Source organism: Physella acuta, unplaced genomic scaffold, assembly GCF_028476545.2.
Source record: "Physella acuta isolate Inbredline_101_S28 unplaced genomic scaffold, ASM2847654v3 ptg000988l, whole genome shotgun sequence".
Taxonomy (NCBI): Eukaryota; Metazoa; Mollusca; class Gastropoda; family Physidae; genus Physella; species Physella acuta.
In genome coordinates, this window is record NW_026732505.1 from 425,148 (window position 1) to 497,236 (window position 72,089).

At 36.4% G+C, this 72,089-nt stretch overlaps 5 protein-coding genes and 1 long non-coding RNA gene across 6 annotated transcripts in view; 4 read left to right on the forward strand and 2 right to left on the reverse strand.

The window, feature by feature from the left end:
* Nucleotides 1–13,894: 13,894 nt before the first annotated feature.
* LOC131954303 (uncharacterized) lies at nt 13,895–23,073 on the reverse strand. Its single transcript, XR_009388754.1, has 3 exons — nt 22,919–23,073; nt 14,643–14,718; nt 13,895–14,023 (listed from the first exon to the last, which is right to left on the reverse strand). It is a non-coding gene; the product is annotated as an uncharacterized LOC131954303 (long non-coding RNA).
* Nucleotides 23,074–38,470: 15,397 nt separating this feature from the next.
* Nucleotides 38,471–42,908, forward strand: LOC131954313 (uncharacterized). The gene is made up of 6 exons (XM_059317898.1): nt 38,471–38,573; nt 39,190–39,350; nt 40,459–40,589; nt 40,768–40,912; nt 41,700–41,815; nt 42,675–42,908. The coding sequence occupies exons 1-6, from the start codon at nt 38,495–38,497 to the stop codon at nt 42,727–42,729; spliced, it is 687 nt and encodes a 228-aa protein (XP_059173881.1). The 5' UTR covers nt 38,471–38,494; the 3' UTR covers nt 42,730–42,908.
* A 1,719-nt stretch (nt 42,909–44,627) lies between these two features.
* Nucleotides 44,628–47,867, reverse strand: LOC131954278 (prothymosin alpha-like). Its single transcript, XM_059317857.1, has 2 exons — nt 47,643–47,867; nt 44,628–45,203 (listed from the first exon to the last, which is right to left on the reverse strand). The coding sequence occupies exons 1-2, from the start codon at nt 47,710–47,712 to the stop codon at nt 44,758–44,760; spliced, it is 516 nt and encodes a 171-aa protein (XP_059173840.1). The 5' UTR covers nt 47,713–47,867; the 3' UTR covers nt 44,628–44,757.
* Nucleotides 47,868–51,288: 3,421 nt separating this feature from the next.
* On the forward strand, nt 51,289–58,617 carry LOC131954302 (uncharacterized). Its single transcript, XM_059317885.1, has 6 exons — nt 51,289–51,508; nt 52,254–52,414; nt 53,070–53,200; nt 53,454–53,598; nt 55,133–55,248; nt 58,512–58,617. The coding sequence occupies exons 1-6, from the start codon at nt 51,424–51,426 to the stop codon at nt 58,564–58,566; spliced, it is 693 nt and encodes a 230-aa protein (XP_059173868.1). The 5' UTR covers nt 51,289–51,423; the 3' UTR covers nt 58,567–58,617.
* Nucleotides 58,618–60,528: 1,911 nt separating this feature from the next.
* Nucleotides 60,529–65,844, forward strand: LOC131954271 (uncharacterized). The gene is made up of 6 exons (XM_059317851.1): nt 60,529–60,683; nt 61,218–61,378; nt 61,928–62,058; nt 62,850–62,994; nt 63,516–63,631; nt 65,771–65,844. Exons 1-6 carry the CDS (start codon nt 60,599–60,601, stop codon nt 65,823–65,825), a joined length of 693 nt encoding a protein of 230 aa, XP_059173834.1. The 5' UTR covers nt 60,529–60,598; the 3' UTR covers nt 65,826–65,844.
* Nucleotides 65,845–67,381: 1,537 nt separating this feature from the next.
* Nucleotides 67,382–72,089, forward strand: part of LOC131954272 (uncharacterized) — a 5,215-nt gene continuing 507 nt past the window's right edge. Inside the window, exons 1-5 of the mRNA XM_059317852.1 lie at nt 67,382–67,508; nt 68,823–68,983; nt 70,197–70,327; nt 70,635–70,779; nt 71,319–71,434. Coding sequence (XP_059173835.1) covers nt 67,424–67,508; nt 68,823–68,983; nt 70,197–70,327; nt 70,635–70,779; nt 71,319–71,434 — 638 coding nt within the window. The 5' untranslated portion in view covers nt 67,382–67,423. The remainder of the gene's footprint in view (nt 67,509–68,822; nt 68,984–70,196; nt 70,328–70,634; nt 70,780–71,318; nt 71,435–72,089) is intronic.

Below are 72,089 nucleotides of genomic sequence, written 5' to 3' on the forward strand. Positions count from 1 at the left end.
TCTAGATTTCTAGGCCCTACTAAATAATTTAAATATTATAAACTTAATTCCGCATTAACTTAATACTTAATACTGTTAATTACTAATTACAAATTAATAATTCGTAATTAACAGTATTAAGTTAATTAGCCGAGGTCGCCCTAAGTCTAAGTACTAAGTAATGATGTAATAATAATACTAACTATTAAACTAACTAGAGTCACTAGAGTCCATCACTAGACTTAACTAGTGACTAGATTCTAGATCTAGAATCTAGATTTGACTGATTTAGATCTATTCTAGATCTTTAGATTTTAATTTTATAAATATAGAGAATAAAGTGCATAAAGTATCAAAGGTAGATCTATATTCTAGTTCTAGAATCTAGTTAGTTAGCTAAGGAACTTAAATATATTAAATAATACTAAATACTACTTAATACTATATTATAGGGGAGGCCCTAGGCCTAAGTATTAAATTTATTAAGTTGATCTAGATCCAGACTAGATTGACTAGAAAGATTATCTGTTAAAAAAATATATCTAGATAGATCTAGGCCTATATAGTATATAGAATCTAGAGTATATAGGCTATTCAATAAAATCAATAAGTATTTAGTATAAATATTCTATAGGCCTAATTATTGTACTAATAAATAGTAGAATCTAGAACTGTAATAGATAGTTTCGTATCTAGAATCTAGTATCTGAATCTAAGTATAGTAGTGATACTAATTTAATTTACTAATAGTAGGCCCAATAGAAATAAAGTAGACCGTCTGACTAGTGTGGTGGATTTAGACTAGATCTAGATATATATAATAGATTGACGACAGAAGCCTGTGGTTGTATATAATACATTTAATGGGTCTAACTACATCACGATGGAAACACACAGAGAGGACGGAAGGAAGTACACAAGGGACATCACTCAAGATAACAATATTATAAATATAACTAATACAGAAGAGTGAGTTCCCTTGACCTCACAATTATTTCAATCTATTACATCCCTTTACCCTTAGAACACAATAACACATCTCTCAATAGAACAATTGATAGTATCCTAAAATCACCAATTATATTGTAACATGAACACTATGGTAGATTACATCCTTACAAACAATGCACAATATGCTACAACATAATCAAAATACAAAACAATAATGTCAAAGTCCTTTTGACCTTTAGAATCATAGGTCTAACTTATTTGGGACTTTGATTGTCCTGTTTGACCTTCTCAGTGGCCTTTGATTTGGTGACTCAATATTCTGACCATCTGGATTCTCTATCTCAGGAGGTCTAGGATTTAAATTATTAACTCCAGAATTTACATTTTCTGACTCCAGACAACTTGGTTCACTCATATCAACAGAACTTGGTTGTGGAACAACTGAGTTGGTGTGAACTGTTCAGATTTGGTGGGATTGACAGATTCACACTTATTATCTGCACAAGTTATTTTTAACTTTATAAGGCACAGGTCCTGTACATTGAACAATTTGACCTGGTATCCATTTTTCCTTTTTCCCATAATTTCTTAGATACACATTCTCATTAACACCAAATTCTCTTTCAATGGGTGTTCTGTCATGATTGACTTTTTGAATTGGCATCTGAAAGTATTAAATGGCAAAAATCTTTTTTCTTTTCTTTTGATGTTACCCTTTTAGTTTCTGTAAGTGCTAATGATGTTAGCAAAGTTGTTTGATGATCACATTCCTTCTTACTAATGTATTCTCTTTAAAACATTTGAGATTGCCATATCACCATAATCATTTATTAAGTTACAAGTACTTTGTTTAGGCAACTCTGACTGATAATGGACTGCATCTTCTCCATCTTTTATATTATCTTCACAAAGGGTTTTAATTTCTTATTTTATATGGCCTTAAGTCATCATTCACAGACTCTTCAGGCCAACCATTCTTACAGTACTCATATACTTTTATTAAGCACTCATCTTTTTGTGTTTCTCTCTTAATATCATTCACATTTATATTGGAGTTATCCATGATAGTGAAGAGAACAAATACATCTTCTGGTACATAGCTCAGGCTTTGGTTTTTTAAAGGTAATCTACTAAGACTATCTGCACTATTCTCAGATCCAGGTTTGTATTTCAATTCATAATTGTATGCAGTTAGTGTGATAGCCCATCTTTGAATTCTTGGTGAGGCATGCTCAGGTAGGGTTTTGTTTTCTCCAAATAAACCTAGCAATGGTTTATGATCTGTAAAGATGGTGAACTTCCTACCAAACAGAAACTTATGAAATTTCTTAACACCAAAAATGATGCCTAAGCCTTCCCTATCTAACTGAGAATAATTTTTCTCAGCCTGGTTCAAAGATCTACTGGCAAAAGCAATGGGTCTGTCACCCTTCTCATCCATGTGGGACAAGACTGCTCCTACACCATCTGGTGAAGCATCACATGTTAATATAAGTCTTTTCCCTGGGTCATAGTGAGTTAGTAAGGTGTCAGCAGACAAAGCCTCTTTTGCTGTGTTAAAAGCAGCTTCTTGTTGTTTACCCCAGTGCCAAGTTGCATTTTTCTGTAGCAGCTTGTACAGTGGTGATAGTTTACCAGACAGATTTCCTATGAACTTTGCATAGTAATTTATTAAGCCCAAAAAAGCTCTTAGTTGTTGGGTATTTTCAGGTTTGGGTGCTTCTTTAATGGCTTTTGTTTTCTCAGGTTGAGGTCTGATGCCTTGTTTGCTCAATATATAACCAAGAAAACTAATTTCTGTCAGCATGAATTGACATTTATCTTTGTTTATCTTTAAACCTTTTTCACCAACAATTTTCAAGACTTTATCAAGTGTTTTAAGATGTTCAGTGTCATTCTTACCAGTTATGTACACATTGTCAAAGTACACACAAACATTTGGAATATCCTTAAAAATACTGTCCATGACCGCTTGGAAAATTCCAGGGCTAGATGATATGCCAAAACATAGTCTTTCATATTGGTAGAGTCCTTTATGTGTGTTTATTGTCGTATAGACTTTTGAATCTGGATGCAGTTCTAGTTGAGTGTAAGCATGACTAAAGTCTAATTCAGTGAATTTGTCTCCTCCTGCCAAATTCAAAGAAATTTCCTCAATGTTAGGTATAGGGTACCTATTTAGCTCTATTTGCTTATTCAGTGTAGTTTTGTAGTCTCCACAAATTCTTATAGAACCATCCTTCTTTAACACTGGCACAATGGGTGTCGCCCAATCGGAATAGTCTACCTTCTTTATAATGCCATTAGATTCCAATCTACTTAGCTCATTTTCAATTTTATTCCTCATTGCATAAGGTGGAACTCTAGCTTTGCAGTATCTTGGATTTGTATCTTTAATGCTTAACTTCACTGTTCTATCATTTAGTAAACCTGAATTACCAAAAACACATTTATTTTCAGATATAACTTTATCTAGTGAAGTAAGACTAGATTCTTTTACATTCTTCAATGAACAAATACTCTCCCAATTTAACTTAAGATCACTTAACCAGTTCCTACCTAGTAATGGCGGTCCATTTCCTTCAACCACAAGAAGAGGAAGTTTAACACTTTGACCATTATAACTTACATGAACCATACACTCTCCTATTACCGGAACATTGTCACCAGTGTATGTTGTTAGACACTTGTGACACGGCTGTAGAGGCACTGATCCTCCTGTGACAGCGTCAAACTCTTTCTTTGTTATGACTGTTAGAGATGCTCCAGTGTCAAGTTGGAAGCTGATGCTCTTACCGTTGATATTAACTTGTACATTGATGGGAGCATGACTCATTGATTTAACAGAGAACAGGTTGAAATCCGGCTGCAAATCAATTTGAGCATTTTCACAGGTAGAGTGGTTCATTGGTTGGGTTAGGTAGTCTTGGTGAGAGTTAACATAGTGCTGCTTTTGGTTGCGGTACTGTCTTGACTGGCTAGATTTAGCAACAGACGAAGACTTTGCAAAGCAGGCCTTGGCAATGTGACCTTGCTTACCGCACTTATAACAAGTTGCAGACTTGAACTTGCACCGATGAGATGCATGGGGACCCTTGCATCGATGACATTTTTGATAATTATTACTAGATTTAGATCTAGGATTTGAACGAGCAGGGTGTTTAGCATAAGTTGGAATGCTCTGTTGGGGTTGATGTTTATTGACTAACCTGCTGTTTACTGCATGGATCTCTGAAGGTGCTAAAGATCTCGCCGCATCTGATGACTGCTGGAATGACATTGCAAGTTGTATTGCTTTTTCCAATTTTAGATCTGACTCGAGCAGCAACTTTCTTTGAATATCAGGGCTGTTTACACCTGTCACAAACTTTTCACATAATCTGTCAGACAGCGTGTCTCCGAATTCACAAAATCTACTTAAATGACGTAAAGCAGCAACATATTCTGATATTGACTCGTTTGGTTGACGAGTCCTACTGTCAAATCTAGCTCTACATAAAAACTTTGATGGGGTAGGCGCATGGTGGTCTGTTAGCAATTTGCTCAGCTCGTTAAAGCTCTTGGTAGTTAGACTGGCTGGTGCGCATAAGTCTTTTAGTAGCCTAAATTGTTGAGGCCCTATGACTGTTAACAAAACAGCTCTCTTTTTGGCTTCTATCGTCACGTTGTTTGCTTCTAGGTAAAAGCTTAACCTCTCTAGGTAATCTTGAATGATTTCATCATTCGCATCAAATTCTTTTATTTGGCCATACAGCGCCATAATTCTAGAAATAATTAGCTAATAAGCTCTAGCAAACCTCTTTTTTGCGTAAGTAGGTGCTCTTTCTAGTAGATGTTTATCCTTCGTCGCCAGTTATAATAGATTGACGACAGAAGCCTGTGGTTGTATATAATACATTTAATGGGTCTAACTACATCACGATGGAAACACACAGAGAGGACGGAAGGAAGTACACAAGGGACATCACTCAAGATAACAATATTATAAATATAACTAATACAGAAGAGTGAGTTCCCTTGACCTCACAATTATTTCAATCTATTACAATATAGTTTTAAGTTTTAGTATTGCCATACTAGCGTCTATCTTGTACTCTATATTTCAGTTAATTATAATAATAGATAAATTAAATTAGGCCCATATTTTATATTATTACAAAGTGTCGCTGGTATAGATAGTTTTAGACTTGTCGTATAGTAAATAGTAATTAGTAGGGCAGTATATATACATGTAGTCTAATTAATGATTAGTCTAATTAGTTAGAGCCTACTTGTTTAAATATATTTACTATTTAGTAGTATTAATAAAGTATAGTTACTCTATTCAAAGTATAGTTATTAGGTATAATACACAACCTCATAATCGCAAAATCATGACATTTGTTAGTGACTCAGTTATTTAGTAGGCCAATAAGTTCTATATTAATTTAATTTTAATAGTTAATACTTCTTAAATTACTAGATTTGTACAAATGACATTTGAATACATTTTATTTTAGATAATTTAGGCTATGATACTGCTGAATACTTCAGTTACATTAGTATTATGAATTAGGGCCTATTTAGAGGTAATTATTAAATTACTAATTAGACGTATGATAACTTATGTTGGTCTAATAACTAATAGATTCATATTTAATAGCAGTAGGTCTGTAGGTATAGAATAGTATTGTAAAAAAATAAAGTATGCTTAATTTTTTACAGTTGTCATATTAATTTTAGTTTTAGTAGGTAGTAGTAGGCCTGTGATAGCGCAGGTAGTTAGTATTAGTATGTAAGTTAAACAAAGTTAACTACTATAACTAAGCTTAATAAGGCTACAATTTTAAACTAAAAATTACATGCAGCCTAAATAAAAGGTTACAGACTAGTGCATTAAATAATATCCAAAATTTAAGTTTAATCTACATTAGTTTAATAATTGTAAAAATTACTGAATAGAAGAGTAGGCTTACTTGTGAAGAGCTGTCTTATTTTAGTTCTACTTAATTAATATATGACTTAGTCTACTCTTAGTCTCCTGTAGTTATCTTTTGAACTTATTAAAAAATGCAGAATAGTTAATTAAGCCAAAAGGTGTCAATTGTCATAGATGGATTAACTTACTAATCAAATCAATATAATTATACTTATTTATTCTAGTAGGTGTATGAATTGATGATAGTTTTAGTAGCCTAGTTTGAATATAAATTTTCAACTAATTCTTGAGGTGGCTAAACATAAGTAGTAGACCTTTATTGATACATTTTTAATTTTGTTTTTTTTTATAATATATACATGACTTTTGACACTTTTGAAGACCTATTGTATTTAATGACAAACTCCTTACATTAAAATATTAAAAGAAAATCTTAGATCTATATATTTAATGAATGGTAATAATTAGATAGCCCATACAATCCCATGCATAAATAGTCCCATCATTGCTTTATGATTTGTATAAGACAGACAAATATTTTTAATTATACCATAAAATGTTAAAGTATATAAATGTAATGAGTTTAATATAACAGTTTGTGAAATTTATTTATTTTTTATTTTTTTAGATACTACATACAGAGAAGATAAGTCAGATGAAGTTCCTTTTAAAAACTCATATCACTGAATCCTCCAGTTCTGAAGACTTAATATACAGTATTCTTCAACAGTGGTCAGGCTTGACTGAAAGTGGCCTACACATACCTATTAGATCCAACTAGTCCAAGGATACATGTTGGACCCAAGAAAACTTGTTCATATTGAACAACTTTTTTTTTAATATATTAGTTCTGAATGTAATTAAAAAAGAAATTTATAAAGTTTGTTATGTTTATTTTTTTCAGCACTGGTTGTGTGTGATGGTGTATCCTGAAACTAATTATTGTTACCTTAATTTAATAATTGACTTAAACTGGCGAACTATAAATAGTTTTTAAGAATATGGTGCTGAAGTAGATTTCACCTAGTTTTGTTGCCCTTCCATATTAATAAATTGTATGGTCAGGAAAATATCAAACAGCTTTTACTGTCCATAACCAGTCAGGTACCAGTTAACTGCTTTGAATTTGAATCAGAGACAACCTAAAGGATTAAAATTTAAACTCAAGAACTTTTGCTTTAGCAAATGTGTTCACAAATATGTAGTCCCACTATAAGTCTTTCATTTGAATATTATTTACATATAAGTTTATATCAATATATAATCTATTATTTGTTAATATTATTCCTAGTCCAAACAACATGCTGATATGAAACCCATTGTATTACAAGAAGAAAATAAGGAATGAAAATTTCCCATAAGACAGCTTGCTTATAATAATACAAATAATAATAAAAGGGCAATGTCTGCAAACAATTATACTTTAATTTTTTATTTAGAATTTTCAACTTTGTATTATATCTTGTTCAAAACGAACAATTATTAAAATATCTTATGTTATGGTTTAAGCTTCAACTTTAGTATTTTGTAACTATTACTTAAATTTTCTACAATGTTAAAAATAAAACTACTATATCTATCATAGCTGTAAAACATGATAAGGGAAGAATCAAGAATATGGGTTTTTGTCAATTCTAGCCATACCAGCATATAAATGTAGACCAAGCTTATAGAAATATGGCTGATAACTAACCATAAACCACAAATACAGCAAACTATAATAACTGCTTGTTTCCTGGTAATGTGTTGTTATTGGCTGTGCAAGTTTATAAACATTTTGTAATTGTTTATATATTACAAAAGAAAAAGACTAGCTGATCAGATGCATTCCAGATATTTGAGGAAAAGATGTTTTCTATAAGGATAGGCAGCTATAGCAAATGAGGTATGGGGAAATGTTGAGTTAAGATAAACTACTTAATAATTGTAATGACAGAGATACCATCACAGCAACAAATGTAATTGGGTTTGTATCAGGGGCGTAGCGAGGGGGGGGCGGGGGGTGCGGACCGCACCGGGTGACACCATTTAGGGGGGTGACACCAAGGCAAAAAATAGCAAAATATATAGAGAAAAACTCGAGGGGGGGTGCAAATCGAAAGTTTGAGGGGGGGTGCAAATCGAAAGTTTGAGGGGGGGGTGCAAATCGAAAATTTGTCCCTGGGAAGGGTCTCTATGCCTCTGGGGGGGGGGGTGACACCATTAAGTGCCGCACCGGGTGACACCCGACCTCGCTACGCCACTGGTTTGTATGACTAATTAATGAATATCCTATAAATAAATATAAAATGCTGAGGTGGTCGTCTATAAACGACTTTGAGGTGGTGGTGGAGATTTGGACCTTTGTGTCAAAGGGGGAGGGGGTTCAGAAAGTAAGATGACACTTTTCCATGTTCAACAAACACTCATGTTAAGAAACTGAATTTAAGCCTTTATTTGCATTATTAAAAGTTGTTTTATAAATTGCTGTAAATAATTCATCAATAGGCCTACATTGAATGCTGGAAAAGCCCATAGGTCTAAATATTTTATGAAAATCGCTGCTTTAAAAACAAACTAGGGGGGGGGGGGGGAATGTTGGCTTAGGTTTACTTCTTTGGGGAAGGGGGAGGTCTGGCATCGTTGTGACATCGTTAATAGATGACCCCATAGTCAGAGGTCGATCTAGATTGCTTAGGCCTATATTAAACTGTTGATATTAATTACGCTTTACTTATTATTACAATGGAATATAGCCTAGTAGTTTATTTATGTTAAATAATATAACATCCCCTTTCACCACAACACCCTGACTATACTAATCCAAATTAAAATAAAAATGTTTGGTAAATTACTATTATATTATTAGTAATTTTGTGTTTAAAATTCTAGCCTTAGTAAAATCCGGAAGTGATTTTTACTTATTTCACAAATGTTATAAAATATTCAATTTTGGTTCAAAAATATGCTTTCTGGCAACACAAAGTGGAACCACTTTTGGAACCACTTTTCCTACCTATTGTATTGATTTTATTCATGATGCACACAAGTTGTTTTCAATTTGGCTTTATTAACGCCAAGAATTTTTTAAAAAAATTAGTGATCAATATTTATTTTAACGAGCGTCGATTTTTATTTTCAAGCTAAAAAAACAAAAACTGTTTCCTAAAATGAGTTTAATAGTTAGTAATATTAATGTGGTGAGGACGACCTAGAAGAAGAGTTTACTTTTTATAAACATTAAATTAGTAACAAAATACAAATGTGAATGAAATATTACATTTACCAGACGTTTAGTATTAAAATACGTTTGAATGAATACCACATTTACCAGATATATAAAGGTTTAATTTCATAGCTGGGTAGTTGTTTTGTAAAAGCAAGGAATGGCGTTACTATGGAGGGTAGCAAGGGGCAGAATGCCCCCGGGAAGTATATTTTAAAGTTTGAATCTTGGCGTAACTATGACGGGTGGCCAGGGACAGAATATCCCCGAGAAGTATATTTTAAAGATTGAATTGTATACATAAAAATATATAAGGAACATCCGCGCTAGGCTCGAAAATGGGTAAAATAGGTACAAGTACTACTAAAAGAACGTAAATAATGACAAGTGGCTGAAGAGGAAATCAATGTGAGAACCGCTGATTACCAGTAAAAGCCGTTTCCTGGCTGAGGGTACAGTTGTGACACACGGTGTGGACAGTACGTAACAACACGCCGGACATCATGGGGATTCTGGCACAGTTACGGCTCACGTACTGGAACCAGGTCTAACCGGGGTCAAACAAAATTTGTAGAGGTAAAAAAATATTTGACGCAAACTTTATTTTCTTACGGAAGGTTATGCTTTTTTAAGGGTTACGTAGTTTTTGACAAAATTGAACGTATTTTTTTGTATGAATACTAATTATTTTCAACAAGTCTGTTTGTCAACTTGAAGAGAAGATCTACCATCAAAAATCATATTTCAATTTATTTTTTGCACTAATTAGTAAACTTGAGATTAACCTCCTAACTTTAATGATCTAGATCAGTAGTTCTTATCCTGGGTTCGATCGAACCTCACATGTTCAACATGTCAGTCTCAGGGGTTCGGTGGAGGTCAACACCCCTCTCATCCTTGCCCCCCCCCCCCCCCCCCCCCCTCTCCTACGATTCATTAGATTCGCTATAAGACTTTGTCATTGCGGACGATAGAACTACTAAGAGGGGTTCGGTGAATACGCTTATGACGCTGGTGAGATTCGTTCCTCCAAGAAATGTCAAAGAACCACTTTCTAGATCTACCTATTAAATAGCGTCTACTTTGAGCTCCACACTGTATGTATAAAGTATTATGATCAGGCATAAGGATAGTTATTTCAGATGTGAGTCTTAGGGTTAGGTTTAAAATTAGGGTTCAAGTGTTCATATAATGTAATCGTTGTTGATGGCAAAGTAAGTTTAAAGACTTACTTGATAAATAAATTCTTCAGACGGCCTTGTTGAGTTTGGCTTAAAGTTAACGTTACTGTATACGAAGTATAATCCTGAAATATAAGACGATTACGTTTGATTATTGTTCTTTTAGTTAAACAAATCCATAACATCGATATAGGATTTTGTAATATCTATTTTATAAACAAAATAGCCTAACTAGAAAAATATCAATAACAATATTTTCTAATGTATTTACGTGCTTGCTTTAAGTATTTGATTGTAAACAGATCGACTACCAACGAAAAACATGAAGCAAGCACAAACGATTACTGCTTAGTATTGTCTATTGTCTATTTAAACAAGTTAATGTGGAAAGGGGAATAAAACAAGATATACCGAACACAAAACAAGCCAAGAAGAGTGATGTGGGTGAAAGAAAACAACGTAATTTTTAGCGCAATTTCCATACTGGCAATTGCGATTATTAATTCGTTATTTCTGGATGGATGGATGGATGGATGGATGGATGGATGGATGGATGGATGGATGGATGGATGGATGGATGGATGGATGGATGGATGGATGGATGGATGGATGGATGGATGGATGGATGGATGGATGGATGGATGTGTGTGTGTCCGCAGCTTTAAGTCTTGTCTCCTCCTCAAAGAAGCAATATCGAGGACTAGTTCCAAAAGCAAATATGTTAAGCAAGTTCCGAGGATGATTGTGGGCTAAAAAATTCCCGGAATTCCTTCCTGGATTTCCAGGAAAAGCCAAAAAACCTCGAAAAAATGCAGTTTTTTGCCCATATCTCGGCAACCAGACCACTTAGCGACTTGAAACATTTACCTATCGATTTTTGCCATAATTTAGAACAATATTGCCGAAGAAAGTTTTCAAAAATATCCTTTCGATCGGCCACAAAAAACTGTTATGGATAACATAAAGAAATTGCGCTTACATTGTCACTAGACTTTTTTTCAGTTACTCCTAAGAAGATCTTCTATATAACTTAGTCTATATAAGAAGCAAATTTTTTTTTCATTGGCTTGTTTAGATTTATGCACTAAGTTTTTTTTTTTTTTTTTTTGGAATAGTAATACTTGGGTTGGGGGTGGTAGGGAAATAGATTTTTAAAAATCATACAGAGTTAAACATGTGTGAGTTGTTTGATTTTTTTTTTTTCCTCTCACCCGTTGGACTTTGCTGCTCAAGTTTTAACAGCAAAAATGTACAACAGTGCTACAGACAAATAATTTCACCATGAATGAAGACACCGTCTGACTCACGGAGACAAGCGAATCCTCAGAGATTATCTGAGACATTGAGACTCACGCAGATACAAGACAACGCGAGGCAAAAAGAGACACATACAGAAGTAAGACAAGAAGAAGAATGGTGAGACACGTGGAGACACAACAAGACACACACACACAAAATGAGACACAAGTAGACACAAACCATGTCACACAAAAAAGAGAGACAAACGGCGACACAACAAGACACAAGAAGAAAAGTGAGACACACAAATACAATGGAGGGCGCAGACAATAGGTGCATTTACAATTGGTGGTTTGACCACAGTGGGGATGTGACTACAGAGGCTTGGAAATTTCTCCAACAGCTCGTTTTGCCAAACAATAGCTAATGTTTCCTTCGTGTGAATGTTGAGAAATCTTCTCGCCTATAATGACAAGATCTTGTGCAACTAATGTAGCTTTGCACTTACAAGTGCGCTTATTCGTACACCATCCTGGCGTTCTCTGTGAAACCAAAATTCATGGCCACGATTCAACACAGTTATTTTACCTTTTTTGATTCACCGTGGTTTTGACATAGAGTGGTTTAGATGACTTGTATTAATGTATGATGAACTAACATACTATAACATCCTGCCGCAATTTAAAATATAACTTATTAAATTAATCCTTACCATATTTGGACAAAACACCTGTGTTCAAAGCCGGACACTGCGCTTGTGATCAAACACCCGTTGACAAACTACATGTGATCAAAGACTCTCTGTGGAGAAACACATGTGGTCAAACCCCCTATGATGAAAGCCCCTTTATGATCAAAGCCATAATGGTCAAAGCCCCGCTATGGTCAAAGCCCCTATGGTCAAAGCACCAAAGACCGACAATGGCAACACATGGAGAGACCAAGACACAACTTACCGTCGTACAAAATCTCCAAGGCTTCCTCCGACACCCCGACACCCCTGACGTGTTCTATGGAGAGGTCAGTGTGTGTGACGTCAAACTTCATCACCACTCTGTGAGTACTGCTGAAGATGGGATCTAAAAAACAAAAAAAGTGTTGATAGTTATAAACGAGCTATTCATTATCATAGCAGGTCAAATTTAATTGGAAAAGTATAATATTTTGTACTTAAAGGTTTGCTTAAAGTGAACTGTGGCAATTATTCCTTTCAGAATATAAAAATCATTGATCATTAAATTTTACAAAAGTTTGTTTCTTAATTATAATTCCCGTTACAATACAATTCTACCTTAGTAAAGGGGAGGTATAATTCCCGTTACAATACAATTCTACCTTAGTAAAGGGGAGGTATTATTCCCGTTACACTACAATTTTACCTTAGTAAAGGGGAGGTATAATTCCCGTTACAATACAATTCTACCTTAGTAAAGTGGAGGTATAATTCCCGTTACAATACAATTTTACCTTAGTAAAGGGGAGGTATAATTCCCGTTACAATACAATTTTACCTTAGTAAAGGGGAGGTATAATTCCCGTTACAATACAATTCTACCTTAGTAAAGGGGAGGTATAATTCCCGTTACAATACAATTCTACCTTAGAAAAGTGCTCGCCTGCAAGACCAAAGGTCCCAGGGAACCTGTCAGGCAGTAGCAGGTGTTTGTGGGCTGACACGGGGGTTGATGTGTTAGTTGTCACGTGACCAGATGCAACACCTGGAAAGGAATCTTGGGCTGGATATATTCTGGCATATATATATATATATATATATATATATATATATATATATATATATATATATATATATATATATATATATATATATATATATATATATATCCATATATATATATATATATATATATATATATATATATCCATATATATATATATATATATGTATTTTTTTAAATTTATTTTTTTATAATAATATATAATATATTTTCGAAAAATCTCTTTGAGAAACTCATGGTATTATAAGGAAATGGTGATTTCAGTAGTTTTTAAATTATACAGATACATATAGTATTTATTGATGTACAAAACTGAAGCTTACCTTTTGTCGACTTACTTGATTGCAGCATCTTTAATATCGAAAGAAATACATTTTATTTCAAAGGTAAAAAGTTAAGAGAAACTGCTACCCTAAACTAACATTTTATTTTTCCAAAGTTTTGCGTCCACTTATTTTTATTCGAGATAAAATATTGAATAATTTACCACAAGCATAGTATTTATTAACACTTCAAATATTTTAAATCAACGAATGAAAATTCCATTTCTTAATCGCCTTAAGGCTCTTTTGACCTTCAGTTGGCGGTGAAACTGTTATTTAAATTTTCTAGTCCATATGTATCTAAATTGTTTGAAACTTTTACATAAGTCTACCGTGGAGTAAGAAGCGATATGTACCTGTCTGTAACAACACGCTTCTAATTGGCTCTTGTCCAACTTATTGAGGCTGTTTAACTTATTTCTACCATTTGCATTGCCTGGATTTGTTTTCAATTGGTTGCAAGTGACATGGGAATCTCGTGATTTTCCCGCCTAAAAAAACAGAAGAAAATGCATGTTGCTAAATTTTCTTTTCAATTAAAACAATACAAAAACATAACTTTTTAATCTATAAATAGCGTTAAAAATAGTCAGATACAGTTAAATAAATAATGAAACAACCGACACATAAACTCCTCGTCTTCATTGTTGCAATGTCTTTAAGCTCCTAGAGAAGATGGATCAACAAGTATCACGTTTACTTCTATGACTGTATCAGCCTGGATGTTATATCCGATGCTATGTTTACCATCTGTCGTCATGTGTAGTCACAGCCGACCACCACATCTCCCCTCAATCTGCCAACCTTCTCAAAACTCTTCTCTCCCATCTAAAATCGAAACCATACAAGAAAGCTCGCTAAACAACATGGATTTAAGCAGTTCCTTGACAGAACTTTTGTGTCAAACGACCACATTTTTAAACACAAAAATTCTGTTTTCTTGATTTTTACGTTTGTTCTGAAAAAAATAATTAATTTCGCTAAAAAAAGAGTTCGAAATATCATTAAATTTTCAAAGCACGTTTTTACGAAAATTCACTTTGGCGTTTGAAACAAAACTACTATCAAGGAACTGTTTTTAAACTTGTTTACTTAAGATTTACAACTAACCTGTAACACTTTAACCAGTAGGACAACTGCCGTTATTGAAATGAGAACGGCAATTAGCGAGAGAACATGTGGAAACCTGTAAGATGGAAAAGTTTGAATTAACATTTAGCGAGCGAAGCCTTACACCAAGTGGAAGTTCACTAAACATAATTAATGTTCTCTATTTTCCTGTCCGAGTTATGTGACACAAATTACACTTAATCGCCTTTATATGTGTGGCGTTAATAAGAAGGAGAGGAAACTTTCTCAACAGAAATAGTTGACCTCACGGTAAGGGTTTCGTAGGCGTCGCGAGGCGGGTACGGGAGGCGGGGCGCGAATCGCACCGGGTGACACCATTTATTTGGGGTGACACGAAGACACAAAAAAATTCAAAATTTATTGAATACATTTTCTTTGCCAGTTCAATGAATGTTTAGTTAAAAAGTATTTTAATTACATAGTAACGATCCCGACAAGGGAGTGGGGTGACACTTTGCCGTAAACATGCAAACTATAGAGAAAACAATACTACACCCAGCTGTATTTCAACCAACTATAGATACACATTCAACATCATTAGTATTAAATGTAAACACTTTAAAGCTTTTTCGGGGGAGGGGGGGGACACCAACTGAAATTTACAGAGACAAATAAGGGGGGTTGACAACATGAGGTGCCGCACAGGGTGTCACCCTACCTAGCGACGCCACTGTGGTTTCGTATAGTTTCTTTTCATATCAAGCTGAGTCACGAAAGTAAACTTCGGGTGCCTAGGGAGATTTAACAAAAATATTTTTCTAATCATGTTCTTATAGATCGAGTTATGTGTCAGGTATATTTCTTGGTCATCAAAACTTATTACCAATAGTAATCTACAATTGGAATTTTTATTATTTTATTTTTTCTAACATTTTGTGTTTTATATCCAGACTTATCCAGTAGATGTAGGCCTGCTGAAATTTCACTAATAGTATCGTGTAGTGGTTAAAATATAAATACAACATAACTCTGTTAAAAAAAATCTACAAAAAAAGTACGTCTAGAATACAACTTTCTAACACAGAACTATAAATATAAATAAAACGAAATAACAACGTCGTGTCATAGAGAAATATTTATTTATTCCAGCAACTAAAAATTTAAATTACTTGAATATTCAATATTCAAATTTAGCTTTTAGAAAGAGTTTTACAAAATAGTAATGCAGGAGCATAAATAAATAATTATTTTATTTTTTTCTTTGTGCCAGGTTATTGTTCAAAACGCTAGATTCCATCAGATCAAGTAAATACAATTTTAATATCAAATTAGGAATATAATTTTAGTAAACTATTTTTTTTACTTACAAAAGTACTATTTTAATAGAAAATAAAAATTTACGATTTTTTTTTTAAATTAACGCGCGAAAATAAAAGTACACGGGAACGTAAATTGTTGTTCGTTTCAGACTCGCTTAAAATTTAAACATGTTGCGAGAAAAAAAAAAGTAAAGTTCACATTTTCAGACGCATAGTGCAGATGAAGTAGAGTGTACATGTTTCTTGGTCCCAGCAAACGAAAGGATAGTGTGGTCAGCTTAAGTGTTCACCTTCCGTATGTCTAAGATTATTAGGGAACCTATTTTAGTATTGGGTTTCCAATATGCTCCTTGTTTAGTTACTAACATAACAGAGTTTCTATCATGTAGGACAAAAGTATAGGTGAAGAGTAAATTCGTTTATATCGTAGGCTTTTTCAATGTAAAATTCAACATTTATCTTTCTCAACTATGTAACGAACGTGAAGAAAAATATAATTCCATCCCACAAACAATTATCATTCGAGTATATTTATTTAGCGCTACTTCAGCGAATCAGTATTGATGTAGAGCTAGTAAAACACTTATACATTTCTGTATTGTTGCACCGAAAATAAAAACGAATCTGTCTGTAACCACAGCAACGACTTAAAAAAAACCGCTGTGATTCGCCCTAATTCTCTATTTGCTGTCTGTAGGTCTATGTTAACACATGCAACAAAAGAAATATTTAAAATACCAGACTGTTAGGGGTATCGCGTTGAGCTAGTTATCTCCCCTTCTGTTATTGAATATAGTAATATATCGAGTGATTTAATTTTGATATCTCCCCTTTGTTTCGAAATCGTTTGATTTATTTTAATAACTAAATTGAAATCTAATTAGATTAAAAAATAGATCGACTTGTAGTGTCATTAAATTGGAACGTATCAGTAAAGTTTGAACAAAATCAATGCATTAGAAGTGAGTCAAAACTTAGTTACAAGATGTGCCACAAACCTACAAACAAACAGACGTTTGGGAACTGAGTAAAATTTAGTAATCAAACTTTACGTCAGAATAAAACTTAAAAACAAAATACGTGCCATTGCCAGACAGCATGGTTTCTATGGCAACCTGTATTCACAGGTTTATGGGCTCCTTGAAGGTGGAGGGTGACTTCCCCTTTCTCCATGGTGGCCATGGGAGTTAAGATTTAGAAAATTGGGGTGTAGTTTATCTGTAGAGAGGTGGAAATAATATCTGAATAAAAAGCTATTTTTAGTTAGGCCGAAACACAGTGCTGACAGCCGTAGTGGGGCGTTCATAAACGACGACGCACTCTTAGGTTGATGAGGGGTTTTGTTACATGGGTGACGAGTGTGAAGGGGGTTTAGGAAAGTTTGACGAGAAACTTTTGTATTTAAAAAGAATGTGATGCTAGAAACTAGACTGTATATGGGGTGTAGGACAAAAGGCCGACATCCAAAAGGCCGACAAGACAAAAGGCCGACACGGACAAAAGGCCTTGTAGTTTGTTCTTGGTTGGACAAAGGCTATAGAAGCAAATCCAAAACTAAATTCAGGCCTTAATCAACGGCCTAAATGGCGCTTAATCAGTTGAGACCTATACATAATTGTGTGTTAAATCATACAATCTTGTGTTTACAAATGTATTTGAAGAAGTTGTCTATGTGTTAAATCATACAATCTTGTGTTTACAAATGTGTTTGAAGAAGTTGCCCATTGTATTAAATTATACATCCTTGACCCGTGTCTCTTCAACCCCTGTATCTGCCACATCACATGTATAACATCATGCACTCTTGTACCAACCCTCCCCAACAAGAAACACACACGCAACCCAAACGCCAACTGCTTCATTTCGTGCATGACACAATCAACACTCTCTTACTCCGGAAGTAAAGAATAAAACAGTCTAACGTAATAGTTTTTTGTTGTTGTTTTTTACAGTTTCTCCATCTTTATAAAATATTTCGTTAATTTTTAGTGTTAATTAGTAGGTTTAAAAAGTTCGTTAATAGAAAGTCGATAATGAAACTGTTGTTACCTAACTTTAAATAAAGCACCCATTACAATTCATGAATTTAAAATTTTTATGGCTTTTTAAAATGTTATTTATGTTTATATAAATAAACTTGTGCTGTTAAAAAATGCACATCATATTCAATATTTGCTTGATATAGTTATATAACTAAATATAGGAACGTTTCAATTTTTGTTTGTTTGATAACTAAACGCATGAAAATAACAGGTACACTTACATGAAGCTAATTTTAGAGTTCCGATTCTGGAAATACCATTGGGTGATTTTCATACTATCGTAGTATGTATGATACTATTGCACAATATTATGAAAAAGCTTTAGTATAATCACACTAGTTCTGGTTGACTTAAGCTTTTCTGATTTTGGGATGACGAGTTGTATTCGACTTTCTTCACATTCCTAACTCACTCCAGTCGGAGTCAGCCAGATTTCTAAGGTTGATCCCATTCTTTTGTATCGGCTGTTGTGTGTGTACGATTTGGCGTGGCTGAGTACTCGCTAAACCAGCAGGTCCCGAACTTTGATCCTATATACTGGTCGGCGTGGTCGAGTCTGTAAAGCTAATGGTTCGAATCCTCGGGTAGATGAGGCTCATCAACCACTCTTCAAGGAGACCAAACTCCAAAATCAAATAACTGCTGCCTTGTAGTTTGTTCTAGGTTGGACAAAGGTTATGGAAGCAAATCCATCAAGAAAAGAAGGTTGAAATCGGAGTCAATGGCCTAACGTATAGTAACCAGTTGACATGTAATACTTAACTGTGTTGAGGCATGGTCGAGTCGGTAAAAGCTCATGGTTGTTAAACTCGAAAAAGTCTCGAGTTCGAACCCTCTGGCCGATAAGGTTCGATCCCTTCCAATATTAAAATTCAGAATGAAGAAGAAGAAGAAGTAGATGACTTTAGCTTTTCTGATTTTGGGATGACGAGTTGTATTCGACTTTCTTCACATTCCTAACTCACTTCAGTCGGAGTCAGCCAGATTTCAAAGGTTGATCCCATTCTTTTGTATCGGCTGTTGTGTGTGTACGATTTGGCGTGGCTGAGTACTCGCTAAACCAGCAGGTCCCGAACTTTGATCCAATCCAACTAACAGGATGGATACATAAAACTTGTAAAGTTCCCTTTCAAATCTTGCGGTCTATAGGGAAGGTTAAGTAGAGTTCGCTTTTTCTGTGTGGTTAGCCGCCTTTACTTTCTCTAACGTGAGCTAGGTACCCATCGTAATTGGGTGGACTCAGGGACGGTCTACTGACTTGAACCCGGACTCAAACTCGAGACTTACGGGTTAGCAGTTTAGCTCTCTAGCGCGAGACCACTCCGTCATAAGACTTGTACTGGAAATTACAGGCGGCTTGTCACAATGATGATCTCAAATTCACTTCATACGTTGAAGTTTAGGAAAACAGATGAACTCTACTTTATCTTCCTATAGGCCGCTAGTACTATACGAGAACTTGTATCAGGCGGACAGATTAACAGATTATCTCAAAGATGATTTCACTTCAATATCTATAAAACTGCAAGCTCTAAAGGATATTCACTCCACTGTGACGATCAAAAACCCTGAACTTCTTCAATGTTTAACTCTCAAATGATTGTTCATGAGTATTGTCTTTGGTCAGGCTTCGAAGAAAATGGAAGCATCTGTCTTAATGTCTAGATCAGGGTTCTCCAAACTTTTCAGTCCGAGGGCCGCATTAACTATCAAATTTCAGTTCGGGGTCAAGTTTCTTCCATGCATGTCTTTGATTTTTCTGGGCAAGGTTCCTCAGCTATAACCAACAAACGTTTTTTCCTTGGACAAAAAGATCACCGCGGGCCGGATTGGGGAACATCGCGGGCCGCATCCGGCCCGAGGAACGTAGTTTGGAGACCCCTGGTCTAGATGATTATACTGCATGAACTGTTTTGCTTATGCTGTATGTAAGGACCTTGTTTAATATTAGTTTCTTTGGCACTAAAATACGATACCCTCAATGTATTGTGGAACTTTTGGTCAATTGGGTGAGTTTGACAATGATATATTTGATATATTACTTATATACGTGTAAGTAGGTAGGTCTGTTAGTGCAATGTGCTTTAAAAACCGGGAAAAAAAACGTAAAAGGCGTGAGCCCAGGCTGCAATGTTTCTTTCAGACTTTTTTCTCAGTGGGGGGGGGGGGGGGCAAAGGTTGTGAGAAATGATAAAAGTTGGGTGATCAGACAAATAAATGTTAGTGAATTGTGAAAGTGTTTCTTCCAGACTTTTATCTCCGGGGGGGGGGGAGGGAGGGGCACTTTAAATGTATGAAGGGGGTGGGGGTTGCGCGGACTAAATCTTCCGGTGGTAGGCGGACACTGGTAAATGTATATATTTTCTATATTAATTCTTTTTCGTTCTGGAAGGGGGGGGCGGTAGTGCTTCAGGGTGTGTGTGGGGGGTGGGGGGGCGACACAAGATGCCTTAAAGAAATACTGCCCGGCTTCAGCCTGATTAGCCTCCCCATTAATCCCCCCCCCCCCACTGACAACAAGACGACAACATTTACGATTAATGAGACCATTACTCTTCAGTGTGTTTATTGTTTACAAAATAACAGTCAAACAGGTAGTTGAACTCGTTCGATGGCCTAGTTTCGCTTCCGCGGAGTGGGTCTATTTTTAGACTGCATGTTTGACAACATACCGATCGTTGAACTCTCATTGTTTACTGTATTTATTTATAGTATATGGTGTCAGACGTCTGGGTAGAGTGTACCATGTGAAATCAACACGAGGGACTAAAAATACACCAAGTAAACACTACTATGTGAAGGTAAATATTTTTTAGTTTGTTGGATTTAAACACAGCATTTTATATAGTGTGACACGATAGGGTACAACGAACTTAACAGAGAAAAGATGAGGTTTTTTTTTGTATTAATACTTGATTATCACAAGATTCGTCATAATGCACATTTCAATGTCTTTTAACTGAAAGATGTGGACGAACAAAATAAAAAGATGCTAAACCTGTTATATTGATTTGGTCTAAAATAATTATGATCAAACTGATTTGTAACTATTCTAAGGATGGCGTGATATCATTTACCACAGGAAAAAGGTGCTAAGTGGAAATTGTAAAGCACCAAATTTTTAAAAAAAAAGCAAAATATGCCCTGTCATTAAATTTTCTGTCGTATTATTGTTGTAGACATTTCTATGTTTACCACGACGAAAAGTGACAGATAGAAAAGTATACCAAAGAAAACAAACCATATGAAAAAATGAACAAATATGAAAAACGCCAGACAAATCAAAGTATTTTGTTTGTTTATTCAATCAAACAATAATCAACAGGTAAAAATATGCTATAATTTAAAATTTATTGAAAAGTGACAAATCTAAAGGTAGGCCTATATAAACGCAGACAAACCCTATGTCAAAATGAACAAATAAAAAAAAACATTAGACCAACGTCTTTTGTTTGTTTATTTTACCAAACAATAATCAAAAGGTAAAAATTCATGAGAAAATTTTAAAATTACTGAAAACATATCAGTTTATGGTCAATGTTATAACATTCACAGCACAAATATGATTTACGTCTAGTCATATAAGATGAACAATACTTAGATGAATGAAATTAGTGGGATGTATTACCACCCAACACACTGCACACCTAGTTGATCTGATAACTGTACAGCAACCCCAAGTATGGTTCTCGTGGTAACATATAATCTTTATCTTAATCCATAACCCTTTTATTTAGATGTATGTAAGGATGGATGCAGTTTAATGTTAAAAGCAAAGAGAGCATAAAGTATTTATGCCCTGTTTTACAATGTATATCTTTTGAGTAATATATTCACTAAAAAATTATCGTATTTTATATGATTACAATTACCTAAACGTATTTTGTACAGACGAACGAGTTTTTAAAAGCTTAAACTTAAACACTGATCTTGAGTTATAATTAAATTAAACACAAAAAGAAAAATATAAAATACTTTAACTACATTAAAAAAACATTAAAAATTAAACCTAGAATGATTGCGTTTTCTCCCATTCCGTATGACCGTTTCTCAAGATCAGGAAAACTAGAGTAATGCCATGTCGGAGCCCAACTTTATTATGTGATCACTGAAAATATAATTTGTTTACAAACATATTAGATTAAAAAAACAATAGCAATCTTCAAAATGAGTACTAAAAACCTATTTGGTATTGAATTAGTCATAAGTAAAGAATAAAATAATTATTGTCTGTATGTGCACGGGCGTTGAAAAAGCATTGGGATGCTTTGTGTAAAGTATGTGGGGGATAGAGGGGATAGGTTATCATAGCTTACATAAGGGGAAACGGGAAAGCTGCGCTTCATTACAAGTTTTCGCCCATTTAATCCACTATCAATATGTGTCGGAGGTGTGGTGGGGGGGGGGGGGGGTAAACTATAAATCATCGGTCTATTGAACGAACGGGGATGCCAAAAAGTCTTGAAGCCTATGCTATGAATAGAAGGACACATGAAATTGGTCTATGTAAACTCTGCATCCATGTTAAACATTACATTAGTTGTTTTTCTTTTTCAAAACTAGCACACACTACCGGTCAACCCTCACACGTGCTAGACAGCTAGAGACATCGTTTCTTTTAGATAATATCAGTTTCTTACCTGTGTGTGGGGGGGGGGGGGGGCATTTATAAGAATTATTTAAATAAATGCTATTTAAAATATTTAAATACCATAATCCTTTTTTGTTACGACCGGGAAGGGTCTTAAATACCCCGGTGGGGAATAAACAACCCCTTCTGTTTCCTCCCCGACCCAGAAGAGTTGCCTGAAAGAAACACTTGCTAAGAATGATCCAAAACTAGATCTCTAAGTGAAGATAAAATGATATTGAGTTTAAAGAAAATGTTGAAAAGATAACCACTTGATAGACAAAATAAAAGAAAGGATAATTAGAAAATATTCAAAGCGCCTACCGAAACTTCGGAATACGAAAGATCGCGGTACTACTTTGTTAGCTTTTATTTGCCTGCTATCTTCCGTTTAGAATGTTAGAATGAGAATTCACGTGCGCACATTATTTAAAGTAGCACAATAGACGCGGGCTGATTTGCGTAGCTGATATTTAACAGGTCATACACACACTTTGCTAACCCCCACCTTCCCCCGCCCCCTTTTTCCACCACCACTAACACCACCACCATCTCTTCCCCTAACGCAATCGTAGCCATTATTCTAAAAATAACTCAATGTTTACAAACTGAACCTTGGCCTAGTTACGTTAACTGGTTTTGCAGCCATTTTATTCTCTCAATGTCTGTTATATGTTTACATAAATTGCATGCAGTTTTTTATTCAGCTTTTGTAGCATTTATATTTTATATTTTATATAAAGTAGACATAAAGATTATACATTCTCTATAATCTATTTATTTCGAGAGGCCAAGTAGCAGTGATTGAAAACAAGATAATCATAACCATGAATTCTTCTACAAAGGTAACCAACAAGTTCATAAACTAGTATTAGATTTTGGGTCAGTAGAGTAAAAAGGAAACTGAATTACCTTAGGGCTACTACGAAACAACGCCAAATTTAACAACAACAAGCTATAAATAGAAGTAACGATTACACAGCAGTGAGCGAGTCAGACAGACGTGGTGGCCTTGACACGTTGAACTAGCAGACGGCTCTTCATTATGGATTAACCCTAGGAGGGGTGAGGGTAACAGGGGGGAGGGAGGGCGGGAATGTTGACGAACTATCATTTTTCAAGAAATGTTATTGCTACCTGGGGTAAATAACACTGTATGTATATTAAAGTTAGAGGTTTTCTAGTACAAGGCGAATGAGAACGTGATTCAACTTGAATGCACAATTCTGAACTGACCGTCAAGAAATAATATAAAAATCACAATAAAATGCTGTTTTAAAAAACGAACTCCGAGCCTTACCCTAAGGTTGTAATGTAAATAAACATGAAAGTGTTTGTCGATCTGTTCAAGTTGTATGCATTATAACACAGTTCATACAATCAGTGGCGTAGCGAGGTCGGGTGTCACCCGGTGCGGCACTTAATGGTGTCACCCCCCCCCAGAGGCGTAGCGACCCTTCCCGGGGACAAACATTCAAATTTTCGATTTGCACCCCCCCCCCCCTCAAACTTTCGATTTACACCCCCCTCAACTTTTCGATTTCCACCCCCCACCCCCCTTCAAACTTTCGATTTGCACCCCCCCCTCAAGTTTTTCTCTATATATTTTGCTATTTTTTGCCTTGGTGTCACCCCCCTAAATGGTATCACCCGGTGCGGTCCGCACCCCCCGCCCGTCCTCGCTACGCCCCTGCATACAATCATCATCAAACTTTGGCTAGTTGTTGAGTACACTATTGCAAAGGTTCCTATAATAATAAAAAAATGATTAGGGCTCCTGCACAGTCGTAGATGTGGGGACGGCGTGGCCTAGAAGTAGACTGCTTACTCGTAAGTCTCGAGTTCGAATCCGGATTTGGTAGAACGTCCCTGAGTCCACTCAGCTCTGATGGGTACCCAACTCACGTTAGGGAAAGTAATGGCGGGCGGGCATAGTGCTGACCACACTATTTCTTCATATGCCGAGGTCACAGAAACAGGTGCTCTACTTCACTTGCCCCATGAAACGTCACATTAAAAAAATGGGAACAGTACTTATTACTTTTTACAGGGGTCAGTGGGATAATTAGAATAAAAAATCAAACTACATGATCCTAAGACGCCATGGTCGTCTCGTGATACGTAACGTTTATATCTCCTCCATAAGCTCTATGGCGTCTACATTCATTTTAAAGAACGCCCTACACTGGGGATACTGACGATGGCAATTAACAAAACACGGGGTGGACCCGTTCGAGACTGAATAACTGTAACCGCTGGCTCCCATGTGCGCTTTTCAGCACCCCTGAAAGTTAAGTTGAAGTCCCGGGTTCAAATCCCGGACGAGCCCTCAATTATATGTTGTGAACACACGGACATGCCTTTCGGGTGATATGATGCGTAGCGCAACATATAAGACAAACCACCACAAACGGGTTACAAAACAAGACTAAATAAAACAAAGGCTCGTTGAAACTAAAAAAAAAGAGAATTTAATATCTACACTATCTACACATCACACAGTCTATTCTAAACATAAAACACACAAGCTAGTAAAACTATGATATAGTGGCTAATATCTAGTATAGACCAAACCTATACTAACCTTAGAGATCTGGACGAAACTTTGGCAATCTAACACGTTTTCATACACTTTATATACCCTTTAATAAACTGGTACAAACCGGACAATAACAACTCACGGCACGAGAACTGAACAGGGACGAACGGGATAGGGTACCAAGAAACAACAACATTCACCCCCAATCATCCCCCTTCACTCGTTCACTGCAGGTGTTCTACTTCTAGCCTACGCATGTGGGGTGTGATCAATATAAACTCAATGCATTCATACAACAAACTATGAGGCGTCTGAAGTGTAGTTAAGACAAACACGCGCCACAACAACAAATGTCAAAGAATTGTTATACCAAAAGGTGTTTATATCAAAATAGCTCTACTTCCTATTAATAGAAAATCTATAATTCCATATCTAGAAACAACTGATGGCGAAGATTGATAAATCCTGCGGTTAATTTAACGACACAACATACTAAACAAGAGTTGAACGCTGACAATATTTAATTGTTTAACAATGTTCAACGGATGCATAGTTTTGTAATTAAATAGACCTATTAGATTTGAATCATTAATTCTTAGATATCAGAAGACGGTTCCATAACCGTTTGTCCTGAGATAATTTGTCCTATCACCCAGAAGATTGGCAAGTCAGTGGAGTCTACCTGATTAATCGATTGTTTGTAGGCAATAGGCAGTGAATCAATTATACGTGGTGACCGTGACCTAGTTAGAACGGATCAAGGTTTTCGAGAAATTTATGAGGCATAACATGTTGACAAGAAAAACTTAATTTTGTTTGAGGAAATCCCCTCCAATGAAACAGTTAAAAACGAAATAGAAATAATTAGGCAAACGTTGTTTCAGAAGGTATACGTATTTGAGCAGGTAGACAAAAGTTGTGTGAGTATGTAGACAAAAGTTGTGTGAGTAAGTAGACAAAAGTTGTGTGAGTAAGTAGACAAAAGTTGTGTGAGTAAGTAGACAAAAGTTGTGTGAGTAAGTAGACAAAAGTTGTGTGAGTAAGTAGACAAAAGTTGTGTGAGCAGATAGACAAACGTTGTGTGTAATTAATCTTTAAAAATGTGGAATACTGTAGTTACAGGCTGCGTGTGTATGCATGTTCTTTGAACTACGACCATTCCCTTCAAACCTAATTAATTGAATTAACAGTACAAAGAGCATGAAAAATCACAAAAAATATAAACAAAGCCTTTAATTATAGAATAATCATATTCAAGCATTTATCCTTTTATCTTGAGACCAAAAGTATGGATTAACTCATGTAACGGCCATCAATCATTGTGTTTTATGTTTTAAGCCCTAGATCAATGGACTTTCGAGTTAACATTAGCATAATCTTTGAGGATTTTAATAAACCTGGTATTACTAGATAAATACACAGATGTATATGTTACGGTCAAAGCCCGAAGTCGGCCAATGCGCGGATTGGCCGGCCAATCCGCGCATTGGCCAATATCGCCTCCCATAGGTCGGTCAAAGTCCGAAACTTTGCTTGATTTCGGCCTTTGGCCGGCCAATCCGCAGACTGGCCATGGTGGACCTGCCAAAGTCTAATTAGAAGATCATCTGGCTAAGGACGACCGAATTAGAAAATCATGAGCAGATTTTGGGTTTTTTAATGCCGTAAGGATCATGAAATTAAGTCTTTATTGATTATTAATTAAAGTAAATGACAGAAACATTCAAATTTTTTATTGTACTATAGTTTCAATCAATCAGTATTATCATTTGTTACAACAAGTTGAACTTTTATGGCATTTAGAATTACATAGCAGCTTGTTATTTTTATAATTGCAGCGATTTGTTGTGCACTTGGTTGTGCAATTGCAGCGGGGATGTAGCCTTGGCCCCCAGTCAATGATTGTGAAGATGCGATGGTTCGTAGTGATTTTTCCTCAGTGCCAACTGACGACAATAAGAGCAGTTTTTCTTGAAGAATTGAAAAATCACTTCTAGCATACAGTTGTTTTAGAACACCATGTTCCGTTCCTAATTTGTAGAAACCGCCCTCGACGCTCATGACAACTGCAATCACGCTTCGGAGATCACCGCGACCTCTGTCAACATCTGGAACACGGATGCGTACATTGTCACCCACTTCACCATCTTTAAATTTTGTATTTGATGTTTTAAGCATCTTAGCACCTTGAGTTTGCAAGCCAGTATGAGCTGCTGACCTGTGTTCCATGATGTCTTGTTTGTTGTGACACAATCTGCAGGTAATGTTCCCTCCGTACCCTTCGTCTGCTTCATTGGGTACTCCACAAATAGCATGGACATCTTTGCCACAGGATCCACAAGAATGAGCTGCACTACAATGTTTTTCACAAACTATACAGAATCTGTTGGCCACATTATTGTCACGCAACTGGTCTGAACGTTCCGCCACGCCAGCAGATGTGTTCTCAAGATCTTCCTCAGTAACTACTTTATTGAGAGCCTCTCTTGGTAGATTTGAAGTGCTAAGTCCCACTTTTGCTTTGCATCCAAACAAGGTTTCGTATGGTGATTGTTGAATTCTTTGATGAAAAGAACGATTTTTCAAAAATTTAATGAATTTGAGACTCTCAGCCCAATGAGCTGATTCATTTGTTTGCATCCATGTCATCATATTTTGAACATCTTTGTTGGCACGTTCGACTGAACCTTGGCTTTGGCTATGCCTTGGTTTTCCGTGAACTAGTTTAAGTTCAGGCCACATGTTCTTTAGTTCAGAAATAACTTGATTCACAAATTCTCTTCCATTATCTGATTGAAGCACACTTGGTGCACCAATAGTCGTGAAGATATCCAGCAGCTGGTAAGCAACTTCTTCTGCTCTTTTGGTTTCGAAAGCTCGCAACGATATGGACTTGGTTAAATGATCCTGGTAACTGATGTGACCTACTTAGGTCGAGTCATTTTTATTTTGACATTGTATAATTCCTTATATGGAATGATGGTGTAACACCTGGGGTTTTTCCATTGACTATTAAGGTGTTTGAGACATAGAAAATTTCCATTAAAATCTGATTGAATGATTCTGATCAGATGATTATCCCAACCAATGGTGACATGAGTTGAGGATAACCTCCCCTGTCACAGAAGTCTTTAATTGCCCCGCACACTCGCAACACGAGGCAGTTTATCTTGACCTGGCAGTCTACGAGGCTGTTTTACCTTTATCAGGCAGCCGTCCATATTGTCCGGCTATAGACTCTGACCATTTGAACGTGAGAGTACTTAAGACCTGTGTGTGCCTTGCTTTCTTCAGTTGATTTAGTCTTCTAGTTTAATATTACTTGTCGCTAAGTAAGTCTTGAAGCTACAGTAGTGTTGTGTGGCCTGTAGCTGTTCTTTAGACAGTGTAGAAATCTGTGATAGTGTTTTTTTCCTGCATTTTGTAAGTTGGGTTTTTGATATTTTATAGATTAAATATTTTATCTAGTTCATCTTTGTGTTCTACCACATCTGTGTTCGCTGATTAAAAGGTCGTATGTAGATTGGATGAGTGTTAATTACAATTGTATCACTAGCTTCCCTAGACATTAATTTCGAGCCCTAGTGTGTCGTTGTGTTAAGTGTTCATCCACTTAGGCCGTAAGGCATTTGCATATGACCCCGAAAAAAGAATCCGGGGACGTTCTCCTTCTATTTGGCTGATAGATAGGTTAACGTTACAAAGTGGGAGCTCGCCGAGATTTAATCTGTCGTTCCAGTGTTGGTTATATCAGTTGAATACTAAGGTTAGTTGGATTTAGTTGTTTTTATATCCAGTAGCGCAGTGGTCTTACAACGCGCGCTCAGGCTAGAGTTATCTAGGTCAAATAAGCAGACGTGTCGTCCTACATTTAGAGGTCAAGTACACGGCCCAACACGGTGTGTTAATTTAAAGGATCTAGGCTTGTTGTGATTTTCAAGTTAGGGTTATGGAGTCTTTTTTGGCTAATCCTACTTTTGAAGAGGTCGAGAAGTTGAGTAGAAAAGTTTTGGTTAGTGTTGTTAAGGAATTGAAATTGGATTATTCTGTTACACAGAAGTCAGAGGTGTTGAGAGATAAAATTGTTGTTCATTTCATTAATGAAGGAGTATTTGATGAAAGTTTGTTGGCTGGTGTGTTGCTCCGCGAGGAGAAAACTCTAGAGAAGGTAGAATTAGAAGCTAGAATTGCTTTAGAGAAGGAGAAAGTTGCTTTAGAGAAGGCTTTAAAAGAAAAGGAGTTTGAAACTAAAAGTGCTCTAGAGAAACAGGAGTTAGAGGCCAAAATTGCTTTAGATAAGAGGAGGTTGGAATTAGAGTTTGGTCAAGTTAGTGATGTCACTTCTCCGGTAGATCCAAAAAAGTTGTCGGTAGGGCAAGTGATTGCCAAATTTGGGAAATTAGTTCCTAAATTTGATGAAACAGATTTGGTCGTTTTCTTTAACTCGTTTGAGAGTTTAGCGAAGACATGTGAATGGCCCGAAACTTCCATTACTGCTTTATTGAGCTCTGTCCTTACTGGGAAAGCTGCAAAAACATACCAGGCACTCTCTCACGACGTTCAAAATAACTATAGTTTGGTCAAGACTGCCATTTTAAAGGCCTACGCACTGACGCCCGAGGCCTATCGGACAAAATTCCGAACACTCCGCAAGTTACCCACACAATCATATGTGGAATTTCTCTTTGAAAAGGAGAAAATATTCTCAAGGTGGCTACACTCTGAGGAAGTTTCTGAGTTTGAGAAACTCAGGTCACTTATCCTAAGGGAAGAATTCCTATCGTCCCTGCCTGAAGAGATACGACTACACATACTGGATAACAAGATAACTGACATCCAGAAGGCTGCTGAGTCGGCTGACACATATATGTTGGTGCATAAGAAACCACCAGTGTCAGGAAACCGCCTCAACCCCGTGCTTCCCCTTTTTGGCAGCAATCATCCTGTTGGCCAACATTTGAAGGCATCACAGTCCAGAGAGAAACCAAGATCAACTCTCAATCATCGAGCAGTATGCCAGTTCTGCAAAAGGGCTGGGCATCTTGTCAAGGACTGTTACAAACGTCTTCAGAATAACAGAGAGGTGGTGCGTACTTCCGCGCACTATGCTCTATCCCCTCGAGCAGCCAGTTCAACTATGAACTCTAGAATTCTAAAGGACTCTAACCCTAAGTGTCCGCAAGAAGGTAGTCAAGTCTCCACACATTATGTGCAGTCACATTTTGACTGTTCTCGCCACCATCCAGTTTCTTCCGAGTCTACCGATCTCGAGGGATCGAGAAAAGTTGACTTTTCATCTTTTATTGCCGAAGCCATCATTAGCAAACCAGGTGACCCGTTGTCTCAGAAGAATATCACCGTCCTAAGAGACACAGGAGCGTCACAATCACTCCTTTTGAAAAGTTCAATGGACATTACACCTGAGACGAACACCGGAAGGATTTCCATTATCCAGGGAGTGGGGACAAAATCTACTGTCGTCCCTCTACACAAGTTTGCCCTGAAACATCATCTCGTCGAAGGTGAGGTCATTTTAGGTGTGATAGATAGTATTCCAGTCCCAGGAGTACACCTACTTCTAGGGAATGACCTTGCGGGAAGCAAAGTATACCCCTGTACGGTTTCAGACCCTTTGTCAACAGTTCCAGATAATGATTATGAACTGTATCCTGCATGTGCGGTGACAAGAAGCCAGACCAAGCAATTGGCTGACACAACGTCTGAACCACACCCGCCATCATCGTCAAGAAATTCGACTCCCAAACTGGAGTCTATGCTTCCAGAAAACACAAGCTTGGGCTTACCCCTGAGAATATCTCAGGAAGACATCATTAAAGCTCAACAAGTCGACGCGGAACTCAAAGCAGCGGTCGAAAAATCTCTATCATCTGACGATGGAGAATATTTCGCCGAGAACGGCCTCTTCTTTCGTCGCGCTATACCAGTGATTGCCTCACCGGCCGAACCATGGTTGGGTAAAAACCAGCTGTGGATCCCTCCACCTTATCGGCAAGAAATACTTAAGCTGGCACATGACCATCCAATGTCAGCGCACCCAGGTGTCACTAAAACGACGGCGAAGATCAAAGAACTGTTCTTTTGGCCCAAAATGAGAAAAGATGTGTCGCGTTACTGTAGAAGTTGCACGAACTGTCAGTTGGCCGGAAAGCCAAACCAGACAATTCCTAAGGCCCCTTTGAGTCCGATTCCTGTATTAGAAGAACCTTTTTCTAAAATCGTCATGGACTGTGTAGGTCCCTTGCCTAAAACCAAGGCGGGCAACGAGTACCTACTTACCTTTATGTGTTCAAGTACCCGTTTTCCCGAGGCGATTCCCTTACGGAACATTAAGGCAAAGACTGTAGTCAGAGCCATGACCCGGTTCTTCACTACCTTTGGATTACCTAGAATCGTGCAAACAGATCAAGGCAGCAACTTCACCAGTCACCATTTTCAGGGAGCACTAGCCAAGCTAGGCGTTACCCACATCACCAGCTCAGCCTACCACCCTCAGTCTCAAGGCGTACTTGAGCGGTTCCACCAAACCCTCAAAACCATGCTAAGGACATTCGCTAATAGTAACACCCAATGGGATGAGTCTGTTCCTTGGATTATTTTCGCCGCGAGGGACTGTGTCCAGGACTCTTTAGGCTACTCGCCTTTTCAACTTGTGTTTGGACATTCTGTCCGTGGCCCCCTGAAGCTGATACACGAACGTTGGACAGGTACCAGTGATCATCCAGTGGAAAACTTCGACGATTTTCACGTTCGACTGAAAGCCGTGTGCGAAATGGCTCACAAGAACTTAAGTAAGGCCCAAGTGAGAATGAAAGGACTGTATGATAAGAGTTCTTGTAAACGAACATTCAATCCAGGCGACAAAGTTCTTGTGTTAGTGCCTAATCTGAACAATGCGTTATCCTTGAGATATTGTGGACCCTTTACTGTGCATTCAAAATTAAGTGATTTGAACTATGTTGTCAATACGCCCGACAGAAGAAAGAAACAGACAGTGTATCATGTTAACTCACTGAAAAAGTATTATGATAATTGTAACAATTTTCAATCCACAGCTAAAATTACTTTACCTGTATGTTCAAATGTTTCTGATGATGTGATACATGATAAATTGAAACCCCCAAAATTGGTAAATTCTTCCTTTTTAGATAATTTGAATGTCCACCTTATGCATTTGTCCACAGAGGAAAGCCATAGATTGTCTCAGTTATTTGAGACATTTCCCTCTATTTTTGGGGATGTCCCCAAAGAAGCGAAGGTTCCACCTCATGATGTAGACGTTGGTGACGCAAAACCCATTAAACAACACCCCTATAGAGTTAACCCGGAAAAAGCTGCTTTGATAAAAGATGAAATTGATTATATGCTCAAGAATGATATCATTGAGCCCAGTTTCAGCAACTGGAGTTCCCCATGTCTCCTAGTCCCGAAAGACGGTGGATCTTTCAGGTTTGTGACCGACTTTAGGAAGGTGAATGCGATCACCAAAGCTGATTCCTATCCTTTACCTCGGATAGAGGACGTTATTGATAAAGTTGGTCAGGCTAAGATAATTTCCAAAATTGATTTACTTTCAGGATACTGGCAAATCCCCTTATCTGACCGTGCAAAAGAAATATCTGCTTTTGTAACCCCTAATGGTTTTTATAGATACAAACGTATGCCCTTTGGTATGCGAAATGCTGGTCAAACTTTCCAGAGGGTCATTAACTCTGTCATTGCTGACATAGACCAATGTGAGGCCTACATAGATGATATAGTTGTATTTTCTAATACTTTTGAAGAACATATTGTTCAGTTGACTAACCTTTTTAGAAAATTGTCTGAAGTGAATTTTACTGTAAACTTACATAAAAGTGATTTCTGTAAAGCTTCAATTACCTATTTGGGTTACCAAGTGGGAACGAACCAAGTTCGGCCCATTGAAGCTAAAGTAGATGCTATTGTAAGGTTACCACCTCCCAAAAATTGTAAAGAAATCAAAAAGTTCCTTGGGATGGCTGGTTACTATAGGCGGTTCTGTCAAAACTTTTCAGCTATTGCTGAACCTCTTACTGCATTATTGAAAAAGGGTGTTGAGTTTGAATGGTCAGATAAATGTCAAGAAGCTTTTTTAACCATTAAGTCATTTTTATCAAATGCTCCTGTTATGGCTGCACCAAATTTTAGCAAGCCCTTTAAACTTGCCATTGATGCTAGCAACTTAGCCATTGGCTCAGTCCTATTTCAAGAAGACAACATGGGAATTGACCATCCCATTGCCTTTTTTTCCAGGAAGTTAAATGAGAACCAAAAGAATTATTCTACTATTGAAAAAGAAGCTTTAGCTTTGGTTTTATCATTACAACATTTTGAAGTCTATGTCTCTTCTTCAACCAATCCAGTCAGAGTGTTTTCTGACCATGATCCCCTGAAATTTACCTCTAAGTTAGGACAGACAAATCAAAGAATATTGAGATGGTGCTTATATTTCCAAAATTTTAATCTGGAAATTTCACACATTAAGGGTAGTGATAATGTTGTGGCTGATTGTTTGTCAAGGATGTAAAATCTTGTTGTACACATTGATCATGTGACAGGCTTTGTGGTTCATTAGGACCATAAACAGGTTTTGTTTGAGTGTCACTCATATGAAAATGAGTGGTGTGAGTTTTGAATTTTTTTTAAAATTCCAATCCTGTTGAATATTTGGTTTATTTTCAGGTGAACCTTAATTAAAGGTGGTTTTTGATTCTATGTAATCTTTTATAATAATATGTCTCATATGACTCAATTGATATTGTAGCTAGTCATTGAAATAAAGGTCTTACCCTGGCGGGTTTACCACTTTTAATATCCTCATGGAAAAATTGTAATACCCTTTTTTGAGGGATTTTGATGTATAATTACTTTTTGAAGGGTTACTCCCCTTTCACCAATTGTAAAAGTTGGAGTTACTTCCCTTTTATGTTCAGGGATATTTTCATCTGGTATTATGATTTTGATTGCTTACATTTGTAAAACATTTTTTTTTTATTTTCATTGTCAGATTGGTTCCTTATGTATGTTTTTGTGGAACCTATCTGTCACTTCCAAAAAGGGAGGGGATGTGACCTACTTAGGTCGAGTCATTTTTATTTTGACATTGTATAATTCCTTATATGGAATGATGGTGTAACACCTGGGGTTTTTCCATTGACTATTAAGGTGTTTGAGACATAGAAAATTTCCATTAAAATCTGATTGAATGATTCTGATCAGATGATTATCCCAACCAATGGTGACATGAGTTGAGGATAACCTCCCCTGTCACAGAAGTCTTTAATTGCCCCGCACACTCGCAACACGAGGCAGTTTATCTTGACCTGGCAGTCTACGAGGCTGTTTTACCTTTATCAGGCAGCCGTCCATATTGTCCGGCTATAGACTCTGACCATTTGAACGTGAGAGTACTTAAGACCTGTGTGTGCCTTGCTTTCTTCAGTTGATTTAGTCTTCTAGTTTAATATTACTTGTCGCTAAGTAAGTCTTGAAGCTACAGTAGTGTTGTGTGGCCTGTAGCTGTTCTTTAGACAGTGTAGAAATCTGTGATAGTGTTTTTTTCCTGCATTTTGTAAGTTGGGTTTTTGATATTTTATAGATTAAATATTTTATCTAGTTCATCTTTGTGTTCTACCACATCTGTGTTCGCTGATTAAAAGGTCGTATGTAGATTGGATGAGTGTTAATTACAATTGTATCACTAGCTTCCCTAGACATTAATTTCGAGCCCTAGTGTGTCGTTGTGTTAAGTGTTCATCCACTTAGGCCGTAAGGCATTTGCATATGACCCCGAAAAAAGAATCCGGGGACGTTCTCCTTCTATTTGGCTGATAGATAGGTTAACGTTACACTGAGTATAAACTTGTATTTGCCGTCTGGGTTACTTTGCATATCTATAAGATCTACTTGGCATCTTGAGTTAAATTCTTTAAATATCAAAGGTTTGGAAACAAGACCTTTCTTGGGATTAGACAATTTTGTCTGACAAGGCTTGCACAACCGAAGATACATAGTAATGATTTCTTTGGTGATATTTTTGTACTTTCTCTTGGGCTCTTTTTCCATCCTCGTGGATGCTATACAAACAAGAGCTAAACAATACGTTACTCACAGTGAAACCGCACCCAGAATAATGAAAACGCGATCACAACTTAGTCTAGATAGAACATTGGCCCCCGTAAGCACTTCGGACTTTGGCCAGTACGTCCCGGCCAGTGCGCGCATTGGCCGGCCAATGTACGAAATACGATCTTAGTTCTAAGTTCTTCGGGCTTTGGCCAAGAGAGCCGGCCAATCCGCGCATTGGCCGGCCAATCCGGGGTTTGGCCGCACTTCGGGCTTTGACCGTAACATATATACAATTCTTGCATGTTTCTAACTGGGTATAGCTACTAGTCGCATGATTACGTAACACATTTTCCGAGTAATGGTGTCTAACAATTTTCATTTAAGAACAGCAGACGACCAAGATCAGGAAGTTCCAAGTATGACAATATAGGCCCTACTAATGTTTTTTTGCTTTTTTTTCAAATTGTATGTTATATTGGTGTTTACATTTTATAAACACGTATTTTAATTTACATCAACGGAAATACGCTGAACCCTTTTTAAAACTTCTCTGCGTTTTCAAATAGCGTTCAATAGTAAATATTATTTTATTCAGAATGCATTTCCTTATCTGTCAGCATCAGAGTTTCTTCCAGGAATCTCCTCGAAAAAAAATTTACCCCCCCCCCCCCCCGAACGAAATGAAATTTACATAATTTATATAGAAAATATGTACTTTTAACAGTGTCCGCCCCCCCCCCCCCAAGGAAGTCTACCGCCACCCCCCCCCCCCCCCCCAAAATTTTTAAGTGCACCCCCCCCCCCCCCCCCCGGAGAAAAAAGTCTGGAAGAAACAAGAAACACTGGTCAGCATTCATTAATTAGACCCAAGTGACTTCGTTTTTTTAGTTATTAGCTTCCTACGTTTGGGCCTGTACTGGACGGTGGGGTACGAGAAGGGTGGAAGATAAGCCTTGTGTGAACTGAAAGACTGAAGTAAACGATACAGTAATCAAAACGATATCCAAGCCAGTTAGTCGGAGTTTGCCGTGCTGAGGCCTGTCTGGCTATTGGAGACACCTCCTGAGCCGTAAAGAAAGACAAAAAATGCATTAGTTTCTAAAATGGATTGGGAACAGTGTTTCTTCCAGACTTTTTTCCCCGGGGGGGGGGGGGGCACTTGAAACTTCCCGGGGGGGGGGTTAGAATTTTTTCGGGGGTTGGGGGGGTGTAAGAAATGCCTGGAAGAAACTCTGATTGGGAAAGTCCTATAGTTATATTAATTAATTACTAATTTTATCAGAACAGAGGTAGCTAAAATACTTTAGTCTGTTTTGTGCAAAACATTTGTATGTTTTATTTATGAATAAATATCGTTTTATATATAAAGCTATTTATTTCAAATAAAAATAACATTTATTCACCTAATCCTAATTAAAAGCCATTATATTGAAATAAAATGTTAGTGACTCATTAAAAACTGGAAAGTTTTGTTAATTGTAACTTTTGGCTCAATAGGTTGTTGACCCTGACAGAGTGCATTGTATACATTTCATTTATGGCACACTATTCGGTATCCTAGTAAAGGAAATAACAGAAGAAGAAATAAAAAATTTACTACACCATCAAATTTTATTTTCTATATCAACTCCGTATTTACGAACTATCTTTATGGTTTAGTTTATAGCATTTGTGTTAATAATATATTTGAATCCGATAGCAGATAAGATTATATATACAAACGAAAAGCAAAATAACGTAATACTAAACTTAAAAAATTGGTTGAATTTTTAAATTAAAATCATGAGTGTAGTTCTATAAAAGCTTACATATACCTTTTTAAGAGACTTATTATCTCCCCTACTATAGCTGTCAGATTGTGTTTTTTTTACCAAGACTTCACTTGTTATATATTACGGGCCGACCCGCGGCATATCATACGCCGCTATTTAGTTGTTTTTTCTACTATTCAGTAATTCATAACTTGTGAATTTGACAGTACCAACGCTGCCACTGAAAATATTTCTTTAAAACACTATAAGTAGCTCGTTAAGGACGATAACCCCCCCCTCCTTCCCCCCTCCGATAAAGTAAACTCCACTTAGTCCCCCCCCCCACCCCCTTCCCCCTACGTTTAAAATCGTTTCAAACTAAATTATCTGCCCCTAATAGTCGTCACTAAACCCGGCTCTGCTTGTAAACATTTATTTAGCGTGAACCACAGCTCACCAGACCATGTAGGGGTGGGGGTGGTAGGGAGCGCGTTTACAGCTTGTTTTCTAGCGTCTCCCAGAAGAGAATCATATATATAGATACAGAAAAGGGTTCAACACACAAAGTAGGTAAACATTCAAATACACAAGGAGAGCTGGCAGTTATCTTTTTACACGATTGTATCAACGGAATAATTTTAAATTATAGTTAAAAATATTTTAGAATATATAGTGTATTTAAATATCTCTAAAAATCTGTTATGCGAACATGTAGATACTATGTATATGGCAAGAAGACAGACGTGTTAGAAGGTAGACCGACATTTTTTTTTCAGTAGCTACAAAAAATGTGTGGTCATGCAGACAAACATTATGTGAGAAGTACACAATAGATGTGATAATAGGAAGACAAAAGTTGTGTGAGTAGGTATACAAAAGCAGTGTTTCTTCCAGGATTTTTTTCTCCGGGGGGGGGGCACTTGAAATTTTCGGGGGGGGGGGGGGGGGGGACGACGAAGACACACTGTTAAATGTACATATTTTCTATATAAATTCCATTTCGTTCGGGGGGCGGTAGACTCCCCCCCCCCCCCCCCCCCCCCAGAAGAGATGCCTGGAAGAAACTCTGTACAGAAGTTGTGTGAGAAGGTAGACAAAAGTTGTGCTACAATGTACACACATGCTGTGTTTATGTTCATGTGCTTTGAATTACGACAAGTAGCTTAAAAATATGATATCCAGGATAAACAAACAAAGAAGATGAAAGATAGTGACTAATACAATCTAAACCGATGATGATAGATAAATCATAATATCTAAACCTGTATAATGTTATCTTCAGACGAGGATTAACTGATGTGCATGATTTCAGCTAACAGGTTTTCAAGCTAAACCCTTGAAAGAATGGAGGTTAATGTAATCAGAAATTACAAGTATTAGCTTAATGGTTTAGTATTGTAATAACCCAATAGGTAAAAAATACTGACACGTAAGCTATATAACTCACAAGTTTCTAGCTGGGTGTAACTACTCGCCACAAACGTACACAACAAACTGCCGAGAATGGTGTTTATTTGGTGTCTGACAGTCTTCATGCTTCTATCCTGCAGCACAGCAGACGACCAAGTTCCAGAAGATCCAGGTAGGTCAGGATCTCGTGGGTACCGAGTTGACAAGCGGTAGACCGCACGCAAGTTTAGCCGAAAGTCGCGAGTCTATAGGTCATTTCGTGAGCAAACTGCCTATTTTGTCCAAACAAAGTGATGAGATTCATATGGGGAGGAAGTTAAAGTCTGACCGAAACTCACGTGTTAAGGTGATGGTAACTTTTAAGGTGCTGGTAACTTGATAGAAGAACTGCTCGAGTTTTAACCCTGTTCCTGTCTACTTGGTTAATGAACACTAGCTTGAGCCGACATTAACCTTGTAGGAGGGAGGGGGAGAGAACAGAATCTTTCCTATTCCCAATGCATATGTTTCTATGTTTGCTATGGGTTGCTTGCAGTTTATAATAAAAAGGAAAGTAGAGAATCCCCTTTAGAGCTAGCGGTCCATTGAGCGATGCTAACATGAGAGGTACCCATCAGGGCTGGGTGGAGGTTCTACTAACTTGGACCCGGTTTCGAACTCGAGACTTTCGGTTTTGCAGACTAGCACTCTAACGCATTAGGTCAAGCCGTCTCATATATTTTAAAATAATGAACTTTTATTTCCGCCAATTGAAAGCAGATAAAAATACGAAATGTCTTTGTTCCCAGAATACTCTGAAGCCTTTTTAAAACTTCTCTACGTTTTCAACGGGAATTTTTCCGACCATCGTCTCGTGGATGCTTACAAGAGCATCGATGACCCTGACCTTTACGTGCCAAAACTTGGGTACCTGACGATAATGCCAGTAGAGGTCACAGCGTTAGCGCCGGTAGGTTTGTTTTTTTGTTCTGATGACGATTATCGGTTAGGGTCTTTTAGATTTTATGTCCGTGAAAATCATAACTTTTAAAATTTATAAAAGGTAGACGTGGTCGGGCTCATAAAACTTTTGGTTGCTTAATCAAACAGTCCGGACTTAGGGCTGATGAGGCTGGATGCAACAACTAGTGTTTCTTTCAGACTTTTTTCTCCAGGGGTGGGTGGGGGGCACTTGAAATTTTCGAGGGGGCGGACTAAAAATTTCGGGGGGGGGGTACGAATAGGGCGGACATTGTTAAAAGTATATATTTCCTATACAAATTCCATTTCGTTCGGATGTCGGTAGACTTTCTTCGGGGGGGGGGGGGGGAGGGGGGGGAGGGGCTCCGAAATTCTGGCAACAACCCATCTATGAGATCAAATTTCAACATCAAGAGATATATATCTTGTAGTTTGTTCTCGGATGTTGTTACGACCCGATCTACCTAGACATTTCGATCTAGGAGGGGAAGTAGACAAGAATATAAATTGAACTTTTTGCCTTTATGTGTTTTTAGGGGAACCTCTTATAATTCTTCTTGTTCGATCTTTGTTAAGTTAAATGGGATTTCCTCCAACCTTATTAAATATAACGTGTAAAAATGTCATGCTCCATATGGCTCTGTGACACCTATTTTAGCCTTCTTTTCTTTTTGGATTTGCTTCCGTAGCCTTTTTGTCCATTCAAGAACAAACAATAAGATAACAGTAGTTTCATGTTGCAGTTTTCTTACCTAGCTGTGTTGCAGTCCCCGACTATTGAGCCTCGTTTGCCCTTGAATAGGAGAGATTACTTCCGGATTATTTTTGTAGAGTTTGATATCGTTGTTCATCAATCTAAATGTCAAATAACGTTGTGATAAGCAACCATGCATTCTATTGGTCAGACGCATGATCAATAACAAGTCAGCAAATAAAACAAACGTATCGATATTTGACGACACAGTTTACCTGTAATTGTGATCTAATAGGGCTGGTAAGTAGGTCACCAACCAGCTCTACGGCTCAATAAAACCCGCATGAGCCATAGAACTGGTCGGTGACCTACTTACCAGCCCTATTTCTCCGCAACCTTTCAGGCGGTGACCTACTTATTGGAAGAGTATTGGGAAAACTCTCTAATCCGTCGACAGTTCTGCATACTATGGGAAGAAGAGAACAATCAGATCTACCTTCAAACTTTCAACATCACCTCTCCTCCTAACGACATGTAGGTTTTCAATTCAAGTATTGGCTACTATAGTGAATTAATCTTACGCATATTTTCTAAGTGATAAATAATTATTGATATTCATAATTATATTTATTGTTTATAATATATATATATATATATATATATATATATATATATATATATATATATATATATTTAATTGTTAACTAAATAGGTCCAAGCCTTTCACACTTGGCCAAGTCAAGAAGTTGACTTTTGATGACTTGGTCACAAGAGATGACTGTAAGGTCACGTTTACACGTAAAGGGACAAACACATTTACAGCCATCTGGCCTGACTGTAAAGCCCAGTATGATGGGGTAAGTAGACGGGACGTCGTGGTCAAATAGTAGACAGAGTTTCTTCCAGGCATCTCTTCGGGGGGGGGGGGGGGTCGAAGCCCCCCCCCCCCCCCCCGAAAAATTTTTACCGCCCCCCCCCCCCCGAACGAAATGAAATTTATATAATTTATATAGAAAATATATACTTTTAACAGTGTCCACCCCCCCCCCCCCCTGAAGAAAGTTTACCGCCGCCCCCGAAGATTTCAAGTGCCCCCCCCCGGAGAAAAAAGTCTGGAAGAAACACTGATAGTAGAGCGTTTGACTGCTAGCCCGCATGTCTTGGGTTCGGATCTCGGTTCAGAGTTATGAATGTGGGACTTTACCTGCGTTAAGTTGTAGAAAGTAAAGGCGGCTGCGCATAGTGCTGACCACAACTTCCCTTCATATGCCGAGGTCAAGAAACATGATCGCTACTTCTTCAACTTAATAGATAACTAGGTTTAAAAATTTAAGTTTATTTAATGACAATAAATCTTCTTAAAACATTTTTACGTGACTGGGTTATTTAACAAGGAAAAAAGCTCACAATTTACAATATGTTTATTTGAACAACATCTTTAGGCATTAAAAAGTCAATACATTTTACACCGAAGTAAAACAAAAAGCAGTATGTTAAAGCAATATTAACGAAATCCATCTTTCAAGTGTACTTTGATAGATATTTTAAAGACAAACATTCATTACAAAGATTTCGGTTGACAGACCTTGTCAAACAACCTTCTTTATCCATGGTTAAGTTGGTAGATCATATTTTATTCTACAGGTTTTGCCACACTACATCGCGACCTTTTCTTGCAACTCTATGGTGGTCGTCGCGAACAACCCCGATTCTGTCGACTACCTTGCTGTACCTGTATCAGCTACCAGAGAAGGCCCCAGGTAAGAAAAATGTTTTCTGAAGTCTATTCTCCCTTCCCTCGAAACTTGAGCATGTGTATCAACCCCCTTCTTCTAAAGCCCTGAAAATATGTCGTCGCCTCCCCCTCCCCTGAAGCCCTGAAAATATTTCATCGCCTCCCCCTCCCCTGAAGCCCTGAAAATATTTCATCGCCTCCCCCTCCCCTGATCCGGAGCATGTGTATCGCCCCCATTCTCCTGAAATCCTGAAAACATGTGTATCGCCCCCTTCTCCTGAAGTCCTGAAAACATGTGTATCGCCCCCTTCTCCTGAAGTCCTGAAAACAAGTGTATCGCCCCCTTCTCCTGAAGTCCTGAAAACATGTGTATCGCCCCCTTCTCCTGAAGTCCTGAAAACATGTGTATCGCCCCTTCTCCTGAAGTCCTGAAAACATGTGTATCGCCCCCTTCTCCTGAAGTCCTGAAAACATGTGTATCGCCCCCTACTCCTGAAGTCCTGAAAACATGTTTATCGCCCCCCTTCTCCTGAAGTCCTGAAAACATGTGCATCGCCTCCAAACCCCCTTGCCCCAGAATATGTGTATCGACCTCCCCACTTGAAGCCCTGAAAACGTATATCCCCCCCCCCACACACACACACAGTCCTCCCCTGCAGCCCTGGAGGCATTTGAACTCCCAACCTTCCAATTTACGAAACAAAAATAAGTGAAAAAGATAAAGACAGGTGCACAAGAGGCAGTAGAGCGGAACATCGTGTACCAGGAAACCCCTAAAATTTAATTTAAGGGGGCATGCTAGTATCTGAGTAGTGAAGAAGTTATATTAGACTGGTAAACGATGCCAATGAACTAGCCAATTATAATTATACCTTTTCTTACAGGTTTCCTTTCCCAACGTACCTGAAGAAAGTTGAAGAGAATGTTACCTGTCCATAAAATCTGTCTACAGGCCAACAAATTGAGAAAACATGTTTTAGAATTAAAAAAAACAACTGGACCAATTATATCAGTATTATTAATATACGAGCTGACCAGCGCCGTAAGCTTACGTCGCTATTTAGTTGTTTTATGTTCTGCTTTTCAGTAATTCATCATTTGCTAATTCAACTCTACCCTCCCTTCCCCTTCCCTCAACGGCCCCGTGAAAGCAGCCGTCCGTGACGACAATTTACAGACGACAATGAAAAGATCAAGGGGAACTTCTTACCTCTCCTTAGTTTCAAATAGTTTAAAAGCTGAATTATATATCTCTAATAGCCGTTACTAATTCGACCCGGCTCGACGATTGTAAACATTTGGCGTGAACCTTAGCTCACCAGACTGGTGCGGGTGTGGGTGGTAGCGTAATGTTCTGCTGTGCATTCGTGGAAAGCGAGAGAGGGGGCGGGAGGAGGGTTAGATAGTCGGCTTGCATGTCTTGCACATGAAGAGAATTATATATATAGACATAATGTAATTATTTAGAAACATTAACATGAATGATGATTTAAAGGCCTTAAAACTTCTTCCGAGACAAAGTTTAGACTTTAAACGGCAAAGGAAATAATACAGACAAAGTTTTATAGAAGAAACCCATTACACAATTGCTGCTACAAGAAAACTTGACGATTTCACTTAATTTAGCTGATTTTTACAGAAATTAATATATACAGTAATTAATATAGAACTAACAATAAGAAAAAGTCACATTCATGACTTTAAGCAATCCATGATGGCGGCCATTCAACATCCAAATGTCAAATGTGTCTATTCTTTTCTTTGTACTATGTTTAATTTATTATGTCAGTTTAAGGTTCTGATCATACAAATATCAACTAGATTTACACATGGACAAAGAAATGGAATGTCGCTTACAGTCTTTAAATTAAGCATGAATTGTGAAGACTTCGAACTTATCGGTCAAACTGCTACTAATTTAATAAAATTATTTCATTTTTAAATAGTGGGACGTCGTGCTCTGACGATAGAGCGTACGACTGTTAACCTGAAAGTCTCGAGTTCGGATCGCGATTTCGACTCGTTATGACTTCTTTAGATCCATTCATGGAAAGTTCATTGTGTGAGAATTCAGACAAAATGTGTGCGAACAGGTAGACAAATGCTCACAAATGTGTCTCCATTACAAGCTACAGAATGCAACGGATCATTTAGAATCTCATGAGGACCACATCTGTTGGGTGTCTCAGTTTTGGTACCCATGTACTGAGGGGTCTGCACTGGTTACAGACGGGGAGACAGGTACCTCAACCCCCGTGGTTATACGATTCCTAGGGAGATTGTTAGACAGGTACCTCAACCCATGCTGTTATACGATTACTGGGGAGATTGTTAGACAGGTACCTCAACCCCCGCAGTTATACGATTACTGGGGAGATTGTTAGACAGGTACCTCGACCCCCGCAGTTATACAATTCCTAGGGAGATTGTTAGACAGGTACCTCAACCCATACTGTTATACGATTACTGGGGAGATTGTTAGACAGGTACCTCAACCCCCGCAGTTATACGATTACTGGGGAGATTGTTAGACAGGTACCTCGACCCCCGCAGTTATACAATTCCTAGGGAGATTGTTAGACAGGTACCTCAACCCATACTGTTATACGATTACTGGGGAGATTGTTAGACAGGTACCTCAACCCCCGCAGTTATACGATTACTGGGGAGATTGTTAGACAGGTACCTCAAACCCCGCAACATTTCTGGAGCACTCAGATGTAATAACATTAAAACAACGACTAGAATTAGTTAAACTACGCAAACAGTTTTAAAATGAATTTTTTATTAAGAAAATTACAAAGGAAGAAATAAAAAAACAACCAATTGAATAAATCAAAAGAAACTGTTTTTTTTTAAATTTTTACTTATCTCTGAAATGATTAAAATATATTAATACACATTGAATAAAGCTTTTAGAACAGTTGAGCTAGCTTTTGGTTAATAAACGTTAAATTGCATCGTATTTTACGCAGGTAAAACTTCCACATCAGCTGAATCGTCTTCTTCTTCGTACTCTGGGTATTCTGCGGATTCGTCATCTTCAGATTCTAAGTCACGTTTTTCCAAATCATCGGTTTCGTCTGATTCTCCAGATTCGGAATCTTCTGATTCTGAATCGCCCGATTCGTTTTCTTCTGATTCTGAGTCACGTTTTTCCAAATCATCCGATTCGTCTGATTCTCCTGATTCGGATTCTCCTGATTCTGAATCTCCTGAATCGTTTTCTTCTGATTCCAAATCACGGAATCCTAATCCCCTTTTTTCGTTTTTTTCTGTTTCGTAGTCTTCGTTTTCATATTCCGGGTATTCGTATTCTCCTGTTTGGTTATTCTCTGAATCGTATTCTTCGTATTCATATTCCGGGTATTCGTAATCTTCTTGACGTTTCACCTCATGATCAGCCTTTCTACCTGTGTAAGTAAAAGAGCAAATTTAACAAACGGTGATAGTATTGAGAAAGAGGAAGAGAGATGTATACAGAGATAAAATGAGTGAGTGATAACATGTATGAAAATGGTTAAGTACGAGAGAAGGAATGCTGTTGGTTGTTTGCCAGAAAACAACATCCAAATGTCGATTGTGGTCGGGTGGTAGAGCGCACGACTGCTAGTCCGAAGGTCTCGGTTTGGTCGCGAAGAGCAATCGGGCAAACGGTCACAGGAGTTAGCCTTTCGAGCTTTCGGGGGTGTTCAGCTTGAGTGATGTCACACTTTTGCATTATAAAAAAGCAACGTTAGAAAACGAGTTTTAGCCGTTGTTTCGCGTTTTAGAAAAACTGTGTTGATTAATTGTCATAGAAATTTATTAAAATATTCTATGTTAACAGAATTGAGACAAGATTTTGGCAAGATATCGATGTTTCAAGAAAGATTAACCTGCGATTTTTAAAGGGGATTGTAGGACGAGATGTGACGTCATTTGGGGGGGGGGGGGGGATCTAGCTTTATGTGACGATGTGTGACGGAGGGGAGGGGGGAGGTAAAAATAGTCGAAAAAAGCGTGATGTCAGGCCAGAAGTATAAACACTATGACGAATTAGCTCTTCAGAAATGTATTGTTTTTTAACATTAACTTCCGTTTCAATCTAAAACGCCTCAATTCAACGGTTTCGTTTATTTTTAGTCTTACTACGGTAGAAAAAAAAAAATATTTAAAGCTAGAAAAATATTGAGGCAGATTCTTCAATTATCATCTAAAAAAAAAACAACCTAAGTTTGCCTCCTCGAAAGCATTTACTCTAATTAGTTTTAAAGACTTAAATGCACAACTAACAACGTGAGTGATACAGAAATTTCTGTCTTGAATTGGAAAACGCAAATTTGAATGCTGCACCATAATGCTCCACCCACTACCTTTCAAACAACTTATTAAAATATTCTTTAATAAGGCATATCTAGAAATTAAAACTAATATTTGAAAACAAAGCTATTATATTAGGGGGGAAAAAATTCAATTTTTAGTTAATATTTTAAATAAACCGGGAGCGATCTCCCCTAAACTTTCTCGAATATTCTTTTATAAAAAAAAACAGGGGATGGGAACTCGGGATACAGACATGAATTTTAATCCATTTTAAATACTTAAACTTTTTAAAATAGAATAAAATCTCGTAGAAAAAAGAATTGCACACCTGTGAACGCCAAATAAAACGTGCATAATAGTGCGGAATATTATTAGTACTTTATAAATTTACATTCATTTTTTTTTGAGAAATCGGAAATAGCGTAAATTAGTACTTTCAATCAACGGAAATTACTCAAAATTTGACAGAAGGTAGAACATTAGATCTTTTACTTACATGTGAAATTTCATTTATCTATCTGAAATAGTACTCAAGTTATAGGCTTTTCAAAAATTCAAAGTAGAAAAAGTACCAATACCGGTTATCGGAAATCGCTCAAAAGTTGATCAGGATCTACGATTTTGATAAAATACTTATATATGAAATTTCATCAACCTAGCTGTAACGGTACTCAAGTTATCGTGTTTACACACAGACACACGGACACACAGACATACGGACAGAATTGCAAAGTCCAGTTTTAACGACTCGATAACGCATAAAACGCCAAAATGTTTATATATTTGTATTTATAATTTTTGCCTGATTAAAATAAGACCTCTATACTTCGGATGTGATGAAGGACTGAGGAGTAAAACGGTGAAAACTGTCAAAATTTCATGTTATTTTTGTGAACGATTACAATACTTTCTCTATACTTCGTATATACGAGAAAGTAAAAATTGCATAAAAAACGTTTCAATAACAAGCTTTTATGTAATAATACACTAAAATGGAGAAAATAAATGATTTTCTTTAAATACAAAATGATGCACAACTATTTAAATTACTATAAAGAAAAGCGTCAGTCACTATATTATCTATTGGATACCTTTACAAATATTTAGGAAGAGGCCCACGCTTTTTTAATAGTAATTTAATAGTAATTTAAACAACAGTGCATTATTTTATGTTTAAAGAAAATAGTTTATTTTCTCCTTTTTAGTGCATTATTATTAAAACGGTTTTTTAAATGAATTTTTTGGTCGCATGACTAAACACTAGTGTGCACTAAATGAACATGATATTGAGGTATAATAGTGCTGAGAGAGTAGTAAAAGACAGTCTGCTAATTTCAGAAATTTTTAATTAATTGATAAAAAATTAATTGGGCATCCTTTTAAATTAAATACTATGTCATATTGTATTGTCTTTAAATCTAGACCCACGTGCCAACTTTGTCAGTTAGAAGTGTCCGAAATTTCGCTCGCCCGTTTCGATCTATGACGACAAAGGAAGCAAGTTGAATAAAAGCTTGTAATAATTATTTTAAAAAAACTCACATTACCCAAATTGAAAGCGTAACCGCTTGCGACGGCTACGAACAACACCACAAAGAACATCTTGAAGTTTGCCATGGTTAAGCAGAAGCTTTAATGAAACGGTTTTTCGAATCAGACCAGGATTTATACAAAACGTCATGAGAATCAAATTGTGCCACGTGTCGTGTTGGGGTAAGTTGATACAACATGAAGACGTATCAAATGATGTTGGTATGCTGAGAAAGGGAAATACGGCGCGATTAAAATAAGAGTTGCCGTTCTTGTGGTGATACGGGATGAAAGAAAGAAATCAATGTTAATGTTGCGAAATAGCATAGCTTGCATAAGCAACGTGGCAATTCAGTAGTTTTGTTTAGAGTTATAATTAGTAGGAGTTATACATACGCTACGCGCTGTGATTTAGTTTTGGTTATACCCGTTTTAATGTCTAAGTTGCCGTCTTAGGGGACATCCATAAATGACGACACGCTTTTTTGGACGATTTTTACCTTCCCCCTCCCCTCTGTCACACATCTAAAAATGACGTCACACCGCAGTCTACCCCCCCCCCCCCTCAAAATTGCATTTGAATCTTTCTTAAAACTTTTTTATAATGCAAAAGTGTGACGTCACATCACCCGACCCCTCCCCCTCATCACACACCATCACAAAATTACTGACCCCCCTTCCCCTACGAGTGTGACGTCATTTATGGACGACCCCATTATCGGTGGTGTTTGAGGCTTTGATTCAAATTTTCTGTTTGACCGTGGCATACTTATTTTATAGTGGCAGTGTCTTTATCTTCTATTGTAGTGTAAATCATCAGTGTTTCTTTCAGGCATCTCTACGGGGGGGCGGGGGAGGGGGGAGGTCACGTCCAACGACCCCGACCACCTAATCCCCCGATGGAATAGAAAAAATATACAATTTATACAGAAAACACATAGGGGTCGGCGTGGTCGAGTCGGTAAAGCTCATGGTTGCTAAACCGAAAAGTCTCGGGAGATCCCTTCCAACACTAAAATTAAATTAAGAACGAAGAAGAAGAAGAGGAAGAAGAAACACATTATTTCACTAATGACCTCCCCTAGGAAGTTTCTAAACTCATCATTTGAAAAAAAAAACGGTTTTCATTTCTCTTACTAAAACTATCATTGGAAATGGTGCTGGGCCAGTGGGAAGTTTTGAAAAGTCGGCCTTTGTTCCTGAATGCTATTATTTCCCCTCTTTTGTGTGGCTACAAAGGCTGGCTTAGCTTTAAAGATACATGTTTTTAATTTCAGTGGTGTAGTCAGCAAACAAATACAAGAAAGAAACCCTGTAAATCATTATCCAACCCACCTATTAGTATTCTCTATCTCCTTAAAGCACAACCTCTCAATGGCCAAGCACGGGGTGCTTGATGCAGTTCGCACTGGGGTGACAGACACAAAGGGGGTGACACCAAAACAAAGGGGGTGACACCCAGAGGCGTAGCGAGGGGGGGCTGGGGGTGGTTGATGCAGTCTGCACTGGGTGACAGACACAAAGGGGGTGACACCAAAACAAAATATATCTAATTTCAACGAGAAATTCTGCTTTTTTCCCTTCTATCAAACTAGTGGCCTTTGTTGTAGAATTTCTCCCTCAACGGGCCAATTACCTAGTAACAAATAATCGGTAATACAGTAAAATTATCAAACATTTTTTTGCCTCAGACATATAATTTACAGCGTCAGTTTGCCCTGCATGTTTGCTTTAGTATTACAGTTTTCATCATCGGCTTGAGAGGACTGATACAGATTTACAATAGTAATATTTCTTTTGACATGTACTTCCCTTCATTTAAGACTTTAAGATTGTTTAATTATACATAATAAAAAAACTTCTAATTAAAATTTTATTTTTAAATCTGAAAATGCAAATGTGTAATTAAATGGGGATTCAATGTTATTTTTTTCTCAGGTGTGCAGGTGTGGCGGTTTGAAGGGGTATGTGTTATAAGTAGAGCAGAAATAAATTTGGGATTAAAAATAAAGAAAAATATTCTAAATATTATTAATTACTTAAGTGACCAATCTCTTTAAAAAAATGTATGTAAGCCTGAAGAGAATTATGGCGAAATCTACTTAAACTAAATACACATTAAGATGATGAAAAATGTGAACTCGAAAGGATTAATTTAATCCATATGTTTAATTAGGTTTATCTACATTTTATGCTTAAACGTATGTATACGAATATTTAGTAACTGTAAACTGATCAAAAACTATAATCAAATAATAATATCAAGCCGGAAGTACTGCAATTAAAGCAGCTTTGAGAGAGAAGTTTAGTTTACAAGTATTAAGATATTTAAAATGAGTTAAGTATAGAACGAATTAGCGTGTTCTGCATTAAGTAATTATTCACGCAGAATATGTTGGTTACTGTAAATAACATCAGAATTTAAGCTTAGCTATTAAGTAGATTTCAAACCTTACTCTGTACTTAACGTGTATTAGTGGGTATTACGATAAGTTGTAACAGAAGTGCATTCTTCAAAGAGTGAGCTTTGATCATTTAAATATAGTTCGTTTATAAACTAAATTACGCCCCAGAAGATTGGAAAACTTGGTCGGGTGTTGGAGCGCTGAATGTTAATAGCAAAGTCTCGAGTTCTGTTCCCAAGCACGAGTCCATAAGACGAGTCCATCTTTATCTGATAGGTAGCTAGCTCACGTTAGGGAAAGTAAAGGCGGCTGGGCATAGTGCTGACCATACTATCCGTTCATAAATTATGGTCAACAGTTGCACTCAACTTCCTCTGCCAAATATTGATCGTCAGGTACTTAAAAATTTAAAAAAAAAAACATTAAATGCATTAGAGGAAATACATCAATATCTCCCATTTCGACGTAATTCATCGCAAATACAGCATACACTTAACCAAGCCCACGCATTAAAGCCACCTTATCAAGCTTACCCTAACTCTTTTCATACCTTCGATAGCCTTATTTTACCAGCAACCATGAAGCGATAAAAAAATAGATCGACACCTGTGACCGGCTGTTCCGTATTATTACCCTTCACTGCAACACTGGGATAAATGTCGAATCCCCGGTTACACGAGTTTTATTACTCAATACAAAGACTTAGCCCCTAATCCAAGGAAGTCTCCTAAACCTTCGTCTAATCCCAAAAAGACGACAGTAGCCCCCTAAACGTTTTCTAATCCATGCATGTAGTCTCATAAGCCTTCTCCTCAACCAAACAATTTTATATAGTCTCATAAACCTTCTTCTGATCCAACCAAGACTCCAGTAGCCCGCTAAACGTTTGCTAATCCATGTAGTCTCATAAGCCTTCTCCTGATCCAAACAATTTTATGTAGTCTCATAAACCTTCTCCTGATCCAAGCAATTTTATATAGTCTCATAAACCTTCTTCTTATCCAACCAAGACTCCAGTTGTCCCCTAAACGTTTTCTAATCAATGTAGTCTCATAAGCCTTCTCCTCAACCAAACAATTTTATATAGTCTCATAAACCTTCTTCTTATCCAACCAAGACTCCAGTTGTCCCCTAAACGTTTTCTAATCAATGTAGTCTCATAAGCCTTCTCCTCAACCAAACAATTTTATATAGTCTCATAAACCTTCTTCTGATCCAAGCAAGCCTCATGAAGTCTCATATAACCTTCTCCTAAAGTCGTCTTAATATCCCTAACCAGAACAACCCTCAGCCTCGTTAGCTATAAAATATCGCGTATACCCGACTTACTTGTTCTGTCGGTGTTCTACTTATAGTAACGACAACTCAGTTAAATATAGAAGATCACACAAGAATGGTGTCCCTTGCATGTCTGGCAGGATTCCTGCTTGTAATTATCTGCAAAAGTAATGCCGAGGACCAGGCGGGTGTTTCTTCTGGTGTGTATTCATATTTTTTCATCCCGTATGATACGCTTGACAATTTTTTTGTTGCTTTTATTGAGTAAGAAGCTATATACTCTTATTTGATACTTTTTCCATACTTTTCCGATATATTATTTTTGTATATTTTTAATATATTATTTGGGTTTGATCCTCGCCAGTGCAGGCCATGTATGTAACAAGCGGTTTTCTGTACAATGCTTTGACTCTGTGGTTTATTACATTTTTACATTTTATGTGCAATGAACCGTGAACTAGAAGAATGGTAGGTTAATCGTTAAAATAACGTGCTATCGTTGTTTTGACGGTCGAAAAATGTAATGATAGTTAATTTTTTAAAAACATTTTGTGCACAAACATACATACATACGGCGAGGGTTATGGTTCACGTTCAGGTTTGCGTTGTATATTATATATATATATATATATATATATATATATATATATATATATATATATATATATATATATATATATATATATATATATATACATATATATATATATATATATATATATATATATATATATATATATATATATATATATATATATATATATATATATATATATATATATATATATATATATATATATATATAAATATATATATATATATTTATATATATATATATTTATATATATATATATGTGTGTGTGTGTGTGTGTGTGTGTGTGTGTGTGTGTTTGTTTGTTTGGGTGCGTGAAGTCGGTGATCTCTAATGTGCTTCTCTTACCCTAGAGTACTCTGAAGCATTCGTAAACCTTCTCTACGTTTTCAACGGCAACTTTACTGACCGGCTGCTGGTGGAAGCTTACAAGAACATTAATGACCCGGATGTGGATGTGCCACACCATGTAGCGGTCGTGTCAATCCCAGTCTGGATCCCAGCTTTGGGACAGGTAAGGAAATGATATGCCATGTCATTGTCATGTCGCTGTCATGTCAGTGTCATGTGAATGTGAATGTGAATGTGAATGTGAATGTGAATGTGAATGTGAATGTGAATGTGAATGTGAATGTGAATGTGAATGTGAATGTGAATGTGAATGTGAATGTGAATGTGAATGTGAATGTGAATGTGAATGTGAATGTGAATGTGAATGTGAATGTGAATGTGAATGTGAATGTGAATGTGAATGTGAATGTGAATGTGAATGTGAATGTGAATGTGAATGCGAATGTCAATGTCAATGCCAATGCCAATGTCAATATCAATCTCAGTGTCAATGGTAGTGTTAGAGTCAGTGTCAGTGACAATACCGATGCCAATGCCAATTTAAATGCCAATGCCAAAGTCAATGTTAATGTCAAAGTCAACGTCAATGTCAAATTCTATATCTTTTCAGTGTCACGTCAGTGACATGTTAGTTCCATATCATTGTGATTTCTTAAACAATTTTATTTAAACCAATCCCTGTGAAAATACCCACGCTATGTATTCAATTGGCAGTAATAGTTTTCGGCTTGTTTCGCTTGAAGTGGACATAGTCGCATAAAACATTAGTTTCGGCTCCGGAGCAATAGTTCCTGTTCCAGTTTTTCAAATATTTTCAGGCGGTGACCTACCTCTACGAGGAGTATTTTAAGAAAACTTTACTCCGTCGCCTGATCTGTGTACTGTGGGAACTCAGTGACGGTGAGATCTTCATGCAACCTTACAACATCACGTCTCCTCCTAATGATATGTGAGTTCAGGTCGCCAGTTCAAATTGTATGTGCTTGAATTCTATTTGTAAGGTTAATTTAAGATAGTGTTCCTATTATGTCTAACTATAAATTCATTAAAATGAACATCTTTATACACACACACACACACACACACACATATATATATATATATATATATATATATATATATATATATATATATATATATATATATATATATATATATATACAATGCATGAATTGGCTTAAGTTTTTAAAACTACAAAACAGGTCTAAAATCTTTACCCTCGACCAAGTCGGAAATTTGACTTACGATGACTTGAGAACCAGAATGGAATGTCGGACGAAGTTTGAACGTAAGGGGACACACACATTCAAAGCTTCAGTGCCTGACTGCGATGATAAGGACGGCGGGGTCAGATTTCTTATTTCTAGAATGCCAGCTCTTAAGTACATTTCGTTAAAATTTAAAATTGTTACCAAATTTACTTGGTTGTTTTTAGTTTTATTTACAATCCAACGAAACTCTGTATTTGTTACAAAAGAAATATAGCGCAAAATTGTGTGTAAACGTAATACTAGGCGTAGCGACCCTTCCCGGCGCCCGGGGACAAACTTTTCGATTTGCACCCCCCCCCCTCAAACTTGCGATTTGCACCCTCCCTCAAGATTTCGATTTGCATCCCCCCCCCCCCCACTTCAAGATTTCGATTTGCACCCCCCCTCGAACTTTCAATTTGCACCCCCCTCGACCTTTCAATGTGTTTTTCCAACCCATTTTGGCGCCCCCTAAGGTCGGCGCCCGGGGACATGTGTCCCCGCCCCCCCCCCCCCCTCGCTACGCTGCTGCGTCGCGCAAAACTTTGTTAAGAAACATTAAGAGGGATGGCATCAGGACACCATCGAGAACATCAATTTTTTTTATGACTTACAGAAAATCGTATCCGTGTTATTAGAATTCATAAAGGGGTCGTCCATAAATGACGTCACACTCGTAGGGGGAGGGGAGTCCGTAATTTTGTGACGGGTGTGATGAGGGGGAGAGGGGGAGCGTTCAGATGGTGTGACGTCAGACTTTATTAAAAAGCAATGTTAGAAAACGTGTTTCAGACGTTATTTCGAACTTTATAAAACTGTTTAAATATATTGTAATAGGAATTGATTAAAATACTTTATGTTGACAGAGCTCAGACAAGATTTTTTGAAAAATATCAATGTTTTAAGAAAAACTCAACTGCAATTTTTAAGGGGGTGGGTTGTAGGCTTAGGTGGGAAGGCATTTTAGGGTGTGGGGGGGGGGGGTGCTGGCTTTTTGTGACGATGTGTAACGGATGGAAGGGGGAGTTAAAAATCGTCAAAAAATCGTGACGTCATTTATGGATGACCTCAAAGACGAAAATTTTCAGGGGGTTTCATAATGCTAACAAAAGAAGCAATACACATTAATGTGTGCGTATAAAAAAATAAGCTATTAGAATTCATAAAGACGGAAATGTTTAGGTGGTTTCAAAAAATTTGCTGTTTGTGAAATTTCAGACAAAACAAGCAATAAACATCAATGTGAACATAAACAAATACGTTATTTGGAATTTCAAAAGACGAACATTTACTTTTAGTGAATTTTCTAACAAAAGAAGCAATATACATTAATGTGTACGTTTAAAAAACAAGTTATTAGAGTTCAAAAAGAATTTTTTCAGGCTGTCCCTAATTATTTACTTTTAGAGAAATTTCTAACAAAATAAGCAATACACATTAATGTGTACGAACAATAGATACACTATAAGTTTATCAGAAATATTTTATTTTAGTAAGATTTCTTGTAAAAAATTAATAAACATTACTCCGTACGTACAAATAATAAGTTATTAGAATGCATTGAAACAATTTTCTTCAGGCTGAGCCTAAAAGTTTACGTTATTAGAATTCATAAAATTAATTTTCTTCAGGTGATTCCAAAATACTTCCTGACATGGTCTTGTAACTCATTGGTGGCTGTCGCTAACAACCCTAGTCAAGACGAGTACTCGGCCATTCCAATAGTTACCGTTAGGGAAGGACCAAGGTAGGATGTTCATGTTTACAGTTTAGGTTGAAACCATAAGTAAACTATGTGCAAGCTGAAAATAATTAAATCTTGTTTGTTTTTAATGGTCTGTGAATTTTAGGTGATTTTTGTTTGTTAATAATTTTTTTATTGCTTTTACCTTTCCATGACTATTTAACTAGTATAAAAAGAATACATTATACAAATTTAATTTATTATAGCCTAAAAATGAAATTGTGGGGCCCAAAATAATTGGGGTCTCCAGGCTGCTGCTTTATTAGCCAACCCCCCCCCCCCACACCCCTTAAGCCCTCACAGGCTGAGGATGTGTGTTCGTTTGTATTTGTGTTTGATTGCAAGTGTGTCTGAGTGCGTAGGTGCAAGATTGTGATATGTGTGTGTGTGTGTGTGTGTGTGTGTGTGTGTGTGTGTGTGTGTGTGTGTTTGTTTGCTTGTGAATCAGTTGAATCAAGTATGAATATGTTATTCGCCAAAAAATATTTGTATCTGTACTTAATCAAACACCGATTAAGCAGGAAACACATTTTGTTGTAAGTAAAGCTCAGTTTCTATAAGACTATAAATCCTATTGCTTTAATTACACATGTATGTAGGTTATTTCATTGTATCACAAACTGGATACAAATGGAAAACCTTAAAATTCTTTCTAACAATAAACTGGATTATATTTAATGCTCACTTGCTAATTAGCAACGCAGTTATAAGCCAACCAGAGTTAATTTATAAAAAATATTAAAATTTAATAATAAAACTGTACTGGAATTTATTAAACAATGTTTTATTAGAACAAAGGACGTTTTACTGTTATTGCGCATCTGACAAAACAAATATTATTTTCAAAGATTTACAAGCAACACTAAATACTACAAAACTCATAAATAACTTGTTTAAAACTGCTCTGAATTCTTAGATGGTTTGGTCTTTATATACTTAGGTATAGCAGGCATTTATTACGGCACTAAGACTTGTTAAAAGTGATTTCGCCCCTTGTTAAAATAGCTATAACAGCCATCCGTTTCTTCACTTGTTAAAATAGCTATAACAGCCATCCGTTTCTTCACTTGTTATTAGAACAAAGGACGTTTTACTGTTATTGCGCATCTGACAAAACAAATATTATTTTCAAAGATTTACAAGCAACACTAAATACTACAAAACTCATAAATAACTTGTTTAAAACTGCTCTGAATTCTTAGATGGTTTGGTCTTTATATACTTAGGTATAGCAGGCATTTATTACGGCACTAAGACTTGTTAAAAGTGATTTCGCCCCTTGTTAAAATAGCTATAACAGCCATCCGTTTCTTCACTTGTTAAAATAGCTATAACAGCCATCCGTTTCTTCACTTGTTAAAATAGCTATAACAGCCATCCGTTTCTTCACTTGTTAAAATAGCTATAACAGCTATCCGTTTCTTCACTTGTTAAAATAGCTATAACAGCCATCCGTTTCTTCACTTGTTTTATTCCCAAAAAAATATTTGCATCTGTACTTAATCATACAGGGATTAGACGGGGAGGGGGGGGGGAATAATGGAGGGGGAAATGTCCGGGGGTAATTGACGGGGGAGGGGATAATGCCCTGAAGCCGTCTACAGCGTCATTAGTAAACCTGGCTATAATGGCCATCCACTTCGTCATTTGCAAATTACAATTAATAAATCTTCTGCGTAACAAGTAATATAGGATATAACACTGAATAGAACATTCTACAATTTATCCACACATTTAATTAAACTAGTGAGACATTAATTAAAATTCCACAGCGAGAACATTTCGAAACGAGCAAGTATTACAAAGGTCTAACCGGTCAATAAATGACACGTGTCTAACCACCATTGATCTTTTTTTAATGTAAGCTTGACATACATAGGCGGATCCAAATGATAAGTACGTGGATGGCTTAGGGAATAACCGTCCACAGGGGCTCGCCCGTTTAAACTCATACAGACAGACAGAGTAAGCAAGTTAAATAAAAGTTTGTAAAAACACATTACTATTAAAACAAATCTTATTGTTCGTACTTTGTGCTTAACTGAGACAGAAATTAAAATTAGATGACGAATTCCAGCTGTTTCCAAATGTATTCAGAATTTATTTTAAAATCAATATAAAGACGTAATTTTTTTATTGTTTGTATTTGATTGATCCCCATTTTCCCTTTGATGAGCAATTTTAAGGTGTTTTGAAAAATAATCGGGTTTTTTTTTTTTTTTTTTTTTTTTTTTTTTTTTTTTTTTTTTTTGCAATTAAGTCATCGCAATGCAACACATAAGGAATCGATATGGTAAATCAAAGACGGGATTTTGGTTTACTGAAAAACGTGTTTAAAAATATATTTTGCGTGAGTTTTATCAGATTATAGTATAGTAACTTGTCTAAATTCATCATCTCCATATTTTACCGTCGACGGCCAGGGTATATGGGGACGCCAGAGAAAGCCAGTCTTTCGCAACTTTCTTTGCTCTTCCTCCACATAATTCTGCTCCTGTCAGTAGTTTTCTGCTCTGTGTTCTAAGTCTCCCTTAGCCTTCACAGTCCACTCTGAGGTGGACAATCGAGCGCTTTTGCTGTAACTTCGTCAGGTCTCTCTCTCTCTCTCTCTCTCTCTCTCTCTCTCTCTCTCTCTCTCTCTCTCTATATATATATATATATATATATATATATATATATATATATATATATATATATATATATATATATATATATATATATATATATATATATATGAAGAAGAAAATCTGACAAAACTATTTACTGAACTAGAAGCAGCATTTCTACATACAGAAAATACATCGTAATGCCAAGAGAATGGTAATACATTCAGGGGCCCGGGGCGAACTTTACCATTAACCACCCCTCCCCCTTTGCTCTCTACATTATATAGTCATTCAAGCTGGTGCCAAAAATGCACCCCCCCCCCCCTCATTTTAAAAATTACTACACAGTAAAAAAATATTTTATTTTGGTGTAATACAATTGATGTCGAAAACAGTTAAAGTAGTGTGTAAAACCATGTAGCAGTTTACTTGCTTAACTTTTATAGTGTATAAGTCAATATCTAACTTAAGATAATCTATTAAACTTTTTTCCAACCATTTTAGCGCCCCCTTAGGGTTGGCGCCCGAGGCGGCCGCCCCATCTGTCCTCCTGGGTGGTGGATGTGTACCCGTAGCTTCTCTGGAAGCGTTTTTAAGTTAGAGAAGACTTTTCGAAATAGTCATCAATATTTTAAATACATTTTCTTAATATTTATTCAGGTATCCTTTTCCACCTTACATGAACGGCATTGAGAACAGAGTTACCTGTGAGTAAATCTGTGTCTACATAAAACTTTACTGACCAATAAATTGATCTTTTGAAAATGTTTTGCTTTTTCTTTTCTTTTAACACTGTTGTTTTGGGTTTAAATCTAAAAGCTTGGTATTTAATTGTAGATATAGAATTATCAGTAAATGAAAAATTATGTAAATGACAACATAAGGATGTTGTACCATTTCTCACTGCGCTACCAATTAATTAAGTAGTTTAAAAAAATATTTGTACTAATTCATACAAATGGAAGGACGTGGTCTTGTGGTAGATAGCTAGAATGACGACCCAAACGTCTAAAGTTCAACTCCAGGTTCAAGTCAGTAGAATGTCACTGAGTCCACCCAAGTATGAGGGATACCTAAATCAAGTTATGGAGAACAAAAGCGGCTATGTATAGTACTAACTGCACTATCCCGTCATATGCCAAGTTCTCTAAAACAGATGAACTCTATTTCATCTGTTCCATGTGTCTTGGGCACGAACGGGAAAAGAAAGTAATATATACTTGTTTTTCAATTTAATTTGTGACATTTGAGACGATAAGCTATTTAGTAGATAAAGTACATTATTGCGTGTCGATCGGAAAACAGATGTTAATCATTTTATACAGTTTATACATACAAAGATACTTGATACTTAACAGATGAATACAAAAAGTGAATTGTTCATAAAATTCCATGTTATGTAGACATAAAACCTGTCAAGTCAAGAATATTTAAGTATTAATATTATTTTAATGCGTGTAAGATAACAAGCATTAACCGCAATACGAAGATCATGTGTGTGCATGTTGCTAAACGTTGAGTGAGTAGTTAAGCAATATTTATGTGAACAGGTAAATAGACGCTAGATGAACATGTATAGCAGATAGACAAAAGGTTTAGGAGTACGAGTAAAAAGTACAACTGCATGTCGGCATAAGTTGTCAGTTGTGTGAGAGATAGACATAATGTGAGTAAACACGTACACAGACGTGATGTCAGCAGTTTGATGAAACGTTTGTAGCAGGTGGAAAAAATAAATGTGAACAGGTTGATAAACATTTCATGTGCAGGTCGCAGAGGCGTAACGAGGGAGCGGGTGGGGCGCCGCCCCGGTCGCTGACACTATGGGGGTGTCAAGCGGGATTGAAATGTATATTCTAAGCAGTCTTACTGAATTATTCACAGTCGAGGTTACGAAAATAGACTGCTACGTGTTTTTTTACGGACTTACTTAGCTGCTTTCTACGTCAAATATGTGAAACCTTAATAAAAAGAGAAAGTGGTTGGCAAAAATGCCTCGACCATTCTAAGTTGTGGAGGGAGGGGGGGGGGGGTATCTAAAAAAAAACAAATATGTATGCATAATAAGGGGAAGAGGGGCGCAAAATTGATAGTTCGTCCAAGGCGCCGGAATGGGTAGCTACGCCTCTGGCAGGTTGATAAACATTGTAGGTTGATAAATATTGTCTGAGCAAGTTGATGCTAGCATTGCAAACAGGTAGACAATGTTTTAGTCTAGGTAGATAAAAACGGATTGCATGAGCAGGTTGTTAAAAGATGTATCAGCAGATTAAAAACACTCTATGTCAGGAGATTGGTTAATTAATGTGAACAGTTTGATAAACTTTGTGTGAGGAGTATGTATGTTGACATATACATATAATGTGTGTGGTAGACATCACGTGTGAACATGTACATAAAGTCTACGTCAGAATGTGGAATAGCATTATGAACAGGAAACAAAAATATATGTGAACAGATGGAACCCATTAGCTCTTAAAAGGTAACTGTTTTATAATTATAAACCTGTACACAAATGTGATATTATCAACAAACGTTATTTGTTATTCCGAAGAGTTGTCAGACTTAGACAAGTTTATGTAATGATCATTATGCAATTTTATAATAGCCGTTGTTAAAAACAAAATATTTGAATTGTTATGATCTTCTATCAAAAGATTTATATAACTACCGCATGTTGCTTATTGATAGCTGCTAATCTCCAAACAAAAGTCACGTAAAACAGATCTCAAGCAAGTCACACAGGAATGACGTCCCTTTGGTGTCTGACAATTTTACTGTTGATGTCCTGTAGGACAGGTACAGCAGACGACCAGGTTACGGGAACTCAAAGTAGGTTTATATGTAAAAATATTTACATCTTAGATTTTCTTTGTTTCACTTTTAATTAATTATGTATATTGTTATGTTTATGCTTTCGTTCAAACCCAGACTTTCGCAAGGCGTAAGTATTTGAGAATGTTAGTTTTTGATAGGATAACTTAAGTTTAGAAATAGGCTTAGAATATCGAAATACATGTTTACGACAGATCTTTAAAATAAGCTGGCAAGACAAAGTACAAAATAAAGACATGTATTCAAACACAAAACAGCAGTCAATAAATAAGGCCATGAAATGGAACTGTAGAAAAAGAAGCAAAGGACTCACGTTCGCGCAGATAAGGGGCGCTGCCCAAAAACGAATCTAGTGGAGAGGTGTGATTAAAGCCCTTTGCTCCCCAGGGGCCACAAAGGATTCAATCAAGTTTCCTTTGTTTATATTTCTTTTGGCCTCGTTGTTGGTACATCCTCAGTTAATTATTTTCACTCTTTCTAAAAATGGCTTCCAGTTTCATTTCACTAGTTATTGTTCTTAATTTATTTTAGAGTACTCTGAAGCATTTTCCAACCTTCTCTACGTTTTGAACGGCAAGTTTTCTGATCTAAGGCTGGTGGAAGCTTACAAGAACATCGATGACCCGGATGTGGATGTGCCGATAGCTGAAGTTTTAATGGCGATGCCAGTCGAGATTCCAGCTTTGGCACCGGTAAGAAAAGTTACGTATCAGTGTCATGTCAGTTTCATCTCAGCGTCATATCTGGGGAAACGCAGTAGGACGAGAAAGTTTATATTTGCTAACTCCAAAAGTTCTGGGTTTTGACGTATGAATAGATGATCGATAGCCGGGGAAAGAAAATCACCTAGGAGAGATAAGTTCAAAATCAAACAACTGCTGCCTTGTAGTTTGTTTTTTAGGTGGACAAAGACATTGGAAGGATATCCAGAAAGAAAGGCCGCAGAAATCGTGGTCAATGCAACGCCATTTTTTTCGTTCATTTCGTGCTCAATTCTTTGTAGTCTTGCAGTTTTATTTTAAATATAGACATGTTTTATACATATACACATATTATTTACTACGACTGTTCGTTCGAACCCTTTTTTCTGGAAAAACTTAAATTTAGCTTGACCCAAGGGTTACGAAAATATCTAGCTAATAAAAACAGAATTTTAAAAATTATGCTGATTTTGTTTAGCTTTTGAAGAACACACTCGCGTAAAGTGGTAAGTTCAGCTCCAGTTTCTCAAATATTTTCAGGCAGTGACCTACTTCATGGAGGAGTATTTTGAGAGAACTTTACTCCGTCGTCTGATCTCCGTACTATGGGAAAACAGCAACGGAGAGATGTTCATGCAACCTTACAACATCACGTCCCCTTCAAACAACATGTAGGTGTAAATCAGTATATTGCCCAGGGATCAATGGTCCTTGATATATTTTTTTCCTGAGATCAACTGTCCTAAAATTAAAAGCCGATTGTACTAGTTACAAATGCGGCATATTTTTAAATTGTATTACTAACGTTTTGTAATTATAACTATTATGAACTGTTAGACAAAATGTTCACACAAAAACCGATTGCAATACTACATTAATTTATTAATCACAGCTGATTTTATTTTTTTAAAATATTAATTTTTTTCTTAACTCCTAATCTGCTTTTGGGTGACAGCTACCTAACGTAATAAAGTTGCAGGAGATAAGAGATTTTTTTTAAAAAACTTGCTTGCCAGATTATAGATCTGTGTTTGATGAGTTGATTGTAAACTTATTACTCAAAAATCACACTTACATTTTGTTAAAAATAAAATAATTACTCCATAAAATAAAATAAAAAATAATCACTCCCTCTGGAAGATGAGGTTCGTTAGCTGGGGACAGCCACTCTTCTATGAGAGAAAACTCAAAACAACTGCTGCCTTGTAGTTTGTTCTTGATTGGACAAAGGCTACGGGAGCAAATCCAATAAAGGAAAAGCTGGCTAAAATCGGAGTCAATAGCCTTAATGGTGCAAAACCAGTTGATGCGTATTGGATTCCTTCCAACACTAAAATTAAGATCGAAGAAGACTCCAATTTAAATTGTGTTCTGTTATGATGGTTAAATAACGCTAAATATCGCAATACTGCTCCTTGAATTACAATGCGTGCATTACTATAAAATAATACATCTCAAACAGGTCTAGGAGCTTCACTCAAGACCAAATTAAGCTGTTGACATGGAACGACTTGAAAACTAGACAGGAGTGTAAGGCGAAGTTTGAACGTAAGGGGTTACACACGTTCACTTCATTTCTGCCGGACTGCGACGATAAGGAAAACGGGGTGAGCTTTGCTATGGTTAAATTCCCAGATAGTAAGGAATCTTCTTTAAAGTTGATATATTACCAAGATACATTGCTGTTGTTTTATACCTTCGGTTGTAAAACTATAAAAATCTACCTTTTGTAGAAATCGATTAGTAAATTATTTTCCGTAAAAAAAGATGACTTGGAAAAACATTTTTTAAAAAGCAGACATTATTAAGAACATAATAATGATGAATGCAGTATATTTCTAAAAACATTTGGCCTTGCTGAGATTATTGATACGCATTTTAAAAAATTATGGGAAGGCGTGCTACTCCAAACGTCTCGAGTTCGGATCCCGGGTTCGAGTTTGTTGGACGTGCCTGAGTTTACCCAGCTCTGTAGGTACCTGACTCACGTTAGGGAAGCGAATCTTGACCATACCAAGGTCATTGAAACAGATGAACCCTACTTTATCTGCCTCGTGTGTTGGGCACCCATGGGAAAATAATCTAGAAAATTACATCAATACAATTTCATAAAGAAAACTTTCTTCAGGTTGTACCAAAATACGTAATGACCTGGTCTTGCAACTCATTACTGTTCATTGCAAACAACCCTAATCAAGACGAGTATTCGGCCGCTCCCATAGTCAACATCAGGGAAAGTTCACGGTAAGATGGTCATGTTATCATTTAGGATAACATTATTAAGAACATAAAAAGTAAGCTAGAAAAATTGCGCAAAAGAGTTTTGGAGATTAAAGTGTGGAACCAATGCAGAACCCAGACTGTATATCACAAATGTGGTTTAGGGAAATATGTTCATAGCAAAATCACCAAAGTCCTAATTTTTCATCATTCTTGGTTTCTTGCACTTTTAGATACATGTTCATTTTGTATTTTTAAAAAATAATTACTTTAATGAGAAAAACAAATGTATAAGTTTAAAGTACCATTTTTATGAGCCAATCAATTTAAAAATAATCCTTTTTTTGTCCCAATCGTTTATGCTGTCTACGAAACGTTTTATATACGTTATCATATTGTATTTGGCATCATCGCATAGGTGTATTTCTCGTGTATTTGATAATCTTATTTTCCATCATCTCACACACACCTAAAGCTTTACAAATTACGCTCATATGGCATTTTCGTTACCTATTTTTCGTTACTTTTTGTTGTTTTTCTCAGTTGGCAGTTTTTCAACACTAAAAAGCCTACATATTTAATGTTTTATTTATATTAAAAAATGCCCACCATGTTTTCAGTCATTATCGTCGTGCAAAAATAAAACGTTTTTTGCGAGGGAATTATGATGACTTTCATAGAAAGAAAAAAAGTATGGTAAATAAAATGCAAATTTTAAAAGAATAGTACGAGTTTTTGGACCTTCTAGAATTCTGAACAGTAGCTTCAACTAAAAGTTGTCATGACAAAAGTTTTAATATATAAGGAAATATAAGCCGTTTAAGTTATGTTGCTTTTAGTGTAAATATCAAAAAAAGGTAAAGCGTTTTTAAAAATACCAAAAAATTCAATTTGGCGGAGTTTTTTCCGTATTTCCATGACAACCAAAATTGTTTTCAACGCTTTTTTTTTTTTGCTTTTTAAATACTTATCATCATGCGCCAAAATATGGTAAAAGCATTCAAAACGCTTTAACTCTTGAATTGTAAAAAAAAAATATAAATAGATTAAGCATATCCCTTTAAGTTTTTAGCGATCAAAATTGAAACTTGTAAGTCCTACTCTGCGGTTTAACCTCTTTACTTTCTCGTCTACGAAATATGATGGATGAAATGTTATCGTGCAAAAATCTAAATCGAGATTTTCGCAAATTTTAACGTTTTATAAACTTCCGGAGACGGAAAAACTTAATTGTGCCATCCTGCCCATTGGTGTGTATATCTTTAAACACGATAACTTAAGTATCGTTTCAGTTATGTTGACCAAATTTTATTTATATATATACTATATAATATAATTTTAAGTTTTCGATGACATTTTGAGCAATTTCCTGAAACTTGAAGTGATGCTTACCCTATAAGTCTCTAAAAAAAGTGATAACATATGAACTATTAACGTTATTTGACCAGGTTGAAAAGAAATATTGTGAGCATGTTTCAGATGTTAATATTACATTATAGACGACGGTTTTTTTCAACTTATGTACCATTTCCGGTAATCAGAATTGGTACGTTACTCTAAGTCGTAGGGAAAACGACTGATTTGTTTTAAACATTTTCACATAGGTCTAGAATCGATGACAATGCACTGTGACATAAAATGTGAATTAATCAAATGTTTTATTTACTTTAATTTTTAAAAATTAATTAAATTTCCATTATAAAGTACAATTTTTTCCCACAAAAATTATGCACACAATTTTAAACGCACATGCGGAGAGCAATCTTTTTTTTTACTCGATTATATTATATTAAACAAAATTAAGTATTTTTAAAAAATGATAATAACTATTTCTTTCTATAGCCAGATTGCACCGACAGTTTCATCCCTTTTACTATTATATTACACTATACTAGAAAGTTTTGTGGAGATTACTCCGGTTTTATTTATTGTGTGGTGTCTACAATTTTTTTTACAAAGAGTGATCTTCTCTATTATGAAATTATAATTGAGAGAAATACGTTAATTTAAGCTATTCTTTTTACTAGGGAGAATATTTAATACTAGATTATAGAATATATTATTATTTCAGATTTTTGTGTGATACAGTGACTGTTGTATGTGTTTGTGTGTGAGTTCCTGAGTAATATTTTTTTTTAATTAATTAAAAAATGTCCCCCACAGGTTCCCTTTTCCGCCATACCTAAAGGAAGTCGAGGACAAAGTTTCATGCGAGTAAATTGTGCCTGAAACCGTCGTATCAATAAAAATATAATCATTGGAAAATAAACTTGGTTGTTTCAGTTTTATTTTAAAATCAAACGAAACTCTATATCTGTAGCGAAAGAAAAAGAGCTCAAAAATGTGTGTGAACTAATACGACGTAAAATATTGATGAAGAAACATGTGGAAAGGTGGAATAAGGACACCATTAAGAACATCAACTTTGTTTGGTTAAATTCTAACAACTATTGACTTCACGAAAATTATATCGTCGATATTAAATATAAAGACTATTTGTTTCACGCAGTTCTTAAATGTTAACTTTTTAGTTAAATTTCTAATAAAAGAAGAATAAACATTAATGTGTACGTACAAACAAAAATAAATATAAACGTTTTAATAACATGCTGGGTGCTTCTTAAATGTATATAATACAATAGCATATTACTGAGTCTACCCAGCTCTAACGGGTACCTGACTCACGTTAGGGAGAACATAGTGCTGCATACACTATCTTTATGTCTATTAATCAGATGAACTCTACTTCATCTGCCTTAAGTGTGTTGGGAATGAACGAAAGATAAAAATAATGTATACATATTTCTCTTGTTAATTTGTGGCATTTGAGACAATGACAAATACAAACATGCTCGATACTTCGAAGATGAATACAAAAGGGTTTTGTTCATAAACTTGCAGATCGGTTGTTAAAATTGTACCCTGTCAACTCAAGCATAGTTTATTATTTTTTTTATTTTATTGCGAAGATAACGAGTATAAACCGCAATATGTGTGTTCGCATGTTGCTAAAAGTTGTGTGAGCAGGTTGACAATAGTTTTGTGAACAGGAAAAATTTATGTCGATAAAATTTGTGTTAAATATAGATAAGATGTGTGTGAACAGATTGTCATCGGCTAGATGAAACGTGTTGAGCTGAACAAAAAGTGGGAGCAGGACAGTAAACAACGTGTGAGCAGCTTGATAAACACTGTGAGCAGGTCTATGCTAAAAATGTAAACAGATAAACATGTTAAATAAATTGATTTTATGAGCAGGTTAATTAACGTTATTTGACCAGGTTGAAAAGAAATATTGTGAGCATGTTTATAAAAAAAATTGAAAAGATTGATACATTTTGTGTGAAGAGACAAGGAAATGTATGTCGATACGAAGGCTACACATAATTTGTGTGATAGACAGACAACATGTGCGAATTTGTACACAAAAGCTATACGTCAGAATGTGGAATAGCATTATGAAAAGAAAAACAAAAATATTTGTGAGCAGGCAAACCCAGTTAGCTAATAAAAGTTAATTATTATTTTATAATTATATATCTAGATAAATGAACATTAAATGTGATAAGTTTCGTTTAAAAAACAATACATATATTACCCTTTATTTATTATTTCAAAGACTTGTCTGATCTAGACAACTTAATGTAATGATTAAACAATATTCAAATAGCTATTGTTGCATGAAATATATTAGAATTTTTATGATCTTCTATTCAAAAGCGTATATAACTACCGCATGTTGCTTTCTTGTTTCTTGCATTTGCTCGTCTCCAAAGAGAAGCCAATAAAAACATATCCCAAGCAAGTCACACAGGAATGACGTCCCTTTGGTGTTCGACAATTTTACTGTTAATCTCCTGTAGGACCAGTACAGGAGATTACCAGGTTACGGAAACTCAAAGTAGGTTTATAATATGTGGATAATACAACTGTATTTTCCTTTGTTTCACTTTAAATTAATTAATTATAGTTATTGTTATATTTATGCTATCGTTCTAGAGTTTTCGCAAAAGTTTAGTATTTGGGGATGTAAGGTTTAAGGCGAACTTAGTTTTTGGAAAAGGTCTAGCATTTCGATTTCGGCCCGATGAAAAAAGTCTGGAAGAAACACTGATTCGTATCAAGATACTGTACATGTGTTGTCGTTGTTGCTATTAGTGTTGTTGTTGTTGCTTTATCATCGCTTTATGTTTTTTAGCGCAATTTCCATACGGACAATTGCGATTATTAACTCGTCATTTCTGGATGGATGAATGAATGAATCAATGGATGGATGGATGTGTGTCCGCAGCTTTAAGTCGTATCTCCTCCTCAGCGAAGCAATATCGAGGACTAGTTCCAAAGCAAATATGTTAAGCAAGTTCCGAGGATGATTGTGGGCCAAAACAATTCCCGGAATTCCTTCCTGGATTTCCCTGAAAAGCCAAAAAACCTCGCAAAAATGCAGTTTTTGGCCCATATCTCGGCAACCAGACAACGTAGCGACTTGAAACATTTACCAATCGATTTCTGCCATAATTTAGAACAATATTGCCGAAGAAAGTTTTCAAAAATATCCTTTCGTTCGGTCACAAAAAATTAATTAATAACATTTAAACTGAGCATCGTGTAGGCCTAGGATGATATTTTTAATTTAAACTGAGCATGGTGTAGGTTTTTAGCGCAAAAAAATATCCTTTCGTTCGGTCACAAAAAAATAAAAAATTGTTATGGATAACATAAGGAAATTGCGCTTAAATTGTCACTAGACTTTTTATTTACTTGATGTTTATTAGAATTTCATTTTAAATTTCATGTATAAGTAAAAGTTTTCCTTTCAAACCTGACGGTCTATGGGGCAAGTGAAGTAGAGTTCACTTATTTCTGTGACTTCGGCATATAAAGAGATAGTGTAGTCAGCACTATGCCCATCCGCCTTTACTTTCCCTTACGTGGGTTAGGTACCCATCAGAGATAAGTGGACTCAGGTACGGTCTACTGACTTGAACCCTGATTCGAACTCGAGACTTTCGGGTTAGCAGTCCAGCTCTCTACAGCTAGACCACTCCCTCCGAATTTCATGTATACGCTGAGGATCAGTTTCAAATATAAACATGGCTTCTAATGGTCGAAGAAATGTATAGATGTTACACAATTTTTACTGTATGTTCTTTCGTCTCTTCCAAAAATTCTTTCAATTTTCATTTTTCTATGTATTGTTCTTAATTTATCTTAGACTATTCTGAAGCATTTTCCAACCTTCTCTACGTTTTGAACGGCAAGTTTTCTGATCTAAGGCTGGTGGAAGCTTACAAAAACATCAATGACCCAGATGTTGATGTACCGTCCGCTGGAGTTTTACTGGCGATGCCAGTCGAGATCCCAGCTTTGGCACCGGTAAGAAAAGAATTCATAAAGTCAGAATCATTTCAGAGACATGTCAGTGTCGTGTCAGTATCGTGTCAGTGTCGTGTCAGTGTCGTGTCAGTGTCGTGTCAGTGTCGTGTCAGTGTCGTGTCAGTGTCATGTCAGTGTCGTGTCAGTGTCGTGTCAGTGTCGTGTCAGTGTCGTGTCAGTGTCATGTCAGTGTCGTGTCAGTGTCGTGTTAGTGTCGTGTCAGTGTCGTGTCAGTGTCGTTTCTGATGGATGGCATGGTCGGGCAGGAAAGTGTATATTTGCTACCTCAAAAAGTTCTGAGCGATGACTCCCGGTTAGACGAGGAAAGACAACTCTAAAATATATATAAAGAAAAGTGGTCGGTTGCCCGATAGGGCACTTTCCGGCACCGCAAGCGCTTTGGCAGGATCCTGAATCGGGCTAACCGAACACGGGGGCCGGTGACGGTCGCCCACGAAGTTCATGAAGAGGGGGTGGGTCAAAACTGACAGCAACTGACGGGAGACTTATATTGGCTACAAAGCGAAAACTATTCCCCACGTAGGAAACCCTTCATAATTCCTGAGGTCGTAGACAGATCCTCGGGGGTAACAATAAAAAACTATGATATCTTCGGGAAATTTGCGGAACGGCTTTAGAAGTGACCGGTCCGAATTTCCCTTTATAAACATTGTTATTTTCGTGAAAAACGATGACTATTTGCAAAACAGTTTTAGGGCACTGTGCCTCAGTACATCCGGCTCAGTTTTTCTATAGACCTGAGGAAATGAATCGGCAATACGGATAAACTATCGGTCAGCCTTTGCTCTTACGCTGATTGCTAAAAAGTGATCGGGATTGAAATATTTATACATTATATATATATATATATATATATATATATATATATATATATATATATATATATATATATATATATAGATATATATATATATATATATATATATATATATATATATATATATATATATATATATATATATATATATATATATATAACGATAAAACGAAAATAGAAACGTATATAAAATAGTTTACTACGAGTTTTAGCTTGACCTCCTTTCCCCTTCCCCCCCCCCCCCCCCTCTCCCCATCCTTCTAGAAAATATTTAGCTTTACCAATCCCCTGTAAAAAAAATTATCACTGATAAACATTAGAGACAAAAAGTGCATAGAGTAAAAAGTTTGGCTCCACTTTCTCAAATATTTTCAGGCAGTGACCTACTTCTTTGAGGAGTATTTTGAGAAAACTTTACTCCGTCGTCTCATCTGTGTACTCTGGGAAAACAGCAACGGAGAGATGTTCTTGCAACCTTACAACATCACGTCCCCTTCAAATGACATGTAGATATATTTTAGCAAATCAAGAATACTATTTACTTAATTAAAATACATATAGCAACATTATACATTTACTATGTACATATGTACATATATGTAGCTATGCATATAGTTAACACTTTGTATTTATTTTAGACTAAGATAGTTAATGGTTTAGCATAATATCATAGCATATAGCTCCCTAACGAACGAGATTTTGAATTTTAAACGAGGGATGATGGTTAAATAACCATAAATATCCACCAGGCTGCTCATTTAATTAGTCGAGAATAAGAGTATAAATTATTGTTTTAAAAATATTCTAAAACAGGTCTAGGAGCTTTACTCTCGACCAAATCAAGCTGTTAACATCAAGCGACTTGAAAACTAGACAGGAGTGTAAGGCGAAGTTTGAACGTAAAGGGGTACACACATTCACTTCATTTCTGCCGGACTGCGACGATAAGGAAAACGGGGTGAGCTTTGTTATGGTTAAATGCCCAGATAGTAAGGAATCTTTTTAAATTTAAAAACATTACCAAAATACTGTGTTGTTGTTGTTTTTGACTTCAGTTGTAAAACTACAAAAATCTACGTTTTGTAAAAATCGAGTAGTAAATATTTCCGATTTTTCCGTAAAAGAATGACGACTTGGAAAACATTTTTTTAAAGGCGGAGATCATTAAGAACCTAATGGTGATGTTTGGGGTGTATTTCTAAAAGCATTTGGCCCGGGTGGAATTGTTGATACGCATCTTGAAAATTATGGGATGGTGAGCTATTCCAAAAGTCTTGAATTCGGATCCCGGGGCTCGCGTCTGTTAGACATCCCTGAGTCTACCCACTGATGGGTACCTCACTCACATTAGCGAAGCAAATAATGACCATACCGATGTCATTGAAACTGATTAACTCTACTTCATCTGCCTCGTGTGTCTTGGGCACCAACGGGAAAAGTTTTTTTTTTTTTTAGAAAATTCCATTGTTAGATTTTCATAAAGAAAATTTCCTTCAGGTTGTACCAAAATACGTAATGACTTGGTCGTGCAACTCATTACTGATCATCGCTAACAACCCTAATCAAGACGAGTACTCGGCCTCTCCCATAGTCAATATCAGGGAAGGTTCACGGTGAGATGGTCATGTTTATCATATGGATAGAATAACATGGTTTAAAAAGATGAAAAGTAAGCTAGAATAATCGGGCAAAAGAGTTTTGGAAATCAGCAGAAAAAAAATTGAATTTTAGTAGTTTCCACACTGTATTGTATAGGAAATATAAAGATAGTCGTGCTAAAAACTAAATCGGGATTTAGACTAATTTTGACGCATTGTAGAGTTCTGGAGCTGGAAAAACTTAGTTGTGGCAACATGTCCGTTTGTGTGTGTCTCTAATAACTTGTGTACCGTTTCAGTTATGGTGACCAAAGTTCATATTATTATAGTAATATTATTTAAAATTTGCTGTTTTCTGTGAGCTTTTGCGCGTTTTCCGGTAATCGGAAAATATACGTACCCTGTTTTAATGATTTCCTCAAAAATATCACTTGTATTGATTGATTGTTTCAAACGTTTCACGAGGTCAAGATTTGATGACAATGCACTGTGGCATAAAATTTGACTTAATTAGGCCTAGATGTTTTATTAACGTTTTAAAAATTAATTTTAAAACTTCTTTAAAAGCGCTCACTTTCCGCTCATTTGTGCACACAATGTTTACACTCATTAGGTGAGCAATACTTTCTTCTACTCGATTCAATTAACAATGTTTTCAATTAAGTATCTA

Bases quoted from the DNA above. Each gene is read 5' to 3' on its own strand.
- LOC131954313 (XM_059317898.1), top strand. From the start codon at position 38,495: ATGGTGTTTATTTGGTGTCTGACAGTCTTCATGCTTCTATCCTGCAGC. The intron at 39,351-40,458 runs GTAGGTTTGTTT...GCAACCTTTCAG, and splicing joins AGGTCACAGCGTTAGCGCCG to GCGGTGACCTACTTATTGGA. The intron at 41,816-42,674 runs GTAAGAAAAATG...CTTTTCTTACAG, and splicing joins GCTACCAGAGAAGGCCCCAG to GTTTCCTTTCCCAACGTACC.
- LOC131954278 (XM_059317857.1), bottom strand. From the start codon at position 47,712: ATGGCAAACTTCAAGATGTTCTTTGTGGTGTTGTTCGTAGCCGTCGCA. The intron at 45,204-47,642 runs GTAATGTGAGTT...TTACTTACACAG, and splicing joins CGGTTACGCTTTCAATTTGG to GTAGAAAGGCTGATCATGAG.
- LOC131954271 (XM_059317851.1), top strand. From the start codon at position 60,599: ATGACGTCCCTTTGGTGTCTGACAATTTTACTGTTGATGTCCTGTAGG. The intron at 61,379-61,927 runs GTAAGAAAAGTT...AAATATTTTCAG, and splicing joins AGATTCCAGCTTTGGCACCG to GCAGTGACCTACTTCATGGA. The intron at 62,995-63,515 runs GTGAGCTTTGCT...AACTTTCTTCAG, and splicing joins GCGACGATAAGGAAAACGGG to GTTGTACCAAAATACGTAAT.
- LOC131954302 (XM_059317885.1), top strand. From the start codon at position 51,424: ATGGTGTCCCTTGCATGTCTGGCAGGATTCCTGCTTGTAATTATCTGC. The intron at 51,509-52,253 runs GTGTGTATTCAT...CTCTTACCCTAG, and splicing joins CCAGGCGGGTGTTTCTTCTG to AGTACTCTGAAGCATTCGTA. The intron at 53,599-55,132 runs GTCAGATTTCTT...AATTTTCTTCAG, and splicing joins GCGATGATAAGGACGGCGGG to GTGATTCCAAAATACTTCCT.